We start from the raw sequence: 71056 nt of genomic DNA on the forward strand, positions 1-71056 counted from the left end.
AATAATACTCCATGGTAAAACATAGTAATCAATCATTGACATTGCATAAATAACACGATTAACAGGCTCTCGCAATTTATTAATCAACATAGATCTAACAGGCTCTCGCAATTTACTAGATCTAAGTTCTTATTGAAAATAGCCTTTAATATCAAATTAACATCTGCTCGATTCATCAATTTAATATTGCTATACTTTTACAAGCCGCAATTGTAAAACATTAAAACAATTCAATAAGAAATTATCATGCAATACTAATAATCAATAATAGTCAATCATCAATGCATCAATTAACCAGATTGTATAGGGCTTTCGCTACGTATTACAATCACACAATTAATTTACCGGTATTAAATCTCATCTCTCGAATCTCGACTTAACCATTTATAAATTAATTTGCCTATTGAAACTAGACCTAAACATCAATTCTCATATGTCGAATCTCGAATCAATATTGTCAAACTCATGCATAAAAGATCAGGCCTAATCTAGTCACAGAGCATTAAATCAATTAATAGGAAATTAATCTAGCATTGATAATTAACAACAATAAATTACCCCTTCATATTATTTATTAGATCCCCATAAACCCTAGAAATTAAACTACTCACAAATCATCATGACTAAACTAATCAAATAAATAAATAAAAGCATAATCAAGGAAGCAAATAAAATAACTGAAATTAAAGGGGAAGAAATTGTTACCAAAAATAAATCTGGAATTAAAGGAAGAATTAAGAACAAAAGTTTAGAGAGAATTTAAGAGAGAGAAAAATACTAAGTAGAGAGAGAAAGTCTAAGAAAGAAGGTAATACTAAGAATTTAATCAAGAGGAGAGAGAAAGAAAAATTAGAGAGAGAAAAAAGAAAAGAAACTAAAACTAAACTAATCTAAAAACTAATTGAGGAAAAGCTAAACAAACTAAAACTAAACTCCAGCACACCCCCCTCCACGTACTATTCCTACCTCCTTAAATAAGAAAAGAAATAGGATTTTTAATCCAAGTTAACTTCTTCTAATTCCCACTCAAAATCAATGATGTGGGAATTTGGAGCAAACCAACGAAGTAGCCCAAGGAGTTCGCAGGCCCAATAGCAATTAGAAAGCCTCATAGCCGCCTGATTAAGCAACTCTTGCACTTGGGCCTTAGAGTTTCTAAGTCCAAGTTCCTTCATTTGTTGATCCGTATTTATTGTTGCAAATATGGACCTTTTCCACTTAATCGAGCCCTTAATCACCGAACTAAGTTTCTTTAACTCGGTCTTGGGCTTTAAACATACAGTCATAAAACACGATTCAACTCTAATATCTTTGTAGTGGCTAATAATCTCGGAAATTGTCATAAATTTGCAAATTCCTACAAAAATATACCAACTCTAGCTACAAAAACACTAGAAAACATATATTAGTAATAAAAATAGCTCCGTAGAGCTCAAATAAGCATAAATATGACCGTGAGACGGGGAATAAAAATATATATATAATAGACTCATCAACATTTCATAGCACATATAATGAACCTTTTGCAAAAGCATAAGGTACACTATCCATACAACTCAACTCTATTAGCTTTTGAAGGCACTGAGTTTTACTGAGTGTAATACCATGAAACATGGGAAGACATCCTCTCTTAGAGTCTTGCTTCATGAACTTGTCAAGATCCTTATCAACATAAGTCTCTCGATTCATTCCAATCATTCCTCAAGATTCACTTCATGGATCTTAATTCCCAATATGTACTCAACATCTCCTAAGTCTATCATATTGAAACAATCTTTCTAACCACTGCTTGACTTATTCAAGCATTGATATATCATTTCATATGAACTGTATGTCAACTACATACTAGACTAAAAGACCAATTACTCCCACTAAACTTCTTGTCTCTACAAGATTCCCTTTTCGTTCTATTAAGGAAATCAAACTGTTTGATTGCCTCATCAAAACAAATGGTCCAACTCCTTAATGCTTACTTCAATTCATAAATGAATTTCTGAAGTTTGCAAAACTTTCTAGGAATTTCTAGATTTCAAACTCTTAGGATGTATCATATACATGTTCACCATCAAGAACATTTCATGAAGGTGATTTTGATATCCATTACTAGAATAATCCGAATAGGCTTACCCAACTAATAGGTTTGACCCTATTTGTAAGACTATTATGGACTAACACATCTTTACAAACATGGAGTCCATATTGGGTTTCATGGCTTTAAGCCATTTCCTGAGTTGGTATTTATCTAAAGCTTGATTGTAGGCCATGGATTCTAACCGTTCTAATAAGAAAATTTTAGAATCCACTTTTTCTCAGAATTTCAACAAACTGTTTATTTTGATCCCAAGTCACCTACGATAGGTATGAGCGACAATAGAATTATTCTCTTCAACTCTTTGAAGTCTTTCATTCTAGTGGGACGATAGAAGCCTCGGCGCCTCGCTAGTGGAATTAGCTTGCTTCGGCACATGTTTTATCAAATTAGCTGATTTCATATGTCTTTGTCTCTGATGTAGTGTTATCCACATCCATTTGTTGCTCGTCTCGAATCTCATCGAGATATAACTTTACTCCCATTTGGCTTTGTAGGAAGACATTCTTTCTATAAAGACACTATCGCGAGCAACAAACACTTTGTTTCTACGCGATTGTAGGAATAATACCTCTCAGTTTCCATGAGAAAACCCATGAAGAACTATTTTTCTGATTTAGGGTGTATTATGTCATCTTGATAAACATTTTATATTGATTTCATAACCCTTAATCCTGTTTAGAAAAGATAACTTTTGGAACATTTCCAAATCATAACTCTTATGACATCTTTTCTACTGCTTTGGTCAAGTTTCTTGTTTAGTATATTCGCAATTGTTGTTGTTCTAATGCATATCCTCAAAACGATATTTGTACATCATTAAATCTTAGATCGAACAATGGCAAGAAAAGTTTGATTCCTTCTTCATAAACATACAATTTAATTTTAATGTTTCTGGATTGTGAATTAATTCAACAATTCCCTCTAGATGATCATTCCTTTTGAGCTAAATATTTATCACAACAATCATATTGTGGTGTTAAATTGTTTATCTCAAACTGATTTTACATTTCATTTTGGAACTTTGAACATTTCAATGTTTCCAAGCTTTACTTCATTAAGTAATTATCGATATATTTACTTAAATCGTTAGTAAAGCAATGAAATAGTTAAATCTCTTTGCTAATTTTGAACTTATTGGTTCACATACATCATATGTATGAGTACAAAAAGGTCATTTATATTCTTTTACCCCTTCTACTAAAAGGCAACATGGTCATTTTAACTTTTATCAAGCATGACTTCTAATTCTCAAGTGATTCATAATCATATAAGAATATGAGTCCATCCTTAACTTTGGATGTGCAAATGGTTAATGTGACCTAACTTTACTTGTTGTAAGTAAGTGTATTTTGAATCACCTAAATTATTTTGTGATCTACTTATATCAATGTCATAAAACAAAATTAACTCATATCTAGCAAAATGAAAACAATTTATTACCTTGGTCATGGATTAACACTTGTCCAAGCCAAGTAAACCAAATTCAGTATTCAAAACAAGAAAACCGAAATATTGTCTCATCAAAACTGGAAATTGTTCTAAAATCATGATAAACTAATCAAAAATTTAAAACTATGAAGCTATCTCTGGCCACTTAAACACTTCTAGTGAACCTTCAAGCTCCATTTCCATGCTAGCTTCACTTAATTGCAGTTCCTGCGCAACATCACTATGTTAAGCACTGCAACTTGGTATCACATACCTAAGTGAATGTTAAAATGTTTATAACATTATACCTGAGGTTGATGCTCCATTCTTCTTGAGGAAGTCATGGTATTTCTGGCAATTTCGCTTCCAATGCCCCTTCTTCTTGCAGTAAAAGCATTCACTTTCACTTGCAGCCTTGGGCTTTGGAGTCGTCTTAGGCTTTTCAGGAGCCTTGGCAACTTGCTTGCCCTTGCTCTTGGCACTAGCCTTTTGCCCCTTCTTCTTGAACCCATTTCCCTTTTGAATCATAAGAACTTCCTTCTTAGGTTCCTTAGGGATTTGTTTCTCAGCACTAACCAGCATTGCATGCAATTGATTCATAGTCTTTGCAGTGGCAGTCATGTTAAAATTCATGATAAACTGGTTGAAACTTTCTGGTAGTGAATGGAGAATGATGTCTGTTGCCAAATCATCACTATATGGGTGCCCCAGTTTCTCCATACTTTGAATTAGGCCGATCATTTTGAAAACATGATCATGAACTGTGGCACCCTTCTCCATCCTACAATCCAGAATCTCACGATGGAGCTCATACCTTTTAACTCTAGCTTGTTTCTTAAACAAAGCTTTGAGTTCTTGCATGATTGAGTAGGCATCCTGGTCCTCAAAACGCTTTTGAAGACTAGGCTCCATGGTAGCAATCATTAAGCAAGTGATAGGTATAGCTCTGTCATGAGCTTCCTTGTGCTTCTTGATCTCTGCCGCAGTTAGATTTTCTGGCAGAGGTCCTGGTAATGGGGTGTCAATGATGTCCTCTTTACCCTCAGATTTCAGAACAAGTCTCAGCATTCTTTCCCAAGTGGAAAAGTTCTCCCCTGTCAACCTATCCTTCTAAAGGAATGGTCGAAGGTTGTAAACGTTGTTGTCATTGTGGTTACGGCTATCCATCTATGTCAAAATAAGGCAAAGTTTAATAATTATGTTTAATTTAAAATTAAAGTACCATAAACGCATTCATTTGGTAACTTTAAAACACTTTATTCAATAATTAATTGATCCCAATTGAATTTAAGTGATTCCAAGATCCTTTATTTGTGCAATAATTGACTGGACTTTGGCCCTACCATCAACCATTACATTTTCAAGGTGAGTAAACTCTTTACTGATTACAACTCTTGTAACTCTTGGTTGAATAATTAATCATCACATGTTTAATTATTTCCCTTTGCTTCAAGGTTCTAAACTCTTTAGGTAACCTTGTTGAGCACAACCAATTAAAAGTGTAAAATTTGTTTTACCCCCACTCCCCTAAGATATAATATGACACCCAGCTTTGGCATGACCCATCATAAATATCAAAGGTTTCATCGGGGTTTTAATTGGAAAAACAATCTCAATATTACTGGGACCTAGATTTATTATGTTGTGATTATTTAGTGAACTCTAGCGCATCATCAATTAACATAAATAAAATCTAACATGCATAATCTACTAATGCAATAAATCATGACATAGTATGGCCCCTTAGTCCTAAGAAAACTAGAAATGAAATAGCTCCCACTTGAATCGTCATGGATCTCCATCCACCTTTCTCCTTTGGGCCTTCACTTCATTAGCTTCTTTGGACTAACACTATTTAAATAACTATTCTATTTACTTTAAATAAAAGTTACAAAAATACTCAACGGTACGCAGACCGTATTTAGATTACAAAAATACATCACGATGCGCAGATCGTATTTAAGAATCTATGGGTCATACTAGTCTATATATAGCAACATAATATCATATATTATAAAAGTGTCATATAATAAATCACTCAACATGCTTGTCTAAACTACAACATCGAATGTTCATAATAAAGTCAACGCATTTCCTAAAATATCTCATATTTTAATCATAATTGGATAATATCATATATTATTCATGACCGTTTATAAAATATCATATATTTAATTTAGTCATGAGATAGAATCAAATCATATTTTAATCTAGAAAGATAAATCTTATTTAATCTTCCATGATTATCCTAACAAATTTAGGAGATTCTATCCTAATTATTAGCCAATCAAATAATTTTAAAATCAATTATATCCTAATCTAATTATGGGATAATCACATTATTTAAATCAATTATTATCCTTTTGGAATATGCTCAGAATATCCTAGTCAAACTTATCCAAAATTAACCACTTTAATTAGGATAATTACCAATTTAACAACTTTAAATATGGATAATATCAAATATAACAACTTTTGAATATTTGATTTTATCCTAAAATAAAAGATTTTATCCAAATAAAACCAACTTTATCTTTTAAATATAAAAGATCATATTTTCAAAATTCTATCTTATCCAAAATAAAACTGATTTTATCCCAAAATAATTCATAATTATCTTGAAATAATTTTAAAATAAGATAATTAATTTTTTTTTTTTTTGAAAAACCGCAAGCCACCACCGCCGGCCACCGTGGTTGGCTAGCCGAAGCTAGCCACGGTGGCTGGCTGCCTTAACAGCAGCCACTGCCGCAAGGCAGCAGCGGGCAGCTGCTCTGGCAGCCGTGGCAGCAGCCATGCAACGCTTGCACGCTGCTGCCCACAGCCACCCCAGACTGCCTGCCCTCCCCCCTCCCCCTCGGACTGCCACCTGGTCAGCAGCCGCCGTGGCTGCGCCACCCAGCCGCGGTTGCCGACCACTTAAAACATTTTTTTTGTTTTAATTTAATTAAAATAACACTTATCATAATTAAATTAAATTAGTCCATAATATTAAAATTAAATCACATTCAACTTTAAAATTAGGGTTTATCATAAAATTAATCCCAATTTAATTCTAACTTTTAAAATTAAATTGATGATCATACACAAAATACTTTTATGTATAAATCAATCTGATTAAAATTATGAATTATAAAATAAATCGAATTAAATCAAAATCAAGCACAAAAATCATATTTTAGGGCAAGGATTTTCGAAAAATTCGAAATTTAGGGTTAGGGGGTTCGAAAATTTCGAACAATTAGGGCTTAAATTCGGTCTCTTCATGGCTATTTTGAGCATAATTAAATCACATTTAATCGATTCCAAAAGTTTAATCACATTAAATATAATAATTGAACAATAATTAAATTAATTTCTCCCTCTTAATTGATTATAAAATTAACGTGGACATCAAATAATCGTATTATTATGATCTAGCGCGTTCATGCAAGAGGCTAACTGATACCACTGTAGGAGTTTATAGGTACTACGCAGCGGAAAAACATGAATCATATTCAATCAATCAAGTACCAATCCCAAGAATCACATGCATAACACACAAGACACATAATCATACCTTTGACGCGTGAATTCCACGAAGCTATTCGACAGGCAAATCAGGGAGAGAATAGAGCCTCAAGCGTTGCTCCTCTACTTAGTCCACGAAATTCGAACGAGGCGTCCACCAATACTAGATTGGTCGAGTGATTGAGGAAAACCGCGATCACCACCTTTACGAACAACCGACCACCGCACGAACCACCACCACCACGACACACCACCGACGCCTAGGAGGAGGAGAGAGCCGTGTGAGAGAGAGGACTTTGAGAGGGGTTGGGTTTCGTGTTTGCTAATTAGGGTTTGATCACACTGATCAGTTAATTGCTTCCTTACTGCAAACCTAGGCACCTAGTCTATTTATAATCTCATTATAATTAGACTAGGGCACGAAGCCCAAAACTCCTTCTAATCCACTACATGGCCGACCACCTAGAGTGATGAGGCCCATGATGGGCCTCGTCCTCTAATGCTCGATCTAGCCCCTTTGTGTGACCTTATAGGATCCGTCCAATTGGGCTTTGGGCTATTTTACTAGTCCAAAGATCGTTAGTATCTCTAGCTATGGCAAAACGACGACCCAAATGTACGAACTTAATTATCTCCATAATTTGATCCAATTATATATCTAGTAATTGCACACGACGAAGACATAACTCCTTCAGGTTTAATGAGGTTCAGATGGAATAAGTCACAAAGACCCATCTCCTCCCTACTACCAAACATTGTAGGTACATAGTATGGATTTAAGCCGACAAGGCCCCGTACTATAAACATATTAAAACCCCCTTTGGAGAGAGGAATCAAGAGATCTACGAGAGTTATAATCCACAAACTATCAATGAAAATATTGTTCCCGTATATTTTTCTACCTCTTTAATTATATATTGCAGGTTTGAATTTTTATGGTTTACAATAGCATCTAACATGCATCAACAAGGAGTAGTAAACTAGCTTAAATAAATCAGTTGAAAATTTATAACTCTAAATTTGAGTTATATGGAAAATTGAACTTTCATCTAAGCTCAAAACAGCTCTAGATTCAGCTCGAGTTTGAATGCAAGTGTAATAAGCAAGCAGCCCAAGAGCTTAGTCGCGACTCACTCAATTATAGCTCCTAGTTGTATTCATTTTATTTGGTTAGATTCATTATTAGTTTGATCCAGGCTCAAATGATAGAATTGAAACGAAACCAATAGATTTGATAAAAGAGATTTAAATGAAACATTATCTCCCCTAAAACATCCTTATTTTTTTTTTTCTCCTGTCTCTTCAAATGTTGCTGCTGTCAAAACATTATGCAACCATTCATTATTATTGCAGAAAAGTGTAATTATGGAAATCTGCATTAACAAATCCTGAATGCAAATCACTACATCATATTTCCATTTGTTTTGATGAGTTTTTGGTAGGTCATGACATACCTTTAAAGCTTACACAAATCATTTTTACAGATTTTGTCTAAGATGTAATTGACATAACCTAAATAATCAAAGCATGATGCTATATCAAGCAAAGACTACGTTGACATAGTTCCTAATGTATTATTTTAGCTTAAGCTCAACAATGGCTTGTTGGATTCAGTCTGACAAAGAAAAGGCCAAGCCAACACAGAAATTATACTTCATCTGTCTGAAAATATAAGCGACGAATACATTGTACTGAATAAAGATGTCCAGAATAAAATGTCACACTTCTAAAAATTATAATGTCTTCCAATAGATTTTGCTGATATACCCTCTTTTAAATCGAGTAATGGGAGTTGGGGAGAGTATGAACATATCCACCGATATAAAGGTGAAAAATATGTAATATACAAAAATTTAATCACAATTAACAACCATGCGAATACATAAAGGCTACACATACAATTGTTGTATGTGGTCCCTACATACAACCTTACTTTGTCATGTTTTAATCGGCTATTATAATGGGCCCATGTTCCATTATAATTCAATTTATATTTTACTCTTAATTTTCTCTCCTTTTTTTTATGATGTGTCAAATTTCTAATGGTGTTGTATGTAAGGAAAACATACAATAGTTGTATGTGTATCAGCTCTCGTGCGAATATATACACACGGCAACACAGTTTCAGTGTAACACATTGGTAAAAATGAAGTGTTAATTTTCGGCAAACACAAAGTCTTATATGTGGCTGGCCACACCGTGTGGTCAGCCACTATAGGGGTTACTTCGCTAGTGTAATGGGGGTTACTTGATCAGTGTTAAAGGGGTTACTTCATCATTGTTATAGAGTTACTCTGTCAGTGTTATAGGGGTTACTTGATTGGTATTACAGGGGTTACTTGATCAATGTTATATGGGTTACTTTAAGTGGTCACACGGTGTGGCCGGCCGCACACAAGACGAGCTGTTCAGCAAATTCTACAAGTTTCAAGCTAGAATACGTACATGTAGACCTTAATAACATTGGTTTAACATCCAAGAAACTTACTAGTAAATTGGAATGGTGACCAAAAATTCAACATAAAGCATAGCCTTGGTCCAAACTATCTTTGGAAATCTCACTTCTTCTATAATAAAGATCATAAATGTAACGACTCTTCTAATGAGCAATTTGAAAATTGGCCACAATGTTTCACACTCTCTTTCCATCATGAGAATAATCCATTTGAGCTGCCAATTCAACCATAATAACCAATCAAATATCCGTTAATCAACGTTTTCGGTTTGTGAAAATAAACCGACGAATTTGAGAATTTTATGAGAACAAATTTCGTAACAGATCTATAGAATACGGAGTAGTATATTGCTTACTAGTTTTATCCCCGTGCAAATGTACGGATTTATAATAATAAGACTTGAAAATAAAAATAAATAAATTAATTAATAAAATTCAATTAAAATGGAGTTAGTTTAAATGAAATGGCTTATATGTAACATTTTTTATTTTTGAATTTGAATTCATATCATGTCTATCCTTAAAATTCTCATGTTAGATACATTATTTAAAATATTTTATAAATTATTGTAAGTTTTTTTTCATTAAATTTTTTTTATCATGTTATTTTTTAAGGGAAAAAAAGAAATTTAAAAAAAAAGCTAAAAAATATTTGGGCGGGAAAATTTTTGTTGTGAATGTGACATGTGTACTTAAGGGATAACTCTGGTGATTACTTTAGTATATAGTACTAGTTTTATCCCCGTGCAAATGCACGGATTTATAATAATAAGACTTGAAAATAAAAATAAATAAATAAATGAATAAAATTCAATTAAAATGGAGTTAGTTTAAATGAAATGGCTTATATGTAACATTTTTTATTTTTAAATTTGAATTCATATCATGTCTATCCTTAAAATTCTCTTGTTAGACACATTATTTAAAATATTTTATAAATTATTGTAAGTTTTTTTTCATTAAATTTTTTTTATCATGTTATTTTTTAAGGGAAAAAAAGAAATTTAAAAAAAAAGCTAAAAAATATTTGGGCGGGAAAATTTTTGTTGTGAATGTGACATGTGTACTTAAGGGATAACTCTGGTGATTACTTTAGTATATAGTATAGATATAGATAGATTAGGAAGCGGAGGGAGTATTATTGAAGTACGTACAAAGAAAAGCTGGACAATATCACAAATTCACAATAAACATGATTTGGAAAGCATTTGTTTTATACGGAATAAAACTAGACATAAATAAAATAATTGCTCTATATTACCATAATCTACTGTATTAATTATTCAATCCATAAAAAAACAAGAACATAAATTAAAAAGAAAATACAAAAAATGGTTTCAGAACGGAAACAAACGTCACTCTCACACTTTGTTCAACCTGAGACACTCTTCTGCACTTTCTCTCTCCTCCTCTTTCTCTCTCTCTCCAGCTCTTTCCTGTTCTTCAAGAATCTTTGCTTCACAAATTCTCTCTCCTCCTCTGCTTTTTCATTCACTTTCCTTATTTTTCATCCCAATTTTCTTCCTTTTTATGATTCTTTCCATTTTCTAAAACCACCCATTTCCCACTGTTTTCTATCAATTCATCAATTTCCCAGAAATTTCAATCAAAATTGACCCAAATTGATTCATACCCAGATAAATTCTCTGCAAATTAAGAGCAACCCAGATAATGGGGTGCTCTCAATCGAAGATCGAGAACGAAGAAGCAGTGTCACGATGCAAAGACAGGAAAGCGTTCATGAAAACAGCTGTTTCCGCGCGCAACGCTTTCGCCGCCGCGCACATCTCCTACGCCATGTCCCTCAAAAACGCCGGCGCCGCCCTCAGCGACTTCGCTCAAGGTGAAGTGATTAACCCTCTTTCTCTTTCCTCTGTTCCGGTGGGTCCCACCCCAGGTGGGGTTGGCCCCTCAATCGGAGAACTCCCATCACAGGCGCCACCGCTACCCCCGGCGGTGCGTGATTTGCCGCCTCCTCCGCCGCCTATCCCCGACATGCCGCCGCCGCTGCAGCGCGCGACGTCGATGCCGGAGTTTGTGGTCAAGCCGGGGCCGAAGCCGGTTCCGGAGGATACCATTGATGAAGGTGAAGAGGTTGACGCCGATGAAGAGGAAGAAGAAGAGGAGGAACTCAATGGCCGATTAAGACATAGGAGAGGTAACCAAGGTGGGAGTGTTGGTGGTAGAATGGAGACTACTCCGAGTAGCTCTAATGTTGGTACTGCTAACAATGTGGTGCCCCCGCCGCCGTCGTTGCCGCCTCATGATGATAGAGGGAGCAGAACACCGCCACCCCCGCCGCCCGAGGTGAGTAACCAAACTTGGGATTACTTCTTCAATACGGAGGATATGCCGGGTGGGAGCTTGAGGGATGATGATGATATGAGAGGGGAGTATGATCGTACTGTGTATCATCAACACAGGGCAATGAGGAGTTCAGCTGCTTCTGCTTCGGTTACTACTACGGTTCCGCCTTCGATTGAGATGGTTGAGGAGATGGTAATGCCGGTATCGGAGAAGCCGCCAATGCCGATGATGGGAGGAGGAGGTGGGGGAGGGAGGATGATGAAGAAGGGGAAGCAGGTGGTGGGGCAAGGTGGGAGTGGTGGGGGTGGAGAAGGGAGAAGGAAGAATGTGAATTTAGTTCAGATTTTTAGTGATTTGGATGATTGTTTTCTTAAAGCTTCTGAGAGTGCTCATTTGGTTTCCAAGATGCTTGAGGCTACTCGGTTGCATTACCATTCTAATTTTGCTGATAATAGGGGTATATTCATCTTATCTTGTCTTTTCAATTGAATATGATCTTAATTCTTATGTCTTTGGTTTGCTTGTGTTACATTGTTTTCCTGATGAGTTATTGATATTAATGTGTTTGAAGTTTCATTTGTCTTGAATCGACTATAGTCATGTTGATAGTGTAATTTAGAATTAAGTGAAAACTAAACTCAATTGGAATAGGGTGTACTACTGTACTGTTATGTGTCAAGGGTGCTTGTTGATTGATTATGATGATAGGCAAGGGATGAAGTAGACTTAATAGGATGAAGGAGGGATTATGGAGTAGATTGTGTGAAATGTGAAAAGTGAGCCTGAGATTGTTTGGACCAAGTATTCGATATTTCTAGGGTTGAATGTTCTTGGATGAGTATGATAAAGCTGTAAATGCTATATAAATTGCTCGTGTGTGACTGTGTGAGTAAGGGAGTTCGATAATAACAAAGAGTCGTGTTACTTTAGTGCAAGGCTGTTCATGCTTGAAGCTTATCTTCTGTTATTGGTGCTTTTATTTGCTATAATTCTGTGATCTTTACTATTGTGGTAAGAAAGAAAGAAATTTGCAATATGGTATAGTGGTAATTGAGCTTTTAAGGAGCCTACAAGGTAACCTCTAACTTGAAATTACATTTGCTTTTATAGGGCACATTGATCACTCAGCAAGAGTCATGCGAGTTATCACATGGAATAGATCTTTTAGAGGTCTCCCCAATGCAGAAGAATTTAAGGATGATTTTGATTCTGAAGAGAATGAAACTCATGCCACTGTGCTGGATAAGCTGCTTGCTTGGGAGAAAAAGTTATATGATGAAGTGAAGGTAATTCTCTTTTCCTTTAAAAGTTTCCTTCCTCAAAATTTCAAAGGCTTTGCCTTTACATCCTATTGTCATTTTAAAATAGTTTCTACTTGCTGCACTTGTCAATTGTGAATAGTAGTTGTTTGTGTAACAAGCTATAGTTTCGTTTGCATCATTATAATGTTTATTTTGCTTCTATATATTGGACAGGCAGGTGAAATCATGAAGTTTGACTATCAGAGGAAAGTTGCACTATTGAACAAACAAAAGAAACGGGGTGCCAACCCTGAATCATTGGAGAAGACAAAAGCTGCTGTAAGCCATCTACACACAAGGTACATTGTGGATATGCAGTCTATGGATTCAACGGTCTCAGAAATAAGCCGGCTGCGAGATGAGCAGTTATACCCAAAGCTTGTGGCACTTGTTGATGGGTAAGTTTAATTATTTTATTTTTTCAATACAAGACATTTATTCTTGTCAATGTCACCACTCCTAAACATTGGAATTGTTGTTTGCTGATGAAAATATGTTTATGAATTAGCTGCTAAGTTGTTCATATTCCTCTGTATGCCAGTATATCTTAGTTTAGCAATGTTTTACTGCCAGTATAACTTCTTTTTAGAGTAGATTATTTCCTCTGCATTTGAATATTTGATAGCTCCCTTGCGACAGTTTCTGCAAGTTATCAATGCTAAAAAAGTCTTGTATTAGCAGATTAGTGAGTTTTGTACTCAAGTTTAAATCTGTTTCTTCATCCTTCCTCCCTCTTCAATCAACACCCCACCTCGTACTGCAGATTTTATATCCTTAATTTATTTTTTATTTTTTACTCAGAATTCTTTTATCTCCCTATACAGATGTCTCTACCTCTTGCATTCACTGCCAAGTTATGATTTTTAGCTTAATTCTTTATCTCCTATGGTAAAATTTGGTCTTTGGTTTCGATTGATATGAATGCACAAAGGGAAGTCAATTCCTCCTTCAAGTCTTCAACTATTGTCATCAATAAACTGCCATAATTCATTTTTTTTTTAATTACGAATATGGTATTTGGGATATAGAATAGATAAGTTGCAGGAGTAAAGGACCAAGGAGATTGCTTTAGGTATTTCCTATCTTACCTTTTATAATTTGTTGTCTCTTAATAGTGAAAAGGTTTGTCTTTCCAATTCAACCTTTTTTTCTTTTTTTTCTTTTTTTGGACAATAAGATTATGGGAGCAAATATGTTTTTTCTATTTCATATTCAGTTTCGCAATAAATTTTCCCTTCCTTCCCAATTTAAAGCCATGATGTTGAGGTTTATTTCCATTGTTGTTCTTTATCTTCCTTGAATGGGGAATCAGTAATCAACTGATAACTGTCATTTGGTGCTTGTTATCGGTGGAGAGAATCAGAGGGAGTTGCCTTCTTCAAATGGTGGATTGATGGAGGCAGCAGCTAAGGTGAGGTGTGGTTATAGGTGGTTGGGTAGGTGGTTTTGGCTGAGGTAATGAAGGCGTTGAGGGGGCTTTAATGATTCTGTAAAATAGAGTAATAGTAGAGCATTATTTTAATAAATAAATAACATGTAAGAGTGGTAATTTTTTTTTTTTTTTTTTTTTTTTTTTTTTTTTTTTTTTTTTTTTGGGTGAAGAGAGTGGTATTGTGATATGATTATATGTTTATGTTTTGAGAAAAGCCTACTCAATCACATGTACTAGTATCAGGTTGTTACTTTTTCTAGGTATGAAGCTGTTGGAACATAGAAGTAAAAATATACGAGTTACCTTATCTAATAAACCAATATGAAACTAAGAATTAATACAAAATATATCACTTGGCCTCTTACTTAAGGTAGCACTACAAGTAAGACGTAGAAACTTCCTAGCAATATTTTATAGGTTAGGAATCATATATCCATATGAGATTAATGAGAATCACAAGTACTCTGCTAAAACAGACGAACATTTTAAAACCATATAAGTACTTTTGAAGATGCCAAACCTATCTTTTGTCCAACGACCACAGTTATGCAGAACTGTGAAGAGATGCATGGCATATCAAGATGCATCTAATTCTTCCCCGGTCTTTCTTGGTTTTCAAATTTAGTACAATGCTTGCAATTTAAACAGATAAACTCTTAATAACATCTTCACAAATATTTGGAATTTCCATAATCACTTGGAAGCTATCAGCCTATCATAATTGGTTGTGATAAATGGACTCCCTAAATTATTAAACCAATTAAACCATTGTCCCTTAAAATCTGCCGGTTTACTGCACTCATGGTTCATTAGCTTCTTTCTTTGAAATCCTTTCAACCTTTGATCATATGTTCCAGATTAGGAGTGAAGAATGTGTCCGAACTCCAAAGGGTCCTTTTATCTTGAATTTTAGCATGGGTTGACTGACTACTTTAAATTTACTACATCAAAATCTTACTTCAGCACCTCTGCATCACAATATTTATCAAATAAAGCCATTCTCGAAAACATTTCACTTTCTTCTATTGCCATCTGCTTTTTCAACATTAAAGATTTTACTCTTTCCATCACATGTGTGGACATGGAATCACTGGCTGAATTTCATCACATTTTTTTATCATCCAATTGTCACCTTTAATTATATTTTGACAAGTAACAGTGTTGCTCTTATTGGGATCTTGCCTTCTGTATTTTGAGTTGGGTCTTCAGGGTTTGATGATTACGTGGAGCGGTGACAGTAATTACTAAAACCATAAATGTTGTTAGCTAGTATCTGTAAATTAAATAAAAATGAGCCTCTACACTATTGTCTTTAAAAAGTTGATCATTCCATCTGAACACTCTGACTTGCTTTACAATATTGTCAAAGTTAATGATCTATAATGCTCATTAAGTCTGAGCTTGCAATAAGCTGTCTCTTCTTTATGATTTCAAATCTGAGGAGACTGGAGTTCACCTTATACATTTTACTGACTAGTATTTGGTTTCTTAAGCTGTTTATTATTGTTTGGAGTTCACCTTATTATGGAAAAATCTACAGAGATATAAAATTTGAGAAAAGAAACTCCGTAGAAATTGTTATTTTCACTTGTTTGGTTACACATAGAAAATATTGGAAGGTTTTGAAATTTTCTATCATTTGGTTTGTAAAAGAGGAAAACAACTGCAAACAGCAAACATATAAGAAGTTTTCTTGACAAATTTTTGTCTCTACGGGTCTACTTAACTGTTGCTCATGGCGAATACATTATTAGAACGGTCTAGGGAATTTTTTTAGTTTTAAATAACAAAAAAAAAGCTTTAGGACTGTGATAAGTTTTGGAAGATGATCACCTCAAATATGTCTGAACAGAATCTTGAAATTTCCTCTCTTGTCGTATACGACTATAGATTGCTTTTAACATTCATGCATCCTCAGTATTTTTGCATAGATCTACTGTTTTTTTCTCATTTTAATTTTTTGCCTTGGTGTCTCTTAGGATGGCCACAATGTGGGAAGCTATGCAAGTGCACCATCAGAACCAGGTAAAGATAGCTTCAAACTTAAGATTGATTGACATCTCCCAGTCCACCAAGGAAACAACCGACCAACACTACAAGCAAACCTGTCAGCTTTGGGTTATAGTTCAGGACTGGCACACAAGTTTTGAAAAAATGGTGAACCATCAGAAAGAGTATATCAAAGCCCTTAACAGCTGGTTGAAACTTAATCTTATTCCTATTGAAAGCAGCTTGAAAGAGAAGGTTTCATCTCCCCCAAGGCCTCAGAATCCTCCCATTCAAGTCCTCCTCCTTGCCTGGCATGATCACCTTGATAAACTCCCCGACGAACATGCAAAGAGTGCAATACATAACTTTGCTGCTCTTTTGGATACTATAGTCCAACAGCAGGAAGAAGAAATGAGATCAAGGGCAAAGGTGGAAGAATCAAGAAGGGATCTGGAAAAAAAACAGCGCCACTATAATAAATGGCTTAGCGAGTATATGCAGAAAAAGATTCCTAACGATGATGCTGACCCTGCTTCTGTCGGAGATGAATTTGTCCATAAGGATGAACTTATGGTGGAGAAGGAATTTGTGGTTGAGAATGCTAAGAAAAAACTTGAAGAGGATACTGAGATTTACGAACGGCTATGTACTCAGGTAAGGGAGAAGTCACTGGCAAGCCTTAAGACTCGATTGCCAGAGTTGTTCCGAACACTATCAGAATTTGCGCTTTCTGCTTCAGATATGTACAGTAATCTGAAGAGTCTCACTCACTCTCACTCTTCTCAGAGTCGTAAACAAAAGGAAACCACGAATGCATAGAACTGGTATTTAATTGGACGAATTTGGAGCTAGTGTTTATATATTTTGTCAAAAAATTTATTTGTTCTTTTCGGAGGAAGGAGAGGGGTGAAAAAAAATGCCCTATTAAAATATACAAGTGTGTGTAAAATTTTGCGTTTATATAATTATATATAAGCATTAAGCGGTAGTTGTAGATTTGTAGTTGCATTAGCCAGATTGTAATTGTGAAGATACAGAGGTTGAATTAACCAAGTTACTGTGATTATTATCCTCTGAAAGCATTTGCTGAAGGAAACTTGATAGAGGCATTCATCGAGACATCGATCTTGCACGGGTTATTGGCTTCTTAGATCATTTTAATTAACTGCTATCTTGTGAGATCAATATTAATATGTACATTGTCTAGATTCTTTCTCATAAACTCTGAACCAGAAAACAATATACTCTCAGACATTTGACATCTCGGAGCCACAACAGTAAGTATCATAGAGAAGGTCCCTAGAATTGTATTCTACACTTGATTCAGCAAGGTAGAGTTTAGGTAGCCCTGCCGCCCTGGGCTACGGGAAAGTGCTCCTCTTTTTCGTTGTTCCGTCCAGAGATGTTCTGCCAGTGGTGGCCGGAATTGCCATGGACAATGGTTTCTTATTTTTGGCTATGGTGGCTGTGTGTTGGGTTTTTGTTTTAAAAGTGGGCTGTTCAATTTATTTAGGTGATCTAGATGATTTTGCTAGGCATGGCAATATAAGTGTGAACCAGCCTCATAGTATGATTTTGCAATTATTGTTAGTGTTGGATATGTGTTACTCCGTGTCTCTGTATGTTTTTCAAGTATTGTGTGTTGAATACATGTATGGTACAAGTACTGAATTGAAGTACATATATGTTTTTCTTACCTGAAAAAAAAAATTAAATAAAAAATTATTTAAGTGTATGGGATAACACCGTCGCCGATATGCATTTAGTCGGGTTTTTTCGCATTTGAATTGGATCATGTCCAAACCAGCCCATTACCTATATTGGCATCTATCGCCATCCACATGGAGACCTGCTTCTGGCCACATGGACATCCACCGCCCACTTGACAAGACATTCATGTGGACCGAAACATAACATTTGCTAGGGGATTTCAATAAATAACCCAGCACATCTTAATTCTAAGATACAATATTCTTAACCTAAGCACTCTTAAACTACATTCTTATCCATATCATACCAGTATTGACTTTGTCATCGAGGTGGTTATTCTTGGACAAATCCTGCAGGTTCGTTTAGACGTTAATCATAATACAATTTACCGGAGCTCACCCGGAACAATAAGTATGTTAAGCTAAGTAACATAAAGTATATCCGTACGTGTTTCCTAGTATGGAATACATCAAGAATAATAATACTTCGTAAAGTTTAGCTTCCTATTGACTCTTTTTGTAAGCAGTGTGTCCTACTACTGCACAACAACGAATAAACCAACCCTAGAAAAAAATGATAACAATGCAACCTTATAAGATATAGACAAATTTATCCACTTTCCTCCCCTCTTTCCCTCTATCTGTCTTCTCCTTCTCTCTTTTTACTCTCCCTAGAACCACCCATCCATGGATTCAAGGAAAATTCTCGACCCAAACCCGCTTATTCCGACACTCGAACCCCGACGACGTCCCCCAAACTACGTCGTTTTACACCTACCCTTCAACCTCCCTACTTGTGACCCCCCTCTTAGGAAAAAAATCTACAAGACTACTCTCCTCCTACTAATCATTGCCACATCTACCTTTGTACTATGGCCGTCGGATCCCGACGTAAAGATCGTACGAATGAGGACGCACCACGTAAGGATCCACACGCGCCCGCGTATATCCGTCGATGTGTCGTTGGATGCTACGGTTAAGGTGAAGAACAAGGCGGTGTACTCCATGGACTACTCTAAACTCGACGTGGCGATCGGGTATAGGGGGAAGGAGCTAGGTCACGTGATGTCCGGTGGAGGTCACGTGAGGGCTAAAGGGTCGTCTTACGTGGACACAAGAGTGGAGTTTACTAGGGTTGAAGTTGTTAGGGAGTTGATTTACTTGGTGGAGGATTTGGCTAAAGGTTTTATTCAGTTTGATACTGTTACTCAAGTTGATGGTTTCTTCGGTTTCGCCTTCTTTCGAGTTCCCCTTAAGGTTAGCCCTTATCTCGCGTTGATGGTGTAATTTGAACTAGTAACGTGTCAATTAAAACTCATCTATGTGTCGTGAGATTCAAACAAATTAAATTTAATGTAACCCTTCATTGCTATTTTTTGTGCACATTGTGCCAATGTACCTTGTAATATCTATAAATTAATTAATTGTGTATTTATAAATTAATTATGAATTATACTAATGTAATTATGTAGATCAATAATTTAGATACATTATAAAATAGGGGTCTTAAGAGAATAATTTTGATGCATTCAATTATTGCTACTCCGTATTTGGCTAATGAGATTCTTTGTAATTGGATGCATTATAGAATTAAAAAAATAATAAAAAACAACTTAATTAGTACTCATTATGTATAGATCATACAATATCTTTGATAAATAATTTTGTCTCAATTTTTTTTCTTCCATCCCTCTTTTCAAGTTGATATTTTCGATTTTGTCATTGATTTGAATTATTTCTCTTAGATCTTTATTTATGTTTAATTTTCAAATGAGGAAGACTAAGTTATTCATGAACATCCGATCTACTTTACATGCTTAAAATTTTTGTTCAACCTTATTTATTAACATAAGATGAGAGTGAGTGATAGCTCAAGTGGTTCGAGCTTCCCTCCCAATCTCAGAAAATCCTGAGATCGGTTCTCACCCAGCTCTTATGGCTCTCTATATAAAAAAATAAAAATAAAAAAAATAAAAAAAAAAATAAAAAAAAATATTAATTTAACATAAGATTTTAAGCCGAACTTGGTCGTGAACATATTAGCTCATTTACGTACACAGCTACGACTGTACTTGCGTATATATTGCAATTATACGTTGATAGAACTTGGCTTCTTTAGAATGTACTCCCTTGCTAATACGGAGTACAATTTTGTTTTTATGATCTTTATATCTTTCAAGTTTTAATAAACTAATTTTGAGAATATTTATGCGGGATTTAATTCTCTTTTGACAGGGTAAGATATCATGTGAAATTGTTGTGAGCTTGAAGCAGCAGACACTCACGAGTCAAAATTGTTACCCTGAGGTGAGCTCATAATAATAATAATAATAATAATAATAATAATAATAATAATAATAATAATAATAATAATTGTCTTATTGCTTTAATTAAGCTGTATAATGACTAATAATTAATCTTGTTTTGTTGTTCTACTACCCTCCGTTATATATTATGCGCAACTTTTGGGTCAGAAGTAGTAATTTGATTGAAGGTAGCTAGCTAATAATGACTTAAACAAACAGAATAACAAATGATAAAATTAAAGGTCTACTATGATGTACCTGTTTATCCTCTTTAATATTTACAAATTTTTATTTTGCCAATTTAGAAATAATGTGTGTACATCTTTACCCTAGAAATATATATTTGTTTACGGAGTACATATATGTCCTCGTTAATGTAACCCAACAACTGACAAAGCTTCACAAACAAAACTTGGTATGGCGAGCGCATCGCGCGTGTTAGCCACCCTAGACGTTTAAAAAGGTAATTCAACTAAATTTTAAATCCAATTAAATGCAAGCTCGAAATTGAAATGGATCTTGCAGTTAAACAAACCCTAGTAAAACCCTCACCTTTAGGTATTACAAAGTACTCCGTATATTCATACATATTTTTCTAAGATCATAGCTAATGAAGCACCTAATATATATGTGGATATCATACCTTGTAATAACTCTAGTTTAATTCTTATTTTTTCCTCAAATGTATTAGGAATTCCCCTCGTGAAAAGGGTTTCCTGATGTTTTTCCTTTTTCTTACCTTGAAAAAAAAATGAAGCAGCTAATATATATAATTGAATGTGTTCACTTGGCTCCTTTTTGCAGTTAGGGGAAAAGCGCGATGCTTAGTTTGGAAGGCAAGATAAGGGCAACTCGATCGATCATATCTCGTTTACGAAGTATATTCATACATGCATACTCGATCGACGATATTACTACCTACCAAGTTTAAATTTGGGTGCTAAGTTCTAGCTCTAAACAGTAGAACTTTATACACATTTTGGTCATTAGGTCTTGTGCATAAAGGTAAGGCGTGTGATTATTACTTATTTTGCTATTTAATTATGTACAATTAGATGTATATGTTAAACAAAGCTTCTCCATGTATTGGGAGATTAATGGACGTGATCATATGAAGATTAATTCTATGGAGGGATCGATCTTTTATAATATGATCCTAGTTGTGTAATCTACATCAAGTAATACGTATCAACGTGTGTGATTGTGTTAATTTGTACTAATTTAAAGACTAGTAAGTATGTTAGCTTGAAAGTCATTTTGCAACATACTATTTAATTGACATTCTAGCTAGCTTTGAACGAGCCACGATGATTCAAGTGGTTGCACAGCATGTCACGTTGTATCACATGGACGTGTCAAAGGTTACACATTTGTACACACATTGTCTAGCTTTGAACGAGCCACGATGATTCAAGTGGTTGCACAGCATGTCACGTTGTATCACGTGGACGTGTCAAAGGTTACACATTTGTACACACATTAGCTAGCTTTGAACGAGCCATGATGATTCAAGTGGTTGCACAGCATGTCACGTTGTATCACATGGACGTGTCAAATGTTACACATTTGTACACACATTAGCTAGCTTTGAACGAGCCATGATGATTCAAGTGGTTGCACAACTTGTCACGTTGTATCACATGGACGTATCAAAGGTTACACGTTTGTACACACATTAGCTAGCATTGAACGAGCCACGATGATTCAAGTGGTTGCACAGCATGTCACGTTGTATCACATAGACATGTCAAATGTTACACATTTGTACACAAATAGTAGGTACTAAATTTTGCTTGATTTTAAACTCAGTGCTTTATCAATATAAAATTTTGAAGCAAATTCTTAATTCTTAGATAATGTGGAAACAGTCTTAATAAAGACACTTTACACTTTCCTTTTTTTCTAAAATTGTTATAAGCTTATTTTGCTTTGAAAGAGAACAATCAAAATCTAAGGCCATGCATTTCCTCACAAAATTCCAAATAGTACAATCAAATAACCCAAGAAAATTACAAGTACGAACAAACAAATTTACCATTCCACATACACAATCATACAACAATACAAACAAATTCAATATCTATACTTTTTCAGCTTTCATGTAAAGCATGGTTTTGGAGCTTATCAAGATTTAGCATGACTAGTCCACTTATAATCAGAACGATGATTCCTACACCTAAAGGATCCTGGATGACTTGTGGGTGAACAAACACATTGTCCCTCTCTTCCATCACTACCGCGGCTTATAGCCACCTCGCGTTGCACCACCACCTCCACAACCATCTCTGGTGACCGCCGTGTGCCTCTCCTAGGTTGGCCTCCAAGAGATTCATCATTGGCACCGGTAGGGAACGAGACAATTGAATAGCACATAGCTAAGCTTAGGTAAAAATAAAGATGCCAAAAAGTTTAGAAAAGTGAAAAAGAGTAATAGAGTTTGTTGTTTCTTAGCTTAAGGCTATATATATATACTACGTATATATAATAGAATGAAGGTGAAGTTAGATGTCGTAATGAAAGACTGATAGAGTAGAGCTATAAGTTAATATTTGGAGTTTGTGTGGAGGGGATAGAGTCCCAAAAGTTTTGGATTGGAGTTATTTTTGTGCCATATGATTTGGGTGATGAACACTTGGCCAAAAAAATACGTAATAAAACTGGATATACACATATATAGAGTGGTCGCAGGTACGTACGTACATACTGATGATACCATTTAGATGTATATAAAATAAGAAAAATCAATATGAAAATGTACAAGTAAATACGACTACAATTCAATCTACAAACCCCACCACGAGAATTATTTAGCAAGCTAGATTTTATATAAGAGTGGCCTTACCACGTTTTATTGTTCGTTAATTTGTTATATTTGTTTCTTTTTTAGGCTAAGCCTCTCTTTAGAACCCAAAAAAAAGGTTATACTAGATTTTTTTTTTTTTTCCTTTTTGAACAAAGAAATACATGGGAGGAAGGTTAGATGTCTTTTCATTACAAAAACAAGTGATAAATTCAGTGTTATGTATGTGGTCTATGAATACGTACTAAATCATCTGTGGTCCTCTATTTTCCGTCCACCAATTTTATGTTCAGAAGAAATTCCATCAACTTTATATTTTATTTAGAAATAAATATGCATATCATGCAATGTAGCACCTCTACTTGAATTAGGCATCAAGCGTGAGTAAAAAAAAAAAAGGCATCAAGTGCTGGGCTAGGCTAAAATCTAGCAAGCCTTGTATTTGTTTAGGCTGGGTCTTGTGTTATGTGTTAAAAACTTAAAATAATCCGGAAAATACTACGCCTTACCTTTATGCACATCACGCGTGTTAGCCACCCTAGACGTTTAAAAAGGTAATTCAATTGTGTCTCCATTAGTATTTTCCGGATTATTTTAACATCTTCAATTGTGTCTCCATTAGTGAAAAAAAAAGGCGTGTCATCAAAGAAACAGGCAACGGTGGCACTATCATCTATCATCAGAAGCAGAATACATATCGGCCACAAGCGCAGCATGTGAAGCAGTCTAGCTAAGGAGAATTCTTCAAGATCTACGGCAAGACACTGAAGATCCAACAACCATCCATTGTGACAATATGTCAGCTATTGCCATGACAAGGAATCCAGTCTTTCATAGTCGCACGAAGCATATCGAGATACGACATCACTTTATTCGAGAACTGGTCGAGAAACAGGAGATCGAGCTACAATTTTGCAAGACGGGAGAGCAGCTTGCAGATATTTTCACTAAGGCACTACCAACAGATAAATTCCTCCATTTTCGAAGACAACTCGGTGTTCAAGATTTTTCAAATTAAGGGGGAGTGTTGAAAAGACTAATCTAGAAAAATGTAGGAGTAATATATTAAATGTAATCTAGAAATATCTTGTACAAACCTAGGATAAATATCTAATAAGAAAAATCTAGAAAACTAAACAAAAGCATACTACCTAGATTAATCTAGAAAGAAGAAGAAAAAAGGAGAAAAAATTGAAGGAGCAAAGTCGGTGGAAGTAACCAACATAAGTGAGTATAAATAGGAGCTTGCATGTACTCACTTTACTCAACTCATGCAATAATACTCAACTTAGCAACCCACTATGTGCCTACTTCCACTCCTCAACTCCTCAACTTCTAACATTATGCTGGGCTCATTTTGATCCATCATAAAAGAGGCCAAAGTGAAATCTAATTCAATCACTAGTTGTAATTAATACTCGTATGATTTAAACGCTTGAGAATAGTGGGGGATAATGGAATTCCTTTACTTACAACTTACAAAGTTACAAGCGAATGTAATTGGTGAACCTTGAACTTGTGGTTTCAAAGTTAAGAGGTGAATTTCTCACCAACTTCACCAAACATTCTTCATTATAATACCTTTTTTTCTTTTTTTTTTTTTTTTTTTTATTTTTTAGGATAAATAATACTATGATTTTATGGCCAAGTTATCGACACAAAATATTGGTCATGTAGTATTTTTTTTAACTTTCTATTACTTCATCTAACAGAAAACTTTTCCATTCTTTTAACCACACACGGTTTATAAGTGATAATACTCCATATTTGAATTTATATACTTAGTGTTAGCTAAAATAGCATATAAGCAATACGAAAGTCACATTCTAAGTATTTTTCTTTGATTGTATTTTACAACCAATTAATGTAAAAAATACCATTATAATGTAAATAATTTAGCCAAAGTTATGCAAGTCAAAATGGAACCACTAAAATTTTCAAGGGTGTATTTAAAACATAAGTACAAAGTTACTCTAAATTGCTTTTTTTTTCTTTAACATTATTTGACAACATGCGATTCTAATCTTTTATCTCTTCAATTATTTGTTACTTGTCTGAAATATTATTCAAAAAAAAAAAATTGTTTGAATATGTACCAACACAATTATCCAACAACTAACAATTTTCTTTTTATTGTATACTCCGTATTTATTAATAATTACAGTTAAAATTAATATAAATATGTAATTATTAATAAATACATATATAAATAGTGTAAAAGTCAAATTATTACAATGAAATAACAATAGTATATACTTCATATATTATTATACTCAATATGGCACAAATTGTCCATCATTTTGATGATTCAATTTGTGTTTTTAGATTAATCTTCAAAATATTTTTTAAATTAAATTTGCCAATCACCCAAACTAATAAAAATCCCTCAAAAATTAAATACGAAAAAATCGTGTATTCCACGAGTTCATGTTCCATAAATTATGAAAAATATATATAATTCCACCTCAACTTGATTACATTAGTACCCTTATTAATATAAGTTGCTTAAATTAAATCAATTACATACTACTAAAAGCGAATCTTAAGACACACTTGTCAATATATTATTAAAAAATTTCCCGCCAAAAGTACCTTCTAAAAAAAATTATTGTTGCTTAAGGAAAAAAAATTATATCTAAATTATGACATAATTTGTTTTATATAAAATATAAATATTTTCTTAAAAGATTAAACTATCAATTATAAGTTTATAACTATTACATGTTTTTTTAAATATTTTCTGCTAGCATGCTTAAATTAAATTAAAGAATATTAGGATAACATTATTAGCCGTTGACAAGTATGACAAATACCAACCCAATCCAGCCACCTCACACATAGTCAAACATACAAGCAACATAATACAAATGTTATATTTCCAACTTAAGCCAGCTTACATTATTTCAGACTTAGCCAACAAACTTTATCTCTTGATTAATTAATATCTCTTCCTCAATTAATCAAACAAACTCATGAAATTCTTTCATATAAATTCTCCATTTTTTCCCATGAAATTCTAGCCAAATTATTATTATTATTATTATTATTCTTTTTCTATGTTATTTACAATGGATGATAACAAACATTGGAGATCATTATCATGCTCAAGCAAAAACAACATCCCACAATCAACTTATCTTCTTAAAAACTTCTCGGAACACCATAATGGCCGGCGTTTGTCGTTCGAGCAACCCCGTGTGGAGGCCGAGGCCGAGACAAGGGCAAGGGCAAGATCAACCTCATCACTACCAACAATATCATCAATTTCATCAACTTCATCATCTAAAATGCAAGGGTTTTTTAGGAGAATAAGAAGAAAATTTAGAAAAGAAAAGAAAACTTATGGTTCAAACCCTATGATAGTTCCTTATAACTCTTATACTTATTCCAAAAACTTTGAAGATAAAGATTTGGCCTTAGCTGAGCCTGATAACTTGTCTAGATCATTCTCGGCTCGGTTCGCCACCCCGCCTTCGGTCATCCTAAGGGTCCAAGCTATAAGATGAAACAATTTTTATGCAAAGGGTTCTTCTTCATTCTGTATTTAGGTTGGTTAAATTATATTAAGAGATTATAGCTTTATATATTTTTCTCTTTTATTTATTTATATATTTTTTTTCATTTTTCAAAACTCTAGCCATGCATCATCATCCATAATTGAGGGATTTTTTTTTTTTTTTGTTTTTTCGTTTATATATAAATTAGATATGGAAACTTATTGAAACTTATTAAACCTGATTTTATACATGTACGTAAATTAGTATATGTTTATTGTACATTTGTATTTGTTTGTGCATAAATTTATGATACGATTACATTATTATTATTAATTTTACGTTACGTTGTACTAAGACGACAATTGTCTTTTGTCAAATCTTAGTGTTACATAACCACTTCAATATTAGTTGATGGATAACTTTAGTTTCTCCTAAAAAAATGATCTTGAAATGAGTTACTCCGTAATATAGTTTAGTAAATCACAGATAATATTTACCAATTCTATTTCTAAATTAACACTTCTAGATTTTACTAATTATATTTTATTATGATGAAAAGGGTAGAAAACAATTTTTTAGAAGCTAGAATATAAATTACCAGCTTGTTGCCAACAATTTTCTATAAAGTATTCTCCTTGATTGTCTTCACTAAAAAAAAATAAGTGATAAAGGGCGTTTCGATCAATTTGTCACTAAAATAAATTTATTAGATAAGTAAAAATCAGAAAAATTAAATACATTTTAATTGATTATGCAAATTAGCTTTGAGCTAGCTTAGTTACTCGATCTCTCTATTTCTCATACAATTGTACGTCTGTTTGCCTTTTGTACAATCTTCAATATATAAATTTGACATTTATTATATTTGATTTCATGTTAAGATAAATTTCAAGTAAATTTTGAAAATAGACACTAAAACGAATTAACAAGAACAGAAGAGATAGAGTAATATTATTGTATGCATATATAATGAAAGAGATGTTCAATATTGCCTACTTATTTTGGTAATTACTAGATCTTAAGTTTCTCAAGTCAAGAAATTAGTGAGGGGGCATACACTAGAATATTATGCTTGTAATCATTAATTTATTATAAAGCTATTTCAATGATATGACGTATAAATCACTTGGTACAAACTATTCTTTGATAATAACCATTAAAATCAATATGAAATGATTAATTGTTGGGTATTTACCCAATCAATCAATTAGCTAGGTCAAACGTTCTCATCTATCATAAGGATAATAGCTGAATTATTTAGACTTTAAATTTTAAAGAATAATATTCTACATGATTTATGACATAGGACTGAAAGGAGTACAATATAAAATAATTAATTAATTAATTAATATTTCTAAAAGTCAAGTAAGAACAAATTAAAAGTGACAACCCACAAACCATGATTTTTGATTTTTTTTGTAGTAACTAGTCAATATAGACAAACTATTGCCTCTTGTTTTATGAATTGGTATTATGATATTGGGCTCCCAGTATTTGACGTTTCTAGAATAACTTGTATTTTTCTAAATTTGGCATGAAAAAACTAACAAACACATTACGATGAAGCAAGAACAACCAGGATAATAAGAATGGCTATATATAATTTCGTACTTTACTCGTGTATGGAAATTAATCCAAACTCGAAAGATAGTACAAGTTTTTTTTTTTGTTTACTTTGTAAGGAAGACTCTGATCAGACCTCGACTCTCATGGTTTTTTTTTATTCAGTATTTATGGGCCAGACACTTGGAAGTAGAGGGGAGGGTAAGAGAATTCCTACTCCAAATACCCTCCCTTGGTAGGATTCGAACTATAATGTACGAGTATTTAGAAGGATGATTTCTTTTAAAAATAAATCGGAGTACATTTTTTTGGAGGGAATGGAGTATTTGTAAGCAAAATTGTTTACAATGTTCATATTTCAGCTATCACTTGCTTCATGAAACCAAAATCATTCCACCATCCAATTCAAATTACACGTTAGTTATGTAACTAAGGTTGTCTTCAACACCTCAAAAAAAAATGGACTTATGAATATTCGCCATGGCAGTGAGATTGGTGACTGGTGAGGCTTCAAGCCTTCAATTGTACTCTACTCTAACAGTCAAGCCTTGAAGGAAATCAAGCAGGCAAATTTTTTTGTAAAGAACAGCAATAATTAATTAATTAGTATCATAAATTTCAATTTAACTGAAAAGAAGTATGCTGATTTGCAAACTCTTCTCTAGAGTTTTCACACATCACTAATTCTAATCACAGTATAATTAGGTGATGATGAATTACAAACAAGGGAATACCGGCTCTTCTCGAATAAATCAGGTAGATTTACAGGCATACAGAACTCAAGTGAAGGCCGAGCCTCGTGTCATCATGTGTGTGTGTCCAAAGGCTATCTACAAAGACCATAAGTAATGGAGACCAACAAATGCTAGTGTTACAATGTCACAATCAAACTATACAAATAAATTTAACAAAATGGATCGCGAGACTAAATTAGAGTTGCCAGGGAGAGGATGCAGATCACAATTACCACATAAACGCTGAAATCGATAAATACAGCACGAATAGTCTGGTGAGCCACTAGACCTCTTTCCAACAACGTCTCTGCTCTTTCCCAATTAACTCCACCTCCCTTCAAAACCCCTGTATCTTCTTCAGAGGCTTCATATCTTCGTCTTCTGAAAACAAGGTATGCTATTATGACAGTGATTTCTGTCACTAACAGCAAGTATAGCGGCCTTAAAGCAATGATGCTTTTTGAGTTCACGATGTTTACTCCAAGTAATGGATAATCTATGAAAGATAGAACCACTAATAGAGCTATTGAAACAGAACATATGATACGGGTAGTTTCTGAGGCTATGATGCAGGAACTTAGTTCCTTCGCACTAAACAAAAGAGGCCGCTGGGGGTCTTGTTTTGGTCTTGAATCCTTGTCCTTACCAGGGAGCCTGTCTTTAACAATGGAAGCAACTCGTAATTCTTGTTCCATATTCAAAGATTCTCGCCTCAAAGCATCCCCAATTGTATTGTCTTTCATCAGGCCTAAACCATGAGTGTCATCAATTTATTTGGTTCATACTATGTAACTACATTTACAGACAAATTGAAACAGGAAATAAGGAGCTATTTTAGAAGATATGCTCAAATGACTGAAATTGATATTTGATAATCTTCAGCATTCTTTGTCAATGTGTTAACGCCTACTCACCAAGGAATAGAGCAAAAAGAAAGTTAAAACAGCAGAAAGATGCAAGTTAAAAGTTGAAAAATAAAGATGAAGAAATGAAGTAAAAACTATTGATCTTCATTTGCACTTTTAGTATTTCACGACTTTCTCTACTCTGTTCATAACTTAGGCCTTACTGTTTTCACCTTGAGAACTTTAGGTCAGACAAGCTAGTGACAATAGGTTCAGGTTTGTAAGGTTCATATAAGGGCTAATGTGTTCGGTTTAGAGCTAAAATGCCTAAAAATAAATTCAAATGATTGGCACTATTCAGCTCATCTTATTTCCATTTATTTCAAGAAGTTAAGTTTATATAAGGGTTGATAAGTTTAATTAGACAAGTTAAGATATAAGTTCAAGAACAATAAGTTCATATAAAATTTAATAAAGGCTACCAAAGTTCAATCTATAGCTAAAATAAGTTCTAATAAAGTATTAAAAGTAATAAGGTCTAATAAGTTCAAACTAATTCAGGTAAGTTCAGATAAGATTAGATGATTTCTGATCAATTACGTGAATAAAACGCACCATAGATTCAGATCAGGGGGATTATGGTGAAAAGAAAAAAGTCTTAGTTCCATTCTTAATCAGCCCTATTTTGGCCCTGCACATGCTGCCTTCAGAAAAAACATCATAGCGTAGCTACAGCATATATGCCATGATTTTGTAAATCTGTTTATTTATCCTATAGCATGGAGAAAGCTATTGATGTACTTAACCAATAATGTCTTACCACTTACAACTACAGAGATTCAGGCATGCTTAAATGTGCGATTCAAGGCAGAGTGCAAACATACAAGAGAGGGAAGTGATGCATGCAATATATTGTTATGGGGTCATTATACTTACTAGTCGAAGCTAGATCATTGAAAAGTGTTGAAGGCCAAAGCAAGCTAGGCAGCTTATTGGAAGATGAGTAAACCACAGGCAAAAGCAAGCGCTCCAAAAAACAAATATTATCACATACAATACAAGTCTCATGTATCATGTATCATCTCAGATCTCAACAAATTAAAGCTGAAGCAAGCATAACAATCTATAGTCTGCTGATGAGGCCGACTTAAATAACTCGAGCATACATAAAGTATAAGCCATAAGGACAGAAAGGGTTTAACAACTCGAACAAGAAGTCAGCTTAAAATGATCTTGTAAACTTTTGTTGTTCTACAGTCTATGAAAACTCTACAATCTCCAAGGCAGCCAATCTTAGCCTCTCTATTTGATTATTTTTTAGCTCGAACTCCTAGTGTAGAGCAACTATGAAAGTAACATAGACAACGTATGTTTATTGATCAATTCCCACATTTATCAATTGAAATTACACAAAAACAAGTGGAGAAAGTTGTCGAATTCCATCTACTTCTAGTGGTTCAGTCAAGTATCTGTATACCCTTAGGAACATTGTATGCTTTTCAGTTTTCACCATGCATTACCATTCAATTGAATGTATAAAGTATATTAAAAATCATTCAAGAGAATCTCTCATTTCCCATTTTATGTCATTTTTAGATTTATTGATCCCAAGCATTACCAAAATATTCCACTCCTCTTAAACTTTTCTAAGACACTCAATTCTTCAATGCGAGATTGGCAAAAATGGTGAAAAAAAAAAGAGTATCCAATACAAATATAAATTCCACCCAGAAAATAAAAATAATAATTATGTACAGAATTGTTAAAACAGGAGCTCTAATTCTAAGGAAATTAAACTAATTGATGTTAGAAGTTAGAACCCTAAACATTATGATTTCTGCAAGCAGTAAAACACCCAAAATTTCATAAAGACAAATCAATCTGAAACTATTTTTCTAAACTAAGTTTATTAACAAGCTCAATATCAGAAACCCAGAAAATGGTCCAATTTGATGAATTAAATACAATATAAGCAGTACATAGAAGCTAAAAAAACCAAAAAGATTGAAAATTTAAAGAGTGAAATTACAGCTTGAAATATTGAGAATTAATGAAGAAGAAGGATGAAGGGTTTACCGTTGGGTTGAAGGGGATGATCACATAGATCATGTTTGCCAGTTTTGTTTTCTTCCATCAATTTTTTTTTACCAAATTTAAAATTGTTGTAACTTGTAAGAATCTTGGGTGGCCAGCTTAGGAGTTAGGACATAATGGTCAATGAATTTATTTGATTTGATTTTTTTTTTCTTTTTTTTTTTGAAGAGATTTGATTTGAATATTGAAATAATGTCTTTGCCTCTTTGGTAACACAAACCCGATTTATTTGTTAAATTCATTTCATTAAATAAATAGATAATCTACATATTTTGTGTTTGGGTCGTGTTTTCAACTTTGACAAATTGAACATTAAAGGTGACATTGATCGGGTTGGAACATGGTATAACACAGTCCAACACGAAAATTGCATTCGGCCATGGTATATAGTTTGTCATTCAAGAATGACAAACACTATTAAGATAGGTGAAATATTTAGATACACGAGTTTGACATAATATGATGACATGTAGGCTTGAACCGTGTCTAGGCCCCCTATTTATAATTCTCGGCAAAGCTAATTGCTTTAGAGTTGCATTATGTGTGGATACTGGATAGAGAAATGAGAAGGACAAAAAAGGGTGGGAAGGAAAGGGAAGAATGATTAATTTTCCTTCAATTTCTTATACGTAATAATTTAATGTCTTTATTTCTCTCCCCTCCAATTCTTTTCCTTCCTCTTTTGTCATACAAATGTAAGACTCCATCGCTCTATTTCCATTCCCTTCTTTTCCATCAATTTCCATCAAAGAGTATCATGAGTATTTTTCTCAAAATACTAAAAAAGTGTTAATCATGAGTTTAAATTGCTGGCCCACAATGGTTTAAATTGGGCCAAGACTAGTAGGCCAACAACTCAACAAAGCAACACTTCCAAATTGGCTAGACCTTTTCAAAATAGGCCAATTTCGGACAAATAAATATCAACTATAGTATCAAATCTAGTTGGGAAAATACATTAATACGTAGTAGAACAATTTTTGTAGCGTGAAGAGGGATATTTATTTTAAAAGTGGGTATAATACAATATTTGTAAAACGTCCCTAAAAAGCAAATTGTTTAATATTAATAAAATAGATAAAGGACAATATATTTTGTAATACTTATTATAATTAGTTGAAATGTTCTTGGCATTTTTCCTTAATTGATATATTTGGTATGATAACCATAGTTGAATCTATTTTTAAATTGAAAATTATTTTGTAAATTATTCCATTGAATAATGATTTAAGATATTCAACATACAATAATTACAATAAATTTATTTTTAATTAGGAGTCTGTTAAAATTAGTACGAATCAATGCATATTAGTCTCAATGAGTCAAAGTAATTTTAGTCTATGCGTGAAAATACCAAGGTGTCAAATATATAAGTGAACACGATCAGAGTTGGTGCGTGTAATATAAATGTGTTACATGAGTAAGTAGCATGATGAATGATGGTGAGTTGATGATGATGGATTAATACATGAGGCATGAAAAACAACAAGCATCCAAGGATGATGATATAAGGATGCCAAATTTATTGAACTTTTGGTCGTTTTCTTGCCTTGTTATCTAAAACATGATGATACTAGATGATGTTATTGATGTAGCTATATTTATCAAAAAAAAAAATTAGTACATAAAAAAATAGATGATGTAATATAGGATTAAATTAGAAGGGGGACATAGGGTTTTGACTTTGTGTTGGGCAAACAAATTTTTTTTAGGAAAATTTTAAGATGTGAAAACTTAATTAGTCATTCATTTGGACAGATAACAAGAATTTTATCAAACCATTAAGTTGGGGAAATCGAGAATTGAATTTTGATGCCATGGATGAGAGGTATGAGCTCTACCATTGACTTTCCAATTTTTACTGATCTTGAATTCAAATCTATGTTTATATCAAGTGTGTACTAATTTACTAATTCAACTATACCAATGTTAACTTTTCAAACCTTGAAAAATAATTTGTCATATTTACTCATCTATATATATATATATATATATATATATATATATAACGTACTTGTATTATGTACGAGTATTTATGTAGTATATGTACATACCACGAAGAAGAAGAAAAAAAAAAAAAAAAAAAAAAAAAAAAAAAAAAAAAAAAACTTGGAAGTAACCATCAAATATAAGAAAACATTGATACGGAGTATGAAGTAATAAATTAAAGATTTTCCTTTCATCTTTGATAAATCTCCCTATTTTGACTTTTAAAAATTCTCTGTTAATTAATTACTCTTTTCAATCCATGAATTTCCAAAAATTGATTTGAATTGAATGACAAAAGATGATTTGGTAGCGGCAAGCTCCAATCGAAAAGAACCGCACGTAGACTACGGAGACATATAAATAAGGCTTCTTTAATGATGGATCACTTTTTAATTTCGTAAATTTTCTTTCCATACTTGGTGGTGAATCCAAAGCTATAAATGGTTTATCCAAATTGATTCGTTGAACCACAAATTGAGGTAACAATACTACATATTGTAAGTCATTTAATGCATATATATTATGGAGTACCTTAAGTTATAACTAACATATTCAAACTATTACTCGTATTATTTTATTCTAAGGTACAATTTTAGTTTGTTAATCAATGTATATAAAGAAACCCTATTCGTCAAAATTTATCAAAATATAATTTATTACGGAGTAATTTTATTTTTGTATTTGCCATTATATTACGATAATGTTTTAATGGCAAATACAAAAATAGACATAAAAATATCAATTACTCCAATTAAAAACTTAATTCCAATTATGTGAGCCAAAATTAAAATTAATTCAATGCTACTAGTTTTAGCTCCTACACATAATGACGTGATGCAAACATAACATACCAACTTTATTATATTTCACATAATTAGTACAAAATCATTAAATAGCCAATGGAGTAACTTTCTTAATATTGCATTTATACTCTAACAAAAAATCTTAAAGGATCATATCTTAGAGCATATATATTAATATATAGTAACAACTCTTTCCTGATTCCATATTCAGGTAGATTTAGCCATTAAAAACGTTTAATTTCATGAAAGCATTGATACAAATATCTTATGTTACCATTTATTTTTTCTTTTGAAAAAATAATATCTTATTTTACCTTGGAAAGCTCTTTAAGAAATCAATATAATAGCAATCCAATTCTTTGTATATATTTGCCATCAAATTCTACTTCCCCATATAAAATCATATCAAGCTTTGTAAATTAGAGAGAAAAAAAAAATGTCTAAGAAACTCCAAAAATCCCTTCAAGATTACCTCTCAAAGATCAAAAAACAAACTCCACACCTCCAATTTTCTCATAGTTCCCTTTCCTCCACCACTAGCAAGATTGTGGCGGGGTGCAAGCACCCTAAGAGCCTCTCGTTCACCGGCAAGGACCGGCGCAAAAACCACCATGATCAACAACAACACGATGAGGAGGTAGCCACGGCGGCCACCTTGGAGGACATTGATAATTTTCTTATTGAAAATTTCAAGTCATTGTATGGTCAAGGTCATGATAACCATATTGATGATGGTTATGAGTCAACAAATGAAGGGCAAAATGGGAAAAACACTCTCCAAGAGTATCAACTTAACCAAAAAGAAGATACTATTGGTAATCTCGAGGGATTAGGGAGACTCTATGAATCTCCAAGATTTTTCACTCCTCCTCGCGATCTCTGTGGGTCCCAACGTTTTTTTTTTCACCTCTTCCTCCTCAAGTTCTTTAGTTGAGGAGGCGAGGATGAGTGGTCAAGGGGGGCCCTCGCCCTCTGAAGAGGACGAGGGATCCCCCTTAACTCCCAAAAGGGACACCCAAACCCAAACCCACCCCCAAAACTACATTAAGGATGGCACGTCTGCCATCCCGGGAGGAATAGAAGATTGTATCGCGCTTCTAACGGTGTCACCAAGTCCATATGAGGATTTTAGGAAGTCCATGCAACAAGTGTTAGACGCCAAGGTTAATAACCAAGAAAGGGTAGATTGGGATTTCATGGAAGAATTATTATTTTGTTACTTAAGGTTGAATGAGAAGAAACAATATAGGTACATTCTTAGTGCATTTGTGGATTTGATTGTGGTTTTGCGTCAAAATTCGAGCATTAGAGGGCCGGAAGGGTCACGCAATTAAGAGAAACAAAATTAACAAACAAAATTATAATAATTAGGGAATCTCTAAAAATGTTTATTTGCTAGTAACATTAGTTTGTACTTTATTTCCTCCTTATGTTATGCATATTACTGTACTTGATTTCTCATTGACCAATATGTTTCATGGGTAAAAATCATAAATGTGAACTTAAATGTAACAAATTCCAAAAAAATCTTTGATTTGGGGCATTGATCTTTGTTATGTTTGTGAGTTTTATTTGTTGTACATTCAACGTAGTGTTTACGGGATTTCTTGATCTATAAAGCTTTCATTTTAGAACTCTCGTTAAGCCGTTATAATGTGATAAGTAATGATTTTTAAGTACCTTTGAATGCAATTGTAAAGGTTTCATTTTAGGGCTCCTGTTATGATGTAATAAGTAATTGATTTTTAAATACGATGTTATAAAAGCGCAAGAGAATAAGATAATTTATCAATAGTATAAATTATGATGTTATCCATGTACTTTGAATTACATACGAGTATATTATTTGAGAGCATACTATTCTCACCAACTTTTATATCTCACCAGCCATTAGGGGGATTATTCGATCAGTATTATAGCGATTATTTTGTTCTTTAAAAAAAATAAATAGGGGAAAATTTGGTGAATTGTTTTGTAGACTACCTAGAGAGGAGAAACATGTGAAACAATTGAGTACTATCAAGCGAACCCAGTTTATTCTAGAAGGACTTGGGGTAAAATTTCTGTCCCGGAGCATAATTACAGCCCGAAATGCCTTTCAGCTACGGGGGCCTTGAGCCTCGCCCTACACGACATTTACCCATGTTTAGACAGATATTCGCCCTGTAAATTTGGCATGGCCCATAATCAATTATACCAAAAGGTCGGGTAAAGATCCCAACAGGTGAAGGGCGACAACAGATAGTCTTTCAAATAGAGGACTTTGCAATTCCTAATGATATGTACTCCCTCTATCTCCAATTGTTTGCCCCAAACTATAAATCTACTTTATTAAGGCTTTGGGCAAAAAATGGTGCACATGGGTTGACACAAATATCAATAAGGAGAGAAATAGAAAGAGTGCAAGTGGGAAAACATGCCAAAAGTAGTATGGGGCAATCTTTTGGAGACACCTTAAAAAGGAAAGTGAAACAAACAATTAGGGACAGAGGGAGTATGTATTTTAGCTATAGCTGTATAGCACATTTACATAGAGAAGGAATAATTTTCTTCAACGCTGGCCAAATCCTTCATTCCAGTAGAGAGTAAAGGTAAAATACAGTCCCTAAACTTTCGTATTTGTGCACTTTTAGTCCCTGTCAACTTTTTTATGCACTTTTAGTCCCTTACCCACCACACTTGGTGTTTTACATCCAAAAGTTGAGGGACTAAGCCTAGTCAACAAAAGTTGAGGGACTATGACTCATTATTTTTTTGTTTTCTTTTTTTTTTGTCAGAATTTTATTTAAAATTCCCAAAACACCCTCATATTTTACACTTAAGTCATCCTAATTTCCTATTTTACCCTCATATGTTGCCTTATTATTTTCCCTTTTTTTTTTTTGCTAAACATTCTCTGTCATCCGTTTGCTAAGCTCTTTCTTTCTCTTGTTTTCCAAAGAAAAACCTCATCCTCTATCTTCAATTTCTTCAACAAATAATCAATTTTTTGTTAAAAAAAAATTGAAGATCAGCCTTCTCCACACTAATACGAGTAGAAGGAGTACAATTTTTACACAGTTTCCGATAAATTTCCCCAAAATTGACTGTTTTCCCCAAATTTTATAAATTTAGACTACTCCAAAATTCAAATTAATTTGTCCAAAAAAAATCGACCATTTTCCCCAACATTTTCATCCCCTGAAATCCGACTACATCGCTCCCAAAAATTCAACGTTGGCTGCTTTCAAAAAAAAAAATCGTCTTTGGTGTTGCTACTGTAGAGCAACGAATTTTCAGAAAAAGTGAATTTTTTAGGGCTTTAATTAATCAATGTTTCTTGATATTTAATCTGATTTTTTGTTGGTAAAAAAATTAATTTTGGCTAAAGATTTGAAATGAAAAGGAGTAGAAATTAAGGTTCAAAGAGGGAAAGCAAAGAGGGAAGAGGGAAAAAACCAGATCTGAATACTGAGGAGAGAGAAAGATGTTGGAGTAGCTTGGTCCCTAAACTAATAAAAAGTTTTTTAATAAATTTTAACAAAAAAAATAAAAATGAGTCATGGTCCCTAAACTAATGCTGACTAGGCTAAATCCCTCAACTTTTAATTGGAAAACACCAACCTTGGTGGCAGAGGGACTAAAAGTGCACAAATACAAAAGATTAGGGACTGTATTTTACCTTTACTCTTCTAGTAGACATAAATCAAATGGTAACAGTTTATAAATAATATATTATCAACAAGCAGATATTCTTACAATTTACGGTTTATCTGTTCCATCAACTGAGTTACAATATTCCTCATACAAAGTATGATACTTCTCTGGGATATATTGCTTGAATCTGTCACAAATCAGCAGAAAAATCATTCAGGCATGGACATAACATTTGTTGTTAAATTGCAATAACACTGAAATACAGAGCAAGGAATATAGGATAGAAACATGGGTATGTAAATCAATAATAGCAAAATAAAAGGTGGGGATCGGTGATCAAAATAATTGTTGCAAAACAATAGCATTCCTCAAATATCCTAAAATTGCTGTTGGTCATTATGTGGTTTGAATTCCAATTGAATATGAAATTTATGCTTAGGGTACAGAGATAGTGCAAAAAGGAGATGATAAACATTCAAGACCGTCAGTATTGCTGACTATTGCATACAGTTTGAGCATGTAGCAAGTAATCTTCAACATAATAAAATGAGAGTGAATAACGATTTCCCTCTGCTGTACTGATCCTAATGGTGGGAAACAATTATACATTTATACGTGTGCGTGCACAGTAGATATCTTGTGAAAGGTATCAGCAACATATAGCTCTGTGTGTGTGTGTACGTGCGCGTGTGTGTGCGGAACATGGGCAGTAGATAAACATTTTAGTGTTATGGTATTTGGAAGGTGATACCAACGCTGCCAACATAAGGACGGGCTTACCTTTTTAGAAGAGAAAGCCTTTCTTGCCCAGAAAACAGTTTTGCAATAGATTGCAAAACAGAACCGATTTTCATAGTTTTTGACTTCAGTGCCTTCAAATAACCGACAAAATCTTTGTACTCCGACTCATTAAGTTTCTGTTGGACCTGCAAGGTCAAGAGAAAGCATTTGCATTGAGCATTTATTCTATTTAGATCATAAACCAAATAATTAATAACAGCTCTGAGCCCATTTGTTGTGTAGAGAAAACATGAGAATTCCTGGATATTACCAATGGTTAGCATTGGCCTGCAATAAAGCATGATAAACGATACAAATCAAACAGGAAATCCTCCTTTACATTGCCGAACTTTTAAAAATGCAAGCCAAACAAAACAAAACAAAAAAAAAAACACTATTGCATGTCAAAGAGTTGCAACATAAGAGTTCATCACTTGAAACTTATCATACCATTAATTCATTAATGTTCTGCTAAGCCACTCAGGCTACAGCATGCAGAATCTAACACAGGTTCTATTTTATCCTACGTAATAAAATTGGAGAAGTCATAATCTGATATACTGAAACCCCCTTATAGCTTATCTGACATTTTCAGTCGTGAATTGAGCTTGGTAGATCTTATCTGAATAAAGTTTCCCTATAATTGTCTATTAAGGTGAATAATAAAGGGCTACGTATCCAGCAACTATGTATCACAAGTACAACTGATTATCTCATAGACAGGCAGACAGGCATATCTCTGCTTCAATAGCTCAGAATGCCGAACAATTTTGCATCATACATGAATAGGACATTATCTGGAAGTATTCATAATAAATGCAGAGACAATTACCTGAGCTAAAAAATTATGTCCCTTAGCTTCATCATTCTGGCAAGATGAAGAAAGGGTACCCTGATTTGCCTGGCTGGAAGATGTTGCTTGTGCAGTCATATTATCACCAACCTCTATTGAAGGACTAGCAATGCTGCTTTTCAATTTCTTAGTCAAACTAATTGGACATTTTACTTCTTCCATATAACCATTTCTTAGCACAGTGTCTTTCAATTTCACTTCTTTGATGCCAGAGGTCATATCCCAAGGAGCCTTTTTGTACTCTGTATTGTCAGGCTTCAATTCATGAACTCCCTTTCTCTTAAAAGAGCAACTAACAATCGATTCAACATCTAGATTTCGATTAGATGAAACATTACTTGTCAAGTCAACTATTTCAGAGGTCAACTGCCTATAACTTGTCCCAGAAGGACGCAGCTTGCTTCCACTCCCAAGTAAGATACTCGGTTGCATTTGCTTTTGACGCGCAAGGGACGATTGATTAGCAGGAAGAAATTCATATAGCTGCCTTTCACTTTTGCCTCTCTCAGCATTGTTTCTGGCAGATGATGACACCATACAGCAGTCTTCATCCACAGCCTACCAAAAAATTCCATAAATGTAGTGGAATAGTTAGTGGGAAAAGGATTCATTAACAGCATATCCATATCCCAGCAGAATGTTCCAGATCATGCAATATGCAACCTTACCACAGTTTTGAATTTCATTTCTGAACAACAATTGTCACGAGATAGAGAGGCCTTTTTGCTGCATGCCTTTCCTGCAGAAAGATTTCAACTGTCAAGTTTCAACCATTATTCCTATAGTCCTGCTGTAACAAGTGATATAGAGTACAATAGTAAATGGTCTACTGTACAGCAATGTGCAAAGTTGACAACTTAACACGATAATATATTTCTGTAAAAAAATGAATAAATTATTCATTCAAAAATCACAGAAACATCACTGAGAGCTCTCTTATATAACCCATATAAAATTCTCTCTATGGGTCAGCCTTCCCTTCCATGGTTCCGTTAGTTATATAACTTGCTTCCTAATGTCTACCTGCAGTACTTTAAACCTAAGGTCTCCGGATCATTTTATTAATACTGCTTTTTATTCTTCAACTTCCATGGAAGAGGCAATAACCCTGCAACAAGATAGAACAAGTACCAATCTACAACTCAGGCTCCCCCCAAAAAAAACCTCAATACACCAGTATATCTTTAGTTCAGCAAGTGACCGAGTGTGCAGGGGTATCTTGCAAAGTACAGTATTATTCTAGCAAATTTGTTGACAATTCTTCATGTTAGGTACTATGAACAAAATATAACAAAATTACATTTCCTTCAGAGATGTAAATTAAGTCGCTTCCCCCAAATCATTTTGGGACTAAGGTTTTGTTGTTGTATGTGAATTAAGTCGCAGAAAGAAAATGAACACTTATCATTTAGTATGATCTTTGATTGGTGATCTTTCAAAGTGGCATAAAAGGCATGATAAAAATAACTTTTTTAAAAAAAAAGATTCATTCTTGCAGCCATGTGATGGCACAAAAGTTACTAAGGGCACAAGTGACAGAGTAACTGATTGCAAATTAAGAGACTTGAGAAAAACTGCAGTTGTAGGACACAACAGTACAAACAACGTTCATGGCCCCGTGAATAGGACAATAAATTAATACGCCACAAAAAGAATTTACATGAAAAAATATCACCAACAAAATACTTCACCGTTGTAAACAGCTTCTACAGGCTCAGCCTTTACAGAAAGATGAGCTCCAGCACGAAAAAACCGGGTTAAGGAGTATACAACATCCCCAAATTTGGAATAACACTGCAACATGAAATCCCAAATTTTAGAAAGACCAGAATTAGAAAATAAAAATCTTCACTATTGTACATTTGTACGTCAGATTGAAAAAGAACTTCACAAATGCACCTGGATATGAGGCTGTATCCAACGTGAAACTTGGGCCTGACGATGTGATGATGCAAACCTGTTTGAAACTAAAAAATTAACCATCAACTAAGCCAAGACTTTGATCACTAGATGACTACTCAAATTCAATTTTGCGTAATAAGAGTATATTGTGTACAAACACATGACTTCCAAGTTACACTTTCTTGCATAAATTTACATGTTTTAGTGCTACACAATTTACACAATAGTCTAAGACATAGTTCAATCAAGCACAAAGTAGAATTGCTCAAAAGAGAAGCCAAAATCTTATTATGTGCTCCTTTGCTCTCATAAGCATGAAAAGCTTATGACTAAATCAGACAAGATTGTCATTCATAATTAGCAAGTCCACAATTCATAATCCTGAATTCACCTTATTGCATTTTATCTTTTCCATCTTCTTTTACTCTTCCTCTTGGTTAACCTTAGATGTGCAGAAATTCAGGACCAGTTAGTCAGTCACTGCACAAATCACAGAAACTTTTGGGATAAAAATCCTAGTGTCCGTATTCACCAACCTAAAATGCTAAATACATGGCCAGCCAGATAAGACAGTAAATTCCCATGGATAGGAAGTAGGAATGCAATGAAAAATGGGTTCAACGGTCCGGAATCAATTGATAGCTAATTCTCCAGTACAAGATTGTGTACAAATACACTGCTACCGATTATAACTACATTAGGCCAAAATATACCGCTTCCATGTATTTATACTCCTTTCATCAGTTGCAGTTCGCGAGGGGATTAGGAAATCAGATAATTACGGTTGAAGATGAAGCAATTATAAAGAGAGGGTTTAGACGCTCACAGATAATGATATGCTATGAAATAAGGTCACTATCTGGAAATTTGTAGTCAAGCAAGAAGATTTTACTTTGCTTCAATTACTTATTGGCTGGTTGAGTAAGGTATAGATCAATATTTATTTCGGATGGGTTAATTAAAGAACACAGAAAGCATGAACACCAAGACATCACAATCTCTATATTCAAGATAATTGGGGAGAGGAAGCAGCTTTGGATTAAAGTCGCTCTACAAGACAGGTTTTGAAAAAGGTGATGCTTAGTAGTACATACAGCTGCATGACTGAAATAAAAGGCTCCTTTACAATTAAGAGTTGCTAGAATCCTAGTGTCCCTTCTGTAGCACTATGGAACGGCAAACTCCTCCAAAGGTCTCATCTCAAAGAAAGATTCCATTTTTTCCTAAAGTTCTTTCTCCTACAAACTTTATCATAGTCAGGAGTTCCAGAATATAAGAAAAGAAGTTCCAGTGGCTAGGAAAAGAAAAAAAAAAATAGTTGCCTAGGATCACAGGACAGTTAAACTTGGCACCTTGAGCAAGGAATCAAGTGGTGCATGCAAAAAGGAGAGGAGCAAAGGACGTTTGAGATTGAAGTTTCATACTTTCATCTATTCAGATCAGTGAGTTTAAGTTGTCAGAAGGTGTTGTCTAGCTGGATCCAGTGCTGCTTTATGGAATAGCAGGTACTCTCTTAAATTTGAGGTATTAAGTAGAAGACTATATCCTGAGGACACCAAAAGAATTTAATTATCATCCCTCCGCTTGTGTATGAATGGCATTACGTGGGAAACAGGAAATACTACGTAATATATAAGTAGCTCAGGTTTCTGCTGTCATTCAATGATCACTATTGACAGACTTTTGTTTTATACTGAAAGTACTATGTCTTCCTGACTGTACTCAATTATAGATAAGAATGGGTAAGTACTGCAATGAGCTTCATTTTTCAATGGTATAAATAAAATATATTACACCCAATTGCCACACTGAAAGAAAAAAAAAAAATAATAATAATAACAGGTTTTATCAAGCAAATTGATATGACAGATAGACAAAAGAAACTAGGATAATAAATGTTAATGCTTAGGAAATTGATAACAAAGAAATGGCGTAGCAACCTATCTTGCAAAAAAAAATGAACTTTCACTAAGTCACAGACCTTCAAGTAACATAGCAGATTCACTATTTACTGTGATTAGCAAAAGTGGAAAGAATTTATCAAAAACACTAATAGGAACTAAGTAAACCTTTCATCGCAGAATATTATTGCTCCATAATCATGCCGATGACGGATTACACGTCCAACAGCCTGATTTACAGCCCGAGAAGCTTGTTGATCATACCATGCTTCTCCTGTTAGAGGCTGCCATTGAAGATCTTCAATTAGCAAGAGCAAAAAAATCCTTTTCAGAAGCAACCTTATATGCTCCATCCACATACCTTATGACCTGTATTTTGATCCCGTGCATGTTCATCCAAAAATTCACGTTTAAGTCGGACCTACAGTTAACATATTGTGGGAAGAACTTCAGACCCAATAACAAGAACAAACGATGTAAGTAACCAACAATATAAATAAATAGGAGTAGCTTAAATTTCAAGGGAAGAACAAACAATTGAATACCACACAATTTTGTTACCCTCTAATATGTTTGGATTGACCATTCTGGAATACAAATATTCAAGGCCAAACTATTTCAATTATGCATCACAGATGGAATTAAAAGAAATCAACAATTATATTCAAGAGGATCAGACCCAAAACAGCAAAGAAGATTAGTGGAAAATCAATCTTTTGAACCAATATACTAAGCATCACATGCAAATCAAATTCGAGATATATTTAGAGTAACATGCCCAACATAACTAAAAAGCAAAATCAAATTTCCATACAAATTCTTAATTAAGAAACTGAAGAATTAGCGACGAGAAGTATGTTAGATTTTTGGTCCTTTTATTTAAGATGAAGGCTGTTAATAGAGCAAGCTTCTCTTTGATCGCAGTAAAAAGGTTGTGCAAGACACCCCACAAATTCCACATAAACTACATCTCAGGCTCTCAGTACTAAGTTATTTCAAATTCATTTTGCGTGTACAAATTCTCCCATGCCTACTATGAAAGCGTTTTCAGGGGGGTATTTTCTCAAATTACTACCTCCGCTTCATATTATGTGCAATATTTACAAGAAACGATTTCTACACATTATGTGTGACAAAAAAAAAAAAAAAAAAAAAAAAAATCCGTTTTATGTTGTCATTTCTTTCTATCTCACCTCATCACATGCATCTCTATCTTCCTCTCTTCATTCAACACTCACGAACTAATTTTGCCAAGGAGTCCGTACAAACTCATTTGTAGCACACAATATAAAACAGAGGTAATAAATACATTTCTATTGTTCCTACTATCCCTCAAGCAAAGCTCTTTGCATCACAATGCTTATTGTATCAATTTGACCTTCTATAAGTGGAGAAAATTATGTGTCAATAAAAAAGACATTTACTGTATGTTATTGATTCAGCACCAACTATAGTGTCCAAGAAGATATTCATATTTTTCCTTTAAAACCATTGCAATATGATATCGAAAAACAGTCTATGATGCATAATATTAAACACGAATTAGTAATACACAAAGTACAGCATGCCGTGAATGGAAATCCTAAATTCTGTTACAGAACAGCTATTCCGTAAAGTGACAGCCTTATTTTAGTTCAATGGTGAATGAGTATTTGTTGACTATCACAAAATGGTTTGGGGAAGTAAAGACAGGAGGACTGCCTGCTGTGATTAATAAAACATACTTTAAGTATATTCTCGACGTTAACAATCAAAGAGAAAAAGGTCATGTTTGAGATGATATGAACCACCATGTTCTCAGTTCCGAAACTGCATCCAATTATTCTTTACCAAACATCGATAGAAACTTGAGTAATCTATGACTTCATCAACAGTATGCAATTGATACTAAAATACTAAACATCATTTGGAAGTTAATATAAATAGACTTGAACCTTAGGATCTGTTCTTAAGGCAAATGGCAATCCAGTAACAATCACAGCTCTCCCATATTGATCTGCAAAATCCAATCCTTCACTGACCTGTAAATCACGGTAACACAAGAAAGATAGTTGAAGAAGCTGTCGTTCATTTTCAACTTAAACATGAAAATATAACAGCAATATGCCAAAATAAAGTTTAAAGCTAATAATCAAAGTTGGAAATTTCTTTAAGCACACTTCTCCCAAAGGCTCAAGGATATAAGTTTCGTTACTGGATACTGAACCAGATAACCTAAATGGCCCAGCTCGCAAGTATAGTCCAGACCTGCAATGTGCTTCTGACATATGTCATGTGTACAAAATTTAACTACATCTTCAAGCATAAAGAAGAAAAAGAGACCGAAGAAATTGAAGTTGGGCCAGCGAATGAAAAGGCTCAGGTCCAATTAACTAATCTTTCTTATGTTGTTTGACGCATTGTAGTACTAGTACATAAAATACGAGTATGATTTTCTCAAACTAGTATGGTTTCCCGATTTTATGGGTTTGCCGATACCACCAGGCCACCAGCTTCCCTAGATCTTCCAGTCGTAGAAAAGTTTTTGGCTCCTATATCTTTTTGATTGGCTGAAATTTCAAAATTAGAAGGGGGGCAGCAGATTGACGGTTTGCTACATCCCCAAGATGTCCCAAATAATCACGCCCTCCATACTCACAAAAGTTAGCTGTACCCATTTTCAGTGAGAAGTACCAGGGACGTATTTAGGCCATACCTATACCCAATACTTCCCCGGTACGGGAAACACCTTTAATCTACTCAATGATTTTTAGGCTCGTCTTCTCAAATTTCCAGGTCAATTTATTTGCATTGAAGCATATATCACATAATCAAGCATCCTAGATCATTTAATTCAATGTGCCAGAGAACATCATAACATTGAGAGCTACATCATCACTATTCCTTATTTTGTACCTTGCCACGACAAACAGCAAAAAACACAGCTCCAGATGTAGATGGATTATTTAACTTGGATGTGAAATCCTGCAATTAATACCATTGCATCAGGTTCACAAGTTGAAAATGGCATAAGAAAGGAAGCCAATTGACGAAACTGAACAGCTAAGTTACCTCAATCGATGTAGAAAATAATGAAGACTGTCTAGGTTCAATCACAGGTTGTTTAAATTTGCAAATTCTTTCCCATATAGTACTTTGACTAGCCAAATTTCCACGAGACTAGCAAAATGAAGCTTAATGTGAAATCATTTCAATGAAATCCAATCAAACACAAACTCTGGAAAAACAACTTATCCAATTTCTTACATGATCCTTCCAGCAACTGATACAATTTTCCATGATATAGTATGACGGGAAAAATACAAGTAGGCCATCGGGCACTATCCGAGCAAAATTGACTGCAATATGAATCAGTAAGACACAAATGTGAGAAACGACAGATAAAGGGAATTGTAAAAAACTTTCACACTGCATAAGACTGAAATGATACAATATCTCCCCCCCCCCCCCCCCAAATCCACCACATACACACACACAGCACAAGTCCTGATCTTAGGATGTCCAAGAACTCGAGCAGAGCTCCTACCAGCTGAGCTACTACTACAGCTCAACAGGGAAAGGTTGATTGGAAAAGGCCATAATGTAGTATCCTGCAGGATTATCCAAACAAATTTTCACTTCATTCTTTTCTACGGTCTTAATGTTCTCTCGCTACTATCATACATCCATTAAAGACTGAACATAGCTTCTGAATTCTCTGAAAAAAACTAGATTCATCCTCTAAGATATACGACTGATGCCACAGGTGAATAGGTCTGTTATTTAACTAATTTAAGCCTTGGTCTTCTACAAGGCATATAAAATATTATAGGCCTGGGATTGTGTACAATCAAAATGATAAGCTACTTCCGATAAATAAGTAAACAAAGAATAAGTTGAACTATAAGTCAATCAACTCTGAATCAATGTATCTTTACAGTAACCCATGGAATATATTGTTTGCAAACATCCAAACTAACGTAGAAAGAGTCAGCCCAAGACAGCCCGTCATGCGGGCCTGATGATCTTCCATTTTAAAAACTCTACACTCTCTTAACAGCCAAAAAGCAATGTTTGACCACATAGAGAACATAATGTATATGGAAATTGAGTCACAGTCCTGCGCCGAGACCAGATTATATTTTCCTTAAAGAAGATGAGGACAAGCAATATCAAAAGAGAAAGTGCATATTATACATTTCTCAAGCCACAGATTATGACAAATACAAGCCAGACTTCATCTACATGAGATCCACAATAATTTTTTCTTCTTTATCTTTAATCTTAATCCCTCAAACAATAGAGAGACATGATATCTCTTATCAGTTATCATTCACATACTATATCTTTCCCATACATAGTCATAACTCATAACAGAGGTTATAATCACAATACGCCTTAAAATGTATCGTCAATCAAATTTTAAAAGGGCAAATGAAGAATATTCAGTCCAGAATACCTATGGCATTCCCCAATTCCTGTTTGTATTCTAAGACATCACGAGTCCGGTAAGAAGAGTTGAAAGAATAATTAGATGGGCCCACTGGTACAACTCCGGCCCAGATCTGACTTGACGATATAACATGAGGATTCTCCAATCGTATGGGGAATTCCCTGATTTGAAGAGAAATTTACATTTTGTTGTGGTAAGAGAGCTATTAAGAACATAGTAGTAGAGTAACATAGAAAACCGGCAGTCCCAACTTACAGCTTCAACTCATATGCAAATGAATCCATGGGGGACAACGTTCCTGATGTTAAAATGATTGATCCAACACCTCTTCTGGAGAAGTCTTCCATGCTAATTCCTGGATTGAAGCACCACCAACTGAGTGTCCTAGCACCAGACACATTACCTGAACCGTAAAATAAGTGAGCACTTTTTTCAAACAAAGAACACTCCTCAGAAAATAGGAGAATTAGAACATGTAAACTAGCAAGAAATACAATGAACCCCAACGATCACAAAAACAATCTTCTAACATGCCAAGATATATTTGGAATTCTCTCAATTGAAATTTAGAAGGCATAGTATTTCAGTAATTGGAGATTTTGGAACAAAAAAAATTAGAAAATACTCAATGGAAGGGACATGATGTCAAGAGAAAAAAGCTAATTAAAGATCAATAATAGCATGAACCTAGGACCACGTTGTGTGCATTCTTGTCCCTCATGCTAATAGAGTTCAATAATATGAACATATATGTTCAAATATAACAAATATGCTCATCATTTTTGAAATACAAATTCACTTCAGCATGAATTATACGTTACCTTTGAGCTATATGTTTATATTAACGGAAATTTCACCAAATGCCACTGAGCAATTTAAAAATTCACCAAATGCCATCAGACTTTTCAGAATTCACCAAATGCCACCCAGTTTTTAAAAAATTCACCCAGTGTCATTAATGACCAACGACCGTTAACTCCGTTAGTAATTAGGGGTTAATCATGACACGTGTCATGACATAATTGGACCATTTATCTTAATTCATAAAAATTAAAAACAAAAAAACAAAAAAAGTTAAAAAAAATACAAAAAATTAAAAAAAAAAAAAAAAAACCCCAAAATTTTCCCAGCCACCCCGACCACCGCCAAACCCTAACCCCTCCCCTCATCTCGTCGGCCGGTCACCACCGGAACCACCAACAATTGGCCGGCCGACCATGTAGCTCCCCACCTGACCCACCGCCGACCCCCAAAACCACCCACGCTGCTCGTCCCGACCCCAAAAACCACCTACACATCCGCCCCAACCCCAAAAACCACCCGTAAAAAGCCCCTCCTCCCTTTCCCCACCTTAAAATCGGTCGTTTCGACGGTGGGAGAAGGGAGGAGGGGCTTTTTACCGGTGGTTATTAGGGTCGGGTGGCTGTGTGGGTGGTTTTTGGGGTGGGCGATGTTCGTGTTTGCGGTTTTATGGGGTCGGGGCAGTTTGTGAGGGAGGTTTTGGGGGTCGGCGGTGGGTCAGGTGGGGAGCTACAAGGTCGGTCGGCCGATTGTTGGTGATTCCGGTGGTGATTGGCCGTTTTCCGGCGAGATGAGGGGAGGGGCTAGGGTTTGGCGGTGGTGGGGTAGCTGGGAAAATTTTGGGGTTTTTTTTTTTATTTTTTTAATTTTTTGTATTTTTTTAAACTTTTTTTGTTTTTTTTTTTAATTTTTATGAATTAAGATAAATGGTCCAATTATATCATGACACGTGTCATGATTAACCCCTAATTACTAACGGAGTTAACGGCCGTTAGTCATTAATGGCACTGGGTGAATTTTTTAAAAACTGGGTGGCATTTGGTGAATTCTGAAAAGTCCGATGGCATTTGGTGAATTTTTAAATTGCTCAGTGGCATTTGGTGAAATAGCCGTTATATTAATTCAGCTATATCTTTGAACAATACTTCCTCCGCACCATGAAGTTCTTCCCACTTTTTCTTTATTTCATTTTTGCCAAAAGAAAACTATATATTTACCCCACTTTGGCCATCTTTTATTACCACATTTCTTAATACAGTGTCTCTCTCTCCTCAAAAAATTACTTTATATATCTTCCTTGGTATGAGAGTAGGAGACTATGTTTTTTTTATGACAATAACTTTTTTATTTATAAGAATGGAGGATATTTTTAGGATAAGAAGAATGGGGGACTCGCTTGAGGGGGTAGATAAATGGGATAAGCGAAATCCCTCAAATAAGTTCCACAAGGTTTGATCCCTAGACCTCAAGGGTACGACGTGGGCAGCAACGCCACTACACCACCTCAACATTGGTATGCAAGTGTATGTATCTACAATAAATGGGAAAAACTTCGTGAAACGGAGGGAGTATATTCGTAGTTGCTGAGCTATATGTTCAACATTATTAATATAATGTGAAGAATATTTTGGGGATGGAAAGCGTACAACCACTTCCTAGTATTATTCACTAAGAATAAAAGTTTGCATGCACATTTGGTTTCTCCAGCTTGATGATAATAAATAATAAGTAAAGAAAATTAAATACCAAATTTAACTCATTTGAGCTATGAAACAAAAACAGCTATCACATCAACTAGAGTCGAAGTTTTTATAAACAGTGTTAATGATGCTGAACTATGAGAGAAGATGTCCTAACCCTGACAAGTGACAACACTTCCATGATAATGTAGAGAAGACATGAATTTTTTCATATTTTCACCACCTATCAGTCTATCCCCCCTCTTTCAAATAAGCATCAATATCTCTAACTCAAGGTTCACCAGGGTAAATCAACAAAACAGTACTCGAAGCTACTAAGTAGTGCAGGGGCTAGTGATTGCAGAAAAGTCATCAGGCTTGTTCATGCTAGACCTTGACTGAAAATGCAGACTTGAAATTATGTATGGAGTACATAGTTAAAGTTGTTTAGAGAATGACATTTAATAGACTAATAATGCAAATTAAAAATTATAAATTATAATTGTGATAAATGGATCAAATGACATTCCCTTAAACATACGAACACGTCAACAAACTTCATTTCTTCTATTAAAACATTTAAAACTCCAGATTTAAGCAACTCGTGAAGATTTACCTTTATTAGCATCAAAATCGCTTGCCGTACGCTCTTGAACATGTAACTGCAATTACGCAAAGTGGACTTGTCAGACATCAACTTTTTTGCAAGGAAAGCAATTAAACAATGGAGCAAGAGATTGAGGATAGCAGAACTTACACGGTAATACTTTGCATGAGAAGTATCTCCATCTCTAAAGATCATATTCAGAATATCACCCAAAGTCTCTAACTTGCAGGAGGTTCCATGTGACTCTTTACTTTCAGTTCCATTGGCATCTACAGCAAAGACATGGATTTTGAGAGCAACATATGGTAGTTGGTTGTGCCGATGGTAATAATTTTCACATACGCTTATACATGGATTCTCAGAAGTACAAGCATCCATACACACAAGCATATCCACACAAGGTGACAAGGGTGAAGGGACATATATACGATTGTCAGTAATTCAGATCATGCAAGCTCGTAAACTAACAAAGGCTCCTTGTTTACCTTCTTCAAGAAGCAGAACAGCTTCTTCAATATTTCCAGTGAGCATGCTTACAGTCTTACTGGTGACATTTAAATCAGCAAGTATTTCATAAATATAAGGGCCTGGTCTAGTAAAACCAAGTTCCTTGGACTCAATTGGCACTTCAGCTATTCTCTTCTCAAGCTTCAATAAAAGGGCTGTTTGAACAACAGAGCAAAAGTATCAAATTCAATTTCAGGGCAAAGGCCAGTAGAGATCCCATATAAAATAAAACAAACTTATTCTAGTGAAAAACTATGATAATCAGGTTTTAATAAAAATTAAAAAATCAAAAGTCCCCATACATCAAGCACTACCAGAGTACCAGTCATAGATCTAATACCTCTAAGAATAGCAAAGTTGTCAGGATTAGAGCTCTTGTCACTGGACTTTTCTATATCTCTTCTTTGGATAGATATGTCAATGCAGCTTTTTGCTTCAGAAATGCAGGCAGACAACAATGAAGAAGGCAAGTCAAAAGACGCTGCATCAGAACATATGCTTTCCTGCATTTTACACAACAGAGAGACTTCAAACTCATCTGTTACTCAAAATTATTTTGATGCAGTGCCAGGCTAAGAAAGCAAGAAATTTCCATTTCAACCTAAGCAATAGAAATAGCATAGAAGACATATTTTTCCACTCTTTTATGAGTCAAAAAATGATATAGATTGAACTGCAAAAGGCTGAGCAACTGCATAAAAATGTAAGGTATATGGGTTTTTTATTTATAACTTGCAACCATGTAGAAAGGAACACAAACCAAAAAAAGGTGAGAGCAAGTGAAAATGAAAAAAATACCCTAATAGGCTAATACCACATCATCAACCAGTCAACCTCTCTCTCCTTAACAGATATGAGACCACTGCCAAAGCTCACCTGAATTCTATGGTAAGCCAGGAAACCACCTCTACTCTTTTACATTTATAGCCCAATGATTTGTTTAAGCAGCACCTACTAAACCAAAGTTCACATACACCAAATTCTATTTCACAAGAATGAGAAGAATACTTTAAATATGAAAACCAAAATTTCAGAAATTTCCCAAAAAACATCAATTAGAAACAAGAAAATGTATAGTTCAAAGATTATTTTGGAGAAACTTGAAGGGATAGATCTTTCTCTAATTGTAGGCCATGTTGACCAAAATATAGTTGTACAAGTTACTAGCTGAGAAGATAGATGATTAAAGTATGAATGTTCTATAAAGTAGTTGTTGATTAGCCCGTCAAAATGTAAGGGTTTGTTCACTTCAGCTTAATTTCAGTTCAGTTTAGTTGAGCTCCAATTAGTTCAATTCAGTTGAATCCTCTTCAGTTTAGCTCCAATCATTTGAGTTCAGCTCCTAATTTCCTTCTCTCATAAACTATTCATTTCAGCTCTATTCAATTCAGTTCAGCTCCAATCAGTTCAGTTCAATTCAGCTCGGTTCTAGTAAATGTGAAGAGGCCCTAAAATTAAATATACTTTTTCCTAAACTAATATAATAAAAAAATAAAATAAAATAAAATAAAAAAAATAGAAACAAAAGGAGAGAGAGAGAACAGAAAAGAAAAAAAATCAACTACCATTACTTTTTGAAAACTAATATTTATAGCTTTTGATAAAAGCTACCTCCACAACTAAGCACTACCCCCACGACTACATTGCCAAACACTTCTTATTTAAGTTTGGTCAAACTACTAAAAGCTACTTAAAAGATACTCAAAAGTTAGTGCCTAACACACCCGTTGTAGGACAAAACTTGGTGGCAAAGGTGGTTCCGCTCTTTTTCTCTTTCTCTCTTCATTGTGTCTTTAAGGTCGATGACAGTAAATGTGGTGGTTGATCACTGCGACAGTAATGGTGACAATGACGATGGGAGTCAAAGACATTTGGGGAAGAGGTATGCTTGTGGATTCTCGGAAAAGGGGGTATGATTGACTACTTGTGGTGGTGGTGGTGGTGGCGGCGGTGACTTAGGGCAATTCAAGTGGGATGGGAGAGGGTGGGTCTGGTGCTTGGTGTTGGGGCTAGGGTTCACTAGCAAAGAAGGTGGGTCTGGTTGGGGTTAGGGTTAACTGGCAAAGAAATATTGTAACATATTTCCACCTAACAGCTTGTTGCCTAATTTTTACAATGAAAAAATAAAAAATGAAGAAAAAACACAAGTCAAGGAGGGAGGTGGAATAAATTCCTCCAACATAATTAAAAAAGAAAACCAGATGTTGGTGCATGTTCTATGGGAAAACGAGGGGAGGGGGTGCTTTGCACAGGCCACAAGACTGAAGCATTGTTAGTGGAATAAGACAGAATAATCAATCATGAACATAGTAGTGAGCATATATCCATTGTTGACATGAATATTAATGAATATCTTTTGTAATCTATGAAAAAACAATTAAAGCCCAATTAAAACTATTATCAAAGCATGTGAATAAGAATCAGAGTAGCTGGTTGGTAGACCGAAAGGACAATTTATTTGCCCACCCTTGGGTGATTGGATAGACTTTCATGGTCATGGGTGTGAGGGAACAAGGAGAGGAGAGTATGGAAGAAAATCAAGAAACTATGTAGATTAGGTTCGGGGTTATAACCTGCCTGGAATTACCTGGAGCTCCAGTCATAAGCAAGGTATACATACAGAGACGATTATTAAAATTATGATTAAGCATACACACAATAAAACTGTAATGAACAATATAATTACATACAAAAGTACTAAATAGTATTAAAATGACAAAGGGCCAGTAGTATAATTATGGAGACTTAACAGAAACCTCCATCAGAAACAAAATACAAGATATCCTACTCACCAAATTATGAGCTTCATCAAATATCAATATGCTGCTGTTCCACTCTATTCCAAGGGATTTTTTATATGCACGTTCAATGAGATAGTTGTACGGGGCAAACAATATGTCAACAGATTTAATCAGCTCACGTGACACATAGTATGGGCACCTACACAAAAGTAACTGGTCACCAATCTCGCTAAACAACAATAATAAAATAGCATACAAGCAAAGCTCATCAATTGCTTGTCACCATTAAGTTCATATGAGAGAGGGGGTGGAGGGGTAGGAGCTCAAGGAAGAAAAATAAGTATACTAGTATTAACACCTACGGTCCACAGCTTTTCCCAACGTTAAGTAGATCCTCGATGTCGATAGGTTCATCTCCAATGTGAGGATTGCTTTTGACGAAATCTGCCAAAGAAAGAAGTTAAACACACAAGTGCGGACACTATAAGATGTCAAGGAGAGACAATCATGTATAAATATATGCCCAACTAGAGAGAAACTTCTTTAAAATAACTCAGGAACGTCAAAGAGACAATTATCACTCAATTTCCAATAATAGATTCAAATGGGGTTCACTAGTGTAATACATGCCATAAACCTACCAAAATCACAGGGAAACTTTAATCATTAAGACATAAATACAAGGAGACATTGCATCAATAAATAACAAGGAGACATAGCATGAGGGTATTAACAAAAAAATGTGAATTAGAAGTCATGAGAAGGGAGAACAATATGTAAGCACAACCTTAACAATGGATATCTAAGCCTTGTAATTTTGTAAATGCAGCACAACAAAATAACTTTCATACACTTTCTGAAATCCCTCAACTTCAAATAACTACAATGAATATAAACAACGGAACATGGAATGGAAAATTTTCAAAAGAGAACTTTGGTGACATTGTCAATGAGCCAACTAAAGTTTTTTTATTAGGGTCAATCTCATTGCTCTAATATTAAATTTGTAGAATAGTCCTTTAGGCCAAAATTAGTAGTCAAGTGTATAGTATACTATATTAGGATGGCATGAATCAAATGCCACATGTCCTACATATAAATTATAGAATTAGATTTCCAAACATAAACTGTTAAAAATGGAGAGACTGTAGGAGTGTTTTTTGGTAGAAAGACAGAGAATTCTTAATTATGAGAGGCAAGGGCAATGGAGCATAAATTTGTTGATAGGAGTAATTCATTTTCACAATTCTCTCATGCACATTCAAAACAACCATCTTTATCTTTATGAAAATATGTCATATAAGGGGAGAAAAGGATAATACCGGTTGTAAGCTTGTGATGTTTACAATAATGTTTGCTCCGTCGTTTTCGAGCAAAAGAGCAAGCATTGGTTTGTGCTCTCCCTTTCAGTAATTTGACTTTATCATGAATACAAAGTTGTTCACGAGATCCTAAAATAGTCATTTTCGGTCTGCACAATGAACTCATACATCAAACAAAGCATACTCATATACTAATATGATAATGCAGCTTAACATAATCAACTAAACATCTGTTCCACACATTCAGAGAAAATGAATGTGCGACAATATATTATTGAAGAAAAGTAAAATATTAAAACTACTGAGCCCAAAATCAGTGGCACATATTGTGATATATAAGCCTACACTGCAAGTACTAGATAATTAATTAATAAAGATAATGAAATGGCAGTAACCAAGCCCCCCAAAAAATCATATAATTTTAAAATTAACAAGAAGGAGAAAAATCAAAAAAAATAGATCTTATAGTTGTAGCTTGTAAGACATTCATACAAAAACATACTTCTCGGCTGGCAATAAGGAACAGAAAATATCAAAGAAGAAAGCTGAGTACACATAAGTCCAAACAAATCTACGCCAGCACAACTGCACAATAAAGAAAGGACTTTGATTCAAATTGTCACAATTTCTTTAGAGCATATTCACCTGTAATTTGTTTTCTTCAATTCCTGGATCACCTGTCGTAGCTGACTATGAGTCCGAGAAGTATATACAATTTTTGGCAGCAATGAGCCAGCAGACTGCGATGATTGGCTATCTGACAACTCGTTTTTATTCACAGATAGACCAGAAGAAAAAGGACCCAAACTTGCCCTATAAGCCAATGTAGCACATAGAAGGCACAATGTTTTCCCAGTTCCTGTTGGACTCTCCAACAATGCATTGCTTTTCTGTCATATCAAACATAATTTCAATTAATCACATTTGATCATCCACCAACAAAACTAATACATCCAACTACATTAAACCGGGCAATTCGAACCGTGATGCTTGCCAAATTAACTAATTCCCAAAAAATTCAAAAGCATAATCTACAAACAAGATTACTCAGTTTCTCAAACACTCAATCGACTACTAAAAGTCACTAAACGCCACACGGTATACTCACTGCATCCCAAATTACTAATTGACAGTCGTAATTTAAACTAGTAACGTGACAATTAAATCCGGAATAGGGTAATATTCAAAAACTAAAACAATGTCGAAATTTTCTATGATTCTACAGCATTTCTACGATTGAAGCATTAATTCAAATAATATACGGCAATAATTATCCCCAAAAAATGAAATGAGAAGGTTAAAGCTTACTTGTTGAAGTGATTGAATGACTTTATCCATGTAATCGATCTGGGAATCGTAAGCATTGTAGGGGAAATCGACATTGATTCCTCTGATGTTGTATATCGGCATTGCTATTGAATAATTAAAATTGATAATTTGGGGAATGGAATGCTAATAATCATCTATCACAGTGAACATAAACCCTAGAAATTGGAGGAGGAAATGGGGTTGCTTAAATTGAGAGTGTATGGAATTTCCCGCCAATTTGTCCCGACTAAGAGCATAATTAGTGTTGGGGATACTTATATCCTTTCCCGGTTTCTCTCTCCTTTCTTACACTTGACACATCACTTTCTCTTTCCTCCACATCACTTCCCACTATTTCCATCCTTTTACTCATCCTTTCCCTTAAAAATTTCCAACATCAATGAGTATCCTTTCCCACTTTCTCTCTCCTACTTACATATACCCCACCATTTATTTCTTTTTCAAATTACATATATTTATTAATATACTTAATTATTATTATTGTTGAAAATGTTGTTAATAATAATTAATAATAGATCATTCTATTAACCGACACATTAATTAAACGAGACGAATTCAAAAACATAAAATTCATTGATTAAAAACATGAAATACATGGATTAAACGACACGAAAAAAAAAAACCCTGAATTACGTTGATAAAAATAGCAAAGAAAATAACAAACATAAGTTTAAAAATAACTGAAATGTTTAATTTTCATCGGACCTCATAGACTGTGCCCATAAATGCTCGATCAAGTCGTTCTTCAAAGCCATATGGACGTCTCTATCACGAATTTCCCCTCTCGAAGCTATCAATCTACCGAAATTATCTGGATCATATTGTCCGGGAGTTACGGTGAATGTTGTTGCATTCCTAGTTGAGGACGACCCCGGCATATTCTCAGGCTGTTCATCCGCAAACTCGAGTGGATCCTTATAATTTAAATATGTATCACGCTCGTATTCAACAATCATGTTGTGGATAATGATGCAAGTCATCATAATTTTCCACAACAGATCTACACTCCATGCCAAAGCAGGCTTCCTGATTATTGCGAAACGAGCTTGTAACACACCAAAAGCACGCTCAACATCCTTTCTCGCACTCTCTTGACGTTCAGTAAATAACGTATCCTTAGCTGTTTGAGGGGCAGTAACCGCATCTATAAATGTCGACCACTTTGGATAAATCTCATCGGTGAGATAATATCCTTTTGTGTAAGTGTTTCCATTAACTGTGAACAGAACTTGTGGAGCACGATTATTTATTATATCATCAAACACAGGAGAACGTTGTAGTACATTAATATCGTTGCACGACCCAGGAGTCCCAAAGAAGGCGTGCCAAATCCATAAATCCCTAGATGCAACCGCTTCCAAGATAACAGTGGCCGTTTTAGATCGGCCTTGATACATTCCTTTCCATCCAGCTGGACAATTTTTCCATACCCAATGCATGCAATCAATGCTTCCTAGCATGCCGGGGAAGTTTCTATCCTCCCCTTCTCTTAGAAGACGCTGGATATCTTCCATTGTTGGCTTGCGGAGGTACTCAGTTGCAAACTGAGCAATAACTCCATCGACAAATTGTGAAAGACATTCTCTAGCAGTACTTTCACCAAGCTTTAGATATTCATCTACTTGATCAGTTGAACAACCATAAGCTAACATACGTATAGCCGCGGTGCATTTTTGAAGGGGTGAAGCACCAAGACGCATGGTAGCATCGGGACGTTGTTAGAAATAGCGATTACTTGCACTTAATGTGTCCACAATGCGAAGGAACAGGGGTCTCCTCATACGAAACCTCCTTCGAAATACGGTATCATTGTATACCGGTTGATTACTAAAGTAATCTGCAACTAGATTGTCGTGAGCCGCTTCACGATTTCTAGGCACAGTTACCCTTCGTTTTCTCGGACGTTTTTGCTTTTCAGGTTGTAATGAATTAAGCACTGAATTTTGCATCGCAACTAAACGTTGACTCTCATTTATAAAATTCATGACCATGTGATCATAAATTTTATCAGTTATACTTGAGGAGGAAGAGCTTGAAGAACTTGAAGAGATTGAATCTAAGCTCATATTGTGTTTGGTGTTTTATTTTTGGTGTGTTTGTTTGTGACACTAGAAGATAGAAATCATGTACTTTAAATAGACAAAAATAGGATATTATTGGTCAGAAGATAAGATTTTGTTAAAACATAATTGGTGCACATAAGATATGGATAAGATAAGGATTGTATGGTGAGAATTATGACCAATGCATGCAGAATTTTGTAAGGTCAGTTTTTTTACCAATGCATGCATGAGTCTTGTCAAAAGGTAAAAGAGACATCATAGTTTTAAAAACAAATTAAAATACACTAATATTAATTTAATACATAAACAACAATAACAACACTACATAAACATCAACATTACTAGTAGCACAAACAATTTAAAAAAAAAATAACTTGCGTACCTTACAATACTTAATTAAAATACAAACATTGCAAATACTAAAATGAAATTAAAGCAAAAACCTACTACTAAATTCGTCTCTCAGTTTGTTATACATTGCTAATTCCTTGTCATCAAGAACGGGCTTCTGCATTAACCTTTCTAACATTCTGAACTTCATGGCCTCCTCCTTCTGCCTTTTCTTTTCTTCTACCCGGGCCTTTTGTTCTTCATCTCGTTCTCTCATCTGATCAAGTAGTCGCTCTCCCAATTGACCCAATTTCTCTCCCATGTCATTAAAATTTGTATTTAAAGAGTCAAGATTTACACTTGACGAAGTACTTGATGCTTTACCTTTCATCTTTGTCTGTTTTATGCCAAGAGGTCTTTTAGCCCTTCCGCCAACCTCACACTGTGAATCGGGTTGGGATCTTTTACCGCTCCCCTCACTATCTGTAGATGCTTGACCACCCGGTAACATATCGGACTGAACTTTGGACAAGGAGGGATCCCATTTGGGGTAATTCCTCAGAATTGCAAAACAATGCAAATAACAAAACACCTTATTGTTAGTTGCTTTGTAATCTATGTGAGCGAATCTCTCCAAATTTTGCTCAGATTCACCACTACCCTTAGTTCGTAAATGATAACCGTAGGCGTCAACCCATTTACTTACATGTAAATTTATGTGATCCCATCGATTTTGCAAAGATTTAACGTTTCTTACCTTAATCTCATTGAGATTTTCAGCTCTAGCCTTTTCGTACTGGTTGTGAATTTTTGCCCATAACCCGCTTCTCTTGGTCTTGGTTCCCCTCTCCACATCGCCTCCTACATTTATATAGGCTGATACAAGAGCTTTGTCTTCGACGATACTCCATGCTTGGTTTTTCCTTTGTGCAGATGTATTGAGTTGCACTTCTGGAACAATTTCGACTTCATCATTGTCAATCTCTTCAAGATGTTGTGCTGCCGCTAATTCTTCAACATGTTCACCACTCAAATCTATTGGAGTAGCATTGCTACTACAAACTCCACCTGGAGATTGATTCATATTTTGAGTTAAATGTTCTGATATAGGGGAAAAAAAAGGGTATTACCAAAAGCTTGTTGATAGGATTGGGAATTATGAGGAAAATTTGGTTGTATTGGTGGAATATTATTGAAATTTGTTGGTCTTGGTTGACTACTACACCATTGAAAAAATGCAGCTTGAATTTGAGGATTACTCAACAAATTAGGGTCAACAGGAGGATTAGATTGGTTAAATTGAAAGTTTGAATTGTTAGGAAAATTCGGGTTACCACCGTAATTAGAATTATTACGATCCATATTGAAGACTCTAAGAAATTGGAAGTGAAATGGAGAAAAATAAACTTGAAAATATGGAGATTAGAATAATTTTGTGTTTAAGAGTATTGTACAAGTGAAACTGAAATTTTGTGAAAATATAGCAAATTTATACTCATTTTATAGACAAAAAAATTTTATGACCGTTGGTGTTTTCGGATTTCAAAAATAAGTTACCGTTTGCAAATTATAGCCGTTATAATATTTTGGAGCAAAAAAAAATCAAAGCCAATAAGATGCTGCCACTTGTCGGAATGAAGTATGACCAAAAATTGAAAAAAAAAAGAACTAGCCGTTGGAGATTGCAGCACGCGTGAGTTTTTGTATATTTTAATGTGTAATTTTGCACAAGGGACGAGGTAAGCTTCCTTTTACCAGAAAGGAAATGGGTCCTAAAAGGATTGGGAAAGGTCCCGATGCTGCTGCTCTAAGGACTAACCAAGGTCGTAGAGTCGTAGGGAGTAGGGACTCGTGGCTTCTTAGCGAATCCTTTGCTTTAGCTTCTTTTAGAAAGTTTTTAGGACTCGTTTGGTTGTAAAATTTGTAATGTGAATCAATTTACCGTCGTAATTTATGAACGCAAATTTTTATATGTGACCACATGACTCGTTTGGCTGTAATGGGAATTAATTTTCCATGGTGCTTCGTAATTTAAGAATATAAATTCTTATACTGTATGTGTTTAGTCACGGGACTCGTATAGTTGTAATAGGAAATAATTTCCCATGTTAATTTAAGAACACAAATTCTTATATGTAGCTGGCTAGCCAATATAGGGTTACTTCGTTAGTGTAATGGGGATTACTTGGTCAGTGTCAAAAGGGTTACTCAGGGCCTGTTCTCTTCGGCTTAATTTCAGCTCAGTTCTGTTCAGCTCCAATCAGTTCAGCTCAGTTCATAATTTCAGTAAATTAGAACAGGCCCTCACTTACTCTAACAATGTTATAGGGTTACTCGATCAGTATTATCGGAATTATTTGATCAATGTTATATGGATTATTTTATTCTTTTTATAAGTAGTCACACGGTGTGGCCAGCCACACACAAAATAGGCTAATTTATGAGAAAATTCAAGTTTTTCTCTGAGATAAATCAATAAATATATTTCCTCTCACACTCTAGTCTTTTTCTTTAATTTTAAAATGATAAAATTAAAATAGTGATGTGGCACAAAAATAAATGCATAAAGCTGTGAGACGAAATTAACTAAAATGTTAATCTCTGATATAACATGGACTCCCTCATAATGTATAGTTTGTGGGAAATTATTTTCCTCCTCAAATTCCTACGAAATTGCTTTATGTTGTTTGGTTGGCATTAGGGGAATTATAATTCCGAATTCCCAATTTTTGTGATTAATTGAAATTTCTAGGAATTTCTATTTCCTCCATTTTACACTTTTTTTGTTAACCAAACAACTCACCGTTAATGTATTTCCTACAAGTTTTGAGTGCCTACATAAAATTAATGTAACCAAACAAAGCCTTAGTTATCTAACACTAGTAAGAGGTTGTGGGTCCAAAACCTTATTCATACATTTTCGAATCCTACTCTAATGAGTATGGGTCAGGTAGGGTATGGGTCTAGGTGGCATTGAGTACATTATGGATTCGTGTATAATATTTTTATATTTAACCATACCCACACTCGAACATAGACACTAGATCTCCATAATTTTTCTTCAATTAACTCATGTCATACCTATAAAGAAGGCAATCGAACAACAAATTATGTTCCTTCCATGGGGCATTTTTACAAGGTCATTATGATAATGATCCATGTGTAAATAGTTAATTTTCTTTTTGTCCTAACCTCGGGCTAGCGGGTGCAAGTGGAGTTTATTTAAGGTAGTGAAGGTGAATTACATGAATTACTTGCCTCAAATTGTCGTCACTGACTCACTGTTATGTACTAGAGTTGAGTTATTGTTGATTTTACGAGGTTTGGTGATAGCATAGAATAGGGGGCATCATAAGGTGCAAATGAAATAGACTCATAATTGATGGTTCATATGTTGGTTGGTTTAACTCCTCCCACCTCGATCTCTTTATATTCATTTCATCTGAAAGTGTAAGACCTTTTTTGTGAAAAAACAATTGATAAGTCACTATCAAACGTTGTTGTAGAGAACACAGTAGAGTAGTCGATTGGTTGACTAAATGTGGGGTTCACTTGCAAAAAAAAGGCTAGGCATCTTTGAGGCGGTCTCGAAGGATCTTTGTATCATTTTATTTGATGACTCGGGTTGAGTGGCATTCCCACGACCGATGCAAGTGATCTTCTTGTTTTCTACAAGCTTCTTTTTTCTTTCTTTTTTTTTTCATGTGCCTTTGATTTTGTAGTTTTTTTTGTTTTCATTCGTGTGTGGTTTGCTTTATTCACTTGTTGAGGCTTTCCCCTTAGTTTCACCAAAAAAAAAAATTTGCATATTTTTCCACCTAAGAAAAGTTAGTTAATTTACCCATGATTTAGCTAGTTGTCATAGTAAGTAGTTTTTTTTTTTTTTGAACTGGGTCATAGTAAGTAGTTGGTACTTGTATAATATTATAATTAATAGTGTAAAGACTTACCAAAAGGCCAAAATCTAGCAGTGTAGATAGAGAAAAATGTAGTTTACGCAAAAGAAAATCTAAATTTACAAATGCATAACATACATAATCAAATAAAGATTTAATTTGTAAATTACTATGATCGTTGAGTGGATCTTACACATTTGAACATCTTTCGGTTTATCCCTACTTTATAATAAGTAAAATCTTGCTTTTATGAATAATGTTGTAACAATTATCTACAACCCTTAAAAAGTTTCACTTGTTCCCTTATGAATAGTGCTCACATGTGTGAGTGTCATGTGTGATTCACATGTGTGAGTGGCATGTGTGATTGCTTTTGTTTTGTTTTGTTTTTTTTTTCTTACTTTGTCTATTTTGATTTGGCAGTGTTAGTTTTAGCCTTGCCTATGTGGCACCTTGGAGGGGACATGTGTCTTCTTTCTCTTTTTCCCTCTGTCACCTTCAACCTTTCTTCTTTGGTGATTCATGGAGACATGCAATCTTCTCCTCTGAATGCACCTTCCCGTTTTTTTCCTCCAATTTGTTTCCTTAATTTTTTTTTCCCTTTTTTCACTCCAATTTTCTTTTCTAGATTTTTGCTTCTTCTCTTGAACTCTGTATGATGAAGTTGACACAACACTATGTGTCGACCTTCTATGTGGTTTCACCGGCTTCCTCACCTTCTGCAATCCATAAAGCAAAATCGCAGCTTTTCATCAATGGCTACAAGATGTCAAAATACTTACCAGTTCATCATTATCAGAAGGTAATTTGTATATATAAGCATTGGATTTTTAGATTATATGTTTGCCCTTTATACACTGATATAGTAAAATTTGTTTTGTATTTGACTCAAATTTTCTGATTTCATACCTTAATTAAAACTTGTCTCTATTATAATTCATTTTATCATCAATATAGGGTAAATTGTATATATAAGCTTTGGATTTAGATTAACAACTTGTTCATATGTTTGCCCTTTATACACTGATATAGTAAATTGTATATATAAGCATTGAATTTAGATTACTACATACCTTATATTATAATAATTATTATAGTTATGTAGATAATTCATTTAATTAAAACTTGTCCCTTTGTAGTATTTGCTTGCTTTGCTTAAAATTGTTGATGTTCTCGAGGCTTATGTTGAGCTTATATAGAAATCAATGAAAATGACATTGACTTCTTTTCTATCTATCTATATATTTATTACTTTAGGTCCTAATCCAAATTCCAAATCATATCCAAATCCAATCCTCCAAAATCTAAAAAAAAAAAAAAAAAGGTTGAAACCAGCAAGAACTCTTGGTGGTAATATCTTGCTCGTATAATCATTTTAGTTTTCCTTGTTCTTGTTGAATGCATATATTGAGCTATTTACACTAATCAGAATCAGAAAATCAGAAAATGTGATATATTCTTATGGCCTTGTATTGGACTTACTTGGATTGCCAATTCAAACTAAATATATCTACACTTGCTTCCTATGACAATTTACTTTATATTTAAGTTGTTTAATTGTGTAGCAATCTTAGTTATACAAATTATGAATGTTAGAGCTACATGCACTATATTTAATTATGCTCTTACACAAGTTCTAATTTCCAATTTTTGTTGTTTATATTATATTGGTTTTGATATGGTTGTTTTGTGTAATTGGCTAATGAGTGATAATATATTAATTGGCTAGATCACTGATTGTAATGTGATGGTTTGTGCAGGCTGGTGTTGGGGTCCTGTTTGCTCTTTGTTGGCTGGTGTTGGGGTCTTGTTTTACATCTGCTGCCCAGAATTATTGGTATTGCTTTTCTGATCTTTATGCTATTTGCTTTTGTTTACTATTGCTTGTTTTCTTTACTATTGCTTATACATCCTATAGTAGTTTTCCTTATTCTTGTTGAATGCATATATTGAGCAATTTACACTAATCAGAAAATCAGAAAATGTGATATATTCTTATGGCCTTGTATTGGACTTACTTGGATTGCCAATTCATACTAAATATATCTACACTTGCTTCCTATGACAATTTACTTTATATTTAGGTTGTTTAATTGTGTAGCAATCTTAGTTATACAAATTATGGATGTTAGAGCTACATGGACTATATTTAATTATGCTCTTACACAAGTTCTAATTTCCATTTTTTGTTGTTTATATTATATTGGTTTTGATATGGTTGTTTTGTATAATTGGCTAATGAGTGATAGTATATTAATTGGCTAGATCACTGATTGTAATGTGATGGTTTGTGCAGGCTGGTGTTGGGGTCCTGTTTGCTCTTTGTTGGCTGGTGTTTGGGTCTTGTTTTACATCTGCTGCCCAGAATTATTGGTATTGCTTTTCTGATCTTTATGCTATTTGCTTTTGTTTACTATTGCTTGTTTTCTTTACTATTGCTTATACATCCTATAGTAGGTTTTTTGGTTGTAATATGTGCTTGGTATGTGATATATGTTGTATTTCACTATTGTGCTCTGTTTAGATAAAGATATTAATTTAAATGTGTGATAGTGATACCAAATTTTGTTTCATTATGGAGTAAGTGCCTGTTAGATTGTGGTCCTTTTTAATGGTGTGTGCTTTCTTTTTAGGCTGACTGGTAGTTTTAGTGTATGTTTCTAAGAGGGCTTTGCTTGTTTTAGTTTAGGATAGGATTGATTGGAATGAGGTAGGTTATGTTGTGGAATTAGTGAATAGGAACGATGTTAATTGTTTGATCCGTTGGGCATGCACACAGGTCATGGAGCTCGAGTCTCGCAAGGTCTCTATTTCGTACCGTTGCTTGTTAAGGCAGGTTATGGATCACCTGCAGTTTCCACCTCCTGTTTATGAATTAGTGGACATTCATAAGAATCATGTGAAGTTGCATGTGGAAACGACAGATCTTGGATTTTCACACACCTACACTTTTGATGGTGGTGAGGGTGAAAAGTTGGAGGCTTCATCTGAAAAAGCGGCAAAGGATGCTGTCAGACACTTGAGGCTAGAGTTTGACCTCTATATTCATGATTGGACGAGTACTAAGATTTGGATGTACAAGCGTTGCGAGGTGTTGTTCCAGCTGAAGCATGATGCTTTGGAGTCCAAGGAACGGTTGCTTCAGAAACCACCTGTTAATTGGCTTAGTGCTTTCCCTGAGAAGGCAGGTGCCAAGGATGTCTTTATTGACTACTTGGATGTGCTGCATGTGCTGACTGTAGAGACTTGTGCACGAGTCTCAACTATTGAGTCCTCTGAGCTTGCACTACAGGGGTATGTGGCATGGCTTACGGTGTATTGCCCTGGAGAAACAGTTAACATGGAGTGTATAATTAGTGACATATGTGTTGGTGAGGCAGCTGCTAGACAAAATGCTGCTGTGAAGGCTGTTTCTTTCCTCCAGTGCAGGTATAGGATAGAAATAATTGATCTGAACTATGGCCATGAAAAATATGCTGGCACCTTAACCTATCACCAAAACCAATAGGTCTTATCTGAGATCACATTGTCTTTGCCCTCTTCACTTTCAATCTTCTGAACATCCTCACTATGCTTAAGTGCCACCTGATCCTTAGCAGTATCAGAGATCATGGCTACACTATCATCAGGGACATCTTCATTATTCTTCTTAGTTTTTTCCCTTCATTACAGCTTTGCATTGCTTCAATTTCAATAGACACTTCAGCCAACTCCTTTTCTATCTTCACAACTCTCTTTCCCACTTCAAAATGAATTGCTCTTGCATCTGCTAATTGGCCCTGTAAATTAGCCTCTCTAAGTTGAAGATGCTCCAGCTTGGACTGCATGTTACGTTTCTGAGACATAGAAAAATGGTTAGAATTTTTAGGATGAGATATGTAGCAATTATGGAGTAATATTTTTATAAATGGAGTATTTTAGAGAAATGAAAGGTTCAGAAGTGTTTACATAGGAAAAAACAATTATTTTTCTTTTAAAAAATCAAATAAAAGAAAACCTTTTAATTTCATTTTTATGTTTTTTTAAAAATTATTTTCTAAAAAACCACATAATTATATATTGAAACCTTTTAAAAGTAATAATACTAATTAATAAACATAATAGAAAAAGATAAATACTAAAACCATAATAGAAAAGGATAAATAATTTAACTATTATAATCTTAAGTCAACCTCCTAAAAGGAAAAGAAAACAAGCAAAGGACTTTCATGGTCAAATAACAACTAAACAAAGAAAGAACAAATCAGCATTAGCCAAATAGAAATGTAAAAACATTAAGCAAGAAATCAAGTGGAAACTTTTGAAAACCCAAGTTATTAAGCCACATTAGAATTTTGGGCCTTTATGGTAGCCCAAGCCATTTTTAAGCCAAAAAAAAAAAATTTGGGCCTTTAATACATATATAGTACTCTTACACAATCATGTACAATACTCAAGTAAACCAACTTAGTTAGTACTCTTACACAATCATGTACAATCACTTATTTTAGTTTAATTTTATTAACAACATGTACATTCACTCATAAATCTATATTTATTCATAATCACACTAAAAAAAATACACATTAGCCTTAGAAAACCACACATCTAGCTATAATAACTAGCAACACTATACTACCTCGCGCGCAACGCGCGCGCCGGGCCACCCTAGTAACCCCAAAAATGTGTATTTACGCATTTGCCCCCATTTAATATTACAAGATTTTTTAAATACTGTACATCTTTTCTTTGTTATTGCCCTCTTCCACCACCTACCCCTCTCCTCGTTTCCTGGTCATTTCTTCTTTTTCCTTTTGTTTCTTGGATTATTTCGTCATATTATCTACTTTTCTTGGCCCCAATTTGATTATAATTGTTCTTGATTTGGAAATTTTGGAATTTTTTTTGGCCCCAATTTGATTTTATTTGTTCTGATTGTGGAATTAGGTACTTCAATTCAATGGAGATGTGAACGGAGATGGAGAAGAAATAGAAAGTTAAAAATTAATGCTTAGTAAGGGAGGTGAACAGAGATGAAGAGGAGAGTGAAAGCTCAACTTTCATTTTGGGTAAGAAAATGAATAGACAAAGAAAAAGTCAAAAAGTGTAAGAAATTACTCCAATTCATAGGCATAATAGCAAAATTTCATTATTCCTCTATTTGTTTCTCTTTATTTTTCAGCTTATAATATGTATCAAAATTTTATTCTAGAGAATCATCTAGACTCTATAAGAAAAGCATATAAATGCTATTTTTTACTCTTTAAAATAGATAAAAAGGGTTAATGATATATGATTTTGAACTTAATAGTCGATTATTACTCTTTTGAAAGGTTCATTGTATTAAATCTTACCAGTTTCAAGGTATTTAAAGATTGCATAAGACATTTTACGTGCAAATTGCTTACTAATCATAACTATGTACAAGCTAAAATCTTAAGTATAAAGACAAGCCTTGATAGCTTCTCCGCATTGGCTAGCCATGGTCGAGCGCATCGCGCGCGTTGACCACCCTAGTCGCTAGAAAAGAAAAATAGTTCCTTTATAATTGTAAGGTGATTGTTATTTAATTCATGCCATTATATTGAAAAATAAATAAGGTGTCATTTGGTTGAAAAATAAATAATAAAATCATGAGAATTTAAAATTCCTAAGAATTACTATAATTCTTTTATGATGTTTGGTGGACAAATTTATGGGAAATACAAAGTAGAAATCTCAAGGAATCTCCACTTCATATAAAATGGAGGAATTTAAGTACCTAGGGAAACATATTGTACTAGTAAGTAGAACTTCTCATGGTTAAGTAATTAGCCAAACACTATTTAAAATTACCCATGAAATCCAATTCACAGAAAATTAAAATTTCAACGAATTTGCAATAATTGCCAAAAAAAATCATAAGCATCTTGTTCATTCCCAATATAATTTATAAACAATTTTTTTTTTTGAAGACACAATTTAGAATTAACAAAAGTAATTAAACCCTTTTTTCATTTTAACCCTATCGATAATACAGTCTTCAAAACACAATCTTATCATAAAAAAAAACATAAAAACAACACACACATGATCTTCAAAAACAAGTTCAAAACTCACTCATCAATCAATCAATCAATAACTTATACTAAAGGCGAAACCAGGAATGACACTTGTCATTTTGTGGTTAAAAATTTTCCCGCTTTTTTTTTTTCCTTTCCTTTTTAATTTTTTTGCCATATTCTAATGACATCTATATATTTTATAACTTATAATAATAGTCATTTCCATTTTAACAACATATTTAATCCAATATTACTCAATTAAATTTTTTACATATATTCTATCTATCTGTAACTTATACTAAAGGCGAAACCAGGAATGACACTTGTCATTTTGTGGTTAAAAATTTTCCCGCTTTTTTTTTTTTTCCTTTCCTTTTTAATTTTTTTGCCATATTCTAATGACATCTATATATTTTATAACTTATAATAATAGTCATTTCCATTTTAACAACATATTTAATCCAATATTACTCAATTAAATTTTTTACATATATTCTATCTATCTGTAACTTATACTAAAGGCGAAACCAGGAATGACACTTGTCATTTTGTGGTTAAAAATTTTCCCGCTTTTTTTTTTTTCCTTTCCTTTTTAATTTTTTTGCCATATTCTAATGACATCTATATATTTTATAACTTATAATAATAGTCATTTCCATTTTGACAACATGTTTAATCCAATATTACTCAATTAAATTTTTTACATATATTCTATATATACTAGGAAACTTTTAATTACAAAAATACTAACATAGCTTTAAAAAAAAATAAGGTATTGGAATATATTGTTTTCCAAGATTATTATAATATTATCAATATCAATTTTAAAGAAAAATCATTTTGGTAGCATAATTTTTACGGAGTATTAATCTTAAAACTATATATAACGTTTATAAGAACAAAATAATTTTGTTATAGTATACTTCGTACATAACATATATTGGAAAATTAAATCTAATTGTTCTAATTATCCACAAACTAAAATATATTTAAAAAGTTGATTACGGAATACTAATTATCCTAAAGTAAAATGATCTCAAATAAAATTTCATATTATGCCGATCAAAGTGTGTCAAAAATTTAAGGACAAATGTATATGAGTTCGTATATGGGTACTAACCTAATTACCTAAGCTAATAATTTAATTTTCTTATACAAAACGTTAAATCTTCTAAGTTTCTATTACTATATTTTTTTTATACAATCCAATTCAATAATCTTTACATTTAAATTAAGTTATTTTGTTACAAATAAATTTTTTGGATAAATTATTGTTGAATTAACACCATATTTATTTATTGTAAAATTTAATTATAATTGTGCATGGCACGGGAATTAACCTAGTTTATTTAATAAAGAATCCTATAATCCTATTAACCTAAAGAGCCTAAACAAACTTT

The 71056-nt window shown here is 34.1% G+C and overlaps 3 protein-coding genes and 1 pseudogene across 3 annotated transcripts; 3 read left to right on the plus strand and 1 right to left on the minus strand.

Moving 5' to 3' along the window:
• The first annotated feature begins 10910 nt into the window (after positions 1-10910).
• Positions 10911-17777, plus strand: LOC145558689 (protein ALTERED PHOSPHATE STARVATION RESPONSE 1-like). Its single transcript, XM_081619997.1, has 4 exons — positions 10911-12249; positions 12903-13078; positions 13268-13491; positions 16505-17777. Exons 1-4 carry the CDS (start codon positions 11157-11159, stop codon positions 17331-17333), a joined length of 2322 nt encoding a protein of 773 aa, XP_081476123.1. The 5' UTR covers positions 10911-11156; the 3' UTR covers positions 17334-17777.
• A 1044-nt stretch (positions 17778-18821) lies between these two features.
• LOC145560091 (uncharacterized) lies at positions 18822-21745 on the plus strand. Its single transcript, XM_081621348.1, has 3 exons — positions 18822-19480; positions 20459-20530; positions 21334-21745. Exons 1-3 carry the CDS (start codon positions 18911-18913, stop codon positions 21355-21357), a joined length of 666 nt encoding a protein of 221 aa, XP_081477474.1. The 5' UTR covers positions 18822-18910; the 3' UTR covers positions 21358-21745.
• Positions 21746-35054: 13309 nt separating this feature from the next.
• On the plus strand, positions 35055-36188 carry LOC145560092 (transcription repressor OFP14-like; annotated as a pseudogene).
• A 2347-nt stretch (positions 36189-38535) lies between these two features.
• LOC145560093 (regulator of telomere elongation helicase 1 homolog) lies at positions 38536-57696 on the minus strand. The gene is made up of 23 exons (XM_081621349.1): positions 57324-57696; positions 56661-56905; positions 56016-56164; positions 55056-55137; positions 54745-54892; positions 52293-52455; positions 51931-52107; positions 51596-51714; positions 51455-51500; positions 48614-48761; positions 48365-48519; positions 47173-47264; positions 46978-47085; positions 46822-46890; positions 45861-45947; positions 44288-44347; positions 44095-44210; positions 42023-42080; positions 41815-41917; positions 40792-40862; positions 40103-40681; positions 39271-39416; positions 38536-38677 (listed from the first exon to the last, which is right to left on the minus strand). The coding sequence occupies exons 1-23, from the start codon at positions 57423-57425 to the stop codon at positions 38596-38598; spliced, it is 3105 nt and encodes a 1034-aa protein (XP_081477475.1). The 5' UTR covers positions 57426-57696; the 3' UTR covers positions 38536-38595.
• Positions 57697-71056: the final 13360 nt, after the last annotated feature.

Source organism: Chenopodium album, chromosome 9, assembly GCF_948465745.1.
Source record: "Chenopodium album chromosome 9, dcCheAlbu1.1, whole genome shotgun sequence".
Classification (NCBI taxonomy): domain Eukaryota; kingdom Viridiplantae; phylum Streptophyta; class Magnoliopsida; order Caryophyllales; family Amaranthaceae; genus Chenopodium; species Chenopodium album.

Coding starts and splice junctions, on each gene's coding strand:
- LOC145560093 (XM_081621349.1), bottom strand. CDS start 57,425: ATGCCGATATACAACATCAGAGGAATCAATGTCGATTTCCCCTACAAT. Junction 52,108..52,292: donor CAACTTTGCTATTCTTAGAG/GTATTAGATCTA, acceptor TTGTTCAAACAG/CCCTTTTATTGAAGCTTGAG. Junction 41,918..42,022: donor GGATACAGCCTCATATCCAG/GTGCATTTGTGA, acceptor TTCATGTTGCAG/TGTTATTCCAAATTTGGGGA.
- LOC145558689 (XM_081619997.1), top strand. CDS start 11,157: ATGGGGTGCTCTCAATCGAAGATCGAGAACGAAGAAGCAGTGTCACGA. Junction 13,079..13,267: donor AGTTATATGATGAAGTGAAG/GTAATTCTCTTT, acceptor TATATTGGACAG/GCAGGTGAAATCATGAAGTT. Junction 13,492..16,504: donor CTTGTGGCACTTGTTGATGG/GTAAGTTTAATT, acceptor GGTGTCTCTTAG/GATGGCCACAATGTGGGAAG.
- LOC145560091 (XM_081621348.1), top strand. CDS start 18,911: ATGGATTCAAGGAAAATTCTCGACCCAAACCCGCTTATTCCGACACTC. Junction 19,481..20,458: donor TCTTTCGAGTTCCCCTTAAG/GTTAGCCCTTAT, acceptor CTCTTTTGACAG/GGTAAGATATCATGTGAAAT. Junction 20,531..21,333: donor GTCAAAATTGTTACCCTGAG/GTGAGCTCATAA, acceptor TCCTTTTTGCAG/TTAGGGGAAAAGCGCGATGC.